The following is a 71,681-nucleotide window of genomic DNA, read 5'->3' as shown; positions in this document are numbered from 1 at the left end:
ACTTGGGTGAATATCAAGGAGTGTCATTGCTGCATCATATGGTAAGAGTATGTTTAGTTTTGTAAGAAATTTCTAAACTGTCTTCAGAGTGGCCATACCATTTTGCACTCCCACCAGCAATAAATGGTAATCCTGTTGCCCCACATCATTGTCAGTGTTTTGGATTTTGGCCATTCTCATAGGGATACAGTGGTATCTCGTGTTCATTCACCATTCCCTAAAGGTGTATGATGTTGAACATCTTTTTATACACCCATTTGCCATCTATATGTCTTCTTTAGAGAGGTATCTATTCAAATCTTTTGCCTGTTTTTAAATCAGGTTGTTCCTTTTCTTACTGTTGAGTTTTAAGAATTTTTTGTATATTTTGGAGAATAGTCGTCTTTTACAAATATTTTCTCCCAGTCTGTAGCTTGTCTTCTCATTCTCTTGATCATATTGTTAAAATAGTCAACATCTGGTTAAAATGAACAAGGTCAACTTTGAAGGGGAAAATAAATCACAAAGCATACCCCCTGAAGGGAGGATAATGGAAGGGTGGCCCGTTGGGGGAGAAGCGGAGAACAGTGTGTGGTACAGCCCTGGCTCAGTATAAATGTTCTAGTACATACACCCAGGTGTGGGTAAAAGTACTAAAACTGCTTTCTCACACCATGTAGGAAAACATTTCAGAGCATATACAGAAGTTTCAGAGGGATGGCTGGTAATGGCTAGCACCATTTGCCTTATTTTTCCTTTCTCCTTCCCATTCTCTTCATAACTCATGTAAAACATTTCGCAGGAGAAAAGGAGGAGCTCTTGTTACACAGAATTTAAATGTTGCTTCTTCCAGGAAGCTTTATCTAGCCTCCCAAGTATTGGGTGCCCTGTTTTTGTGAACTCTGTACCGTGCTAATCAGAGACTTCTCACACTTCATTCTGATGGCCTGGACACTTGTCAGAGACCTCAGTAGCGTACAGGTTTCATGAGGCAGGAGCCACCTGCCTTATTTTCAGCTACATTCCCAAATCTAGTACAGTGCCTGAAACATTATCAGCTCTCAACAAATATTTGTTACACAAATAGATGAAGTCTCAGAAGATGAGACAGAGACTCCTGGTATTAGTTTGCTAGGGCAGCCATAACAAGTACCACAAACTGGGAGGCTTACACAACAAAATTTTATTGTCCCACAGTTCTGGAAGCCAGAAGTCTAAGATCAAAGTGTCGGCAGGACCATGCTCCCGCTAAAGATGCTAGAGAAGAATTTGCCCTGGGACGTTCCCCTAGCTTCCGGTAGTTTCATGGCTCGTGGCAGCACAGCTCCAATCTTCACTTGGCATTCGCCATGTGTGTCTGTCTGTTTCCTGGGTCTAACACCCCTTTCATAAGGATATCAGTCAAATTGGACTGGAGCTACTCTAATGACCTCATTTTAAGTTGATTACTTTTGTAAAGACCCTATCTCCAAATAAGGTCACATTCTGAGGCACTGGGGGTTAAGACTCCAAAATATCTTTTGGGGAGAAAGGATGCAGTTCAACACAAAACACTCATCTAGAGACTAACACTTATCCTGTAGGCAGATAGGCCCTTTAAACAAGAGTGTGACATAAGCAGATTTGCATTTTGTAGAGAACATTCTGGGAGAGGTGTGAAAGGTGAAATAGAAGCATTCAAGACTAAGGAAGAAACTGAGGTAGTCCTGGGGAGAAAGGTAGTGAGCCCCAGACAAAGGCAGAAGCACTGGAAATGGAGAGAGAATAGTTTCACAGAGATTTTGACATTGATAGGCAAAGACACAATGACTAGCCCTGGCCAGGAAGTTCAGTGGGTTAAAGCGTCATCCTGCTACACCAAGGTTGTGAATTCAATCTCCAATCAGGGCACATGCGAGAAATGACCAAGGAATAAGTGGAACAACAAACAGCTCCCTCCCCTCCCCTCCCCTCCCCCTCCCCTCCCCTCCCCTCCCCTCCCCTCCCCTCCCCTTCCCTCCCTTCCCCTCTTCCTCTCCAAAATCAATAAATAATTGTTTTAAAGACATAATGACTAACTGATGGTAACTAATTGGAAAGGGGAATTCCTGTTACCAATTTAGAGAATTGCAGAAATGGGAGCAGGTAAAAGAAGAAAAAAATTAGTTCAATATTCAGCTTGCAGGGTTTGAGGTACCTTTCACTCCAGTATCTGTCTCTCTGGATCTCAACCCAGTCAACAAAATCCAGGATAAGTTACAATGCCCTCATCCAGGATCATCTAATGCCAAAGGGATAAATACACATGGATTGCTACTTAACAAAGAGAACCTAGTAATTCTTAGAGTTTTTTACCTGTTTATTTTGAAATAATTATGTAAAAAGTTGTTTTTAAAAAGTCATATCTTTCACCTAGCTCTCTCAAAGGCTACCATTTTACAGAACCATAGTATAATTATCACTCATACTATTAATATTATTAACATGATTAATAACTATTATAATTGGTTGTATAGTCATATTGACATATAATATTAATAATCCACAGGCAACCTAGTAATTTAGGTTTTTTAAGGCAATAATTATTTAAAGAAATTCAGAACAGTTTCTGGCACACAGTAGCCACTCAACAAATACTTGTGAAAGAATAAAGAACTCAATATGTAAAAAGTAATGTTAGAAGGGGAAGTACACTAACATCCAGTGTGTGGCCAGAAGCTGAGTGAGTAAATTTACCTGAGTTATCTCATTTCACCTTCATTCAACTTGTGAGGACAGCAATTTAATTGTCACTGATTTCACAGGAGGAAATTAAGGGTATAGAGTTTTTGCCTGTTGACATGCTGGATGGATTAGAAAGAAAAAAATCTCGAGAGAGATACAGCTTAGAGACAGACTACGGGAAGCACTCTCCTCACCCTCAGAAGCCAGAAGTGTTGAGTGAAGGGCCCATTCTCCTCAGAGACACATCTCACCCAGCAGGATGTACGACACCCCAGAGAACACCTGGTTTTAACACCGCAAACCTGGTCAACCTCTTCAGTTCCATTCAACTCTGAAGCAGTGGTTCTGAGAGTTCACTCTTTTTTTCTTTTTGAAGAAACCCTATCAATTATAGCGCCACTATGCCAATAAAAGTAGGAAAAATCTGTCTTAACGACTCCCATACACTACTTTCCCTTCCCTGGGGCCCCCACGCCCCATCTGCCTGCTGGAGACCATCACACCAAAGCTGTCCCTACGCCAGACCTCTCCCTTCTCCTTCTGCCTAGTCCAGGCTCACCTGCCCTTTGTCCTGTACTTCGAGGCCCCGCCTGGTGACGGACTAATCTGACAGCTACTAAGGGACAGTGGGGGAATGTAACTTCTCTGCAGATTCAACACAATATAGGGCTAACCTCTCGTCCTGGACTAGCTCTTTGCAAACTTTGAATGTGTGATGACAACACAGATAAACACCCACTTCTACCTATTCCTGCCCTTTCCCGAGAACTCTAGGCAGCCTGGGGACCCTAAGGAAACCCTCCGGGAGCCACCTGGGGTTATTCTGTGCCCCAACTATTTCCTTCCATACTTTCCATAGAAAGAAAACTCATTCACACCCTGTTGTAACCTTCAAGGCCCTCCAGGCTTCTAGGGAAAAGAGAAATTCAGGCTAGGCTAACACATTCATGAACATAAATATGCCTCAGAGAAGAAATTTGTATTTCATCAGTTGTGGCTTCCTGGTTAAGAGGTTTGAGATCAAAGAAACAATTCTAATGGTGGAAATGTATTTTTGGTAGGAGGGCCTTGGCCTGTTTCTTCAGTTACATAGTGATTTCTCTTTAACCTCTATTACTCAATGACCCTGCCTTAAATGATGGAGTAGAAACCCTACTGGTTAAATGCAGGGGAGCCACTAAATTAGACTCGGCACAAATGAGACTGATTTTCAAAGGTAAGATGGAACTTAATAGGGACATTATGCAAGTCTTAAATTTAAAAAATACCACAAACAATATGGAGATCACGTGGTTCAGCATCTCCCAGCAGGAGAGGTATGAGGGGTCCAGAGGGTGAGTTGAGCCTGCAGTGCTTTACGTAAAGCAGGGTTCAATAACATGTGTGGGTGGACAGTGTTTTGGAGAACTCCAAAACATACTCAGCAGAGTTCTGAGTCTGTGACCACTAACGTAGGCTTCTCAAAAAACATCCTCCCATCTCTTCTTTTTCAGGGGCTTCATCTTCACTTCATTCCTCTTGATTCTTTCCTAGCCCTGAGTTGTCCAACTCCTTCCCTCTCTATAAATAAGTCTCTGTGGCCACATGTTGAGAGTACTGTATTTTGATAATACACTCCTGTGTATAATACACACCCATGTTCCTGTGTGTGTTATACACAGGATTATTATACCCATTGTTATGTCCAGGTATGTAATCATTATACCCATGTATAATGCACATTCTTATTTTTCCCTTAAAAATATGGGCCAAAAAGTATGCATTATACACAGCAAAACACAGGTAATTTTACTCCCCAGAAAACAAAGATCAAAATACGCATCACTTCTTCAACACTGCTAGTTCTCAGAGGAAAAGCATTCTTAAGTTGTAATACAGACAGCCTTGCTTTATTTCCATTTTGCCAATGACCTCAATGAATAATACTATGAAGATGATGCAGTGATTAACTCTATGTGTTTGACGGATGTTCATCTTTTAAAAGGAAACCAGGCATGGCCTGCAGTGGACTTGAAAGGACTCTCTGGGACCATTACGAAGTCCTCATCCATAGAAGTCACAAAGACAGTTTAAAAAGTACCCCATTCTAAGAAGGGTGCTTAAAACAAATACTTGTTGGGCCCTTCCAACTCTAGAAATACACATATAATTTTAAGGAAAACTACCTTTCTTTTTCACTTTTACTTTTGTCAGAACTTACATTGAATCAGCTTCCACAGAGATACGGAAGCTTAGTCATTTATCCCATAGAGTGACGGTGTATTCCTGCCAGATGCCCTCTTGTTCTTCCCAGCCATGACTAGTTAGAGAGTATGTGAGCCTCAGTGCAAGATGAAAATGTGGACTCCGTGTTCAAGGATTAAGCATGACAACAGCAGAACATAAAGCCAAGCAAGGGGTCCTTGTAAGTGCAGAGCCCCGTGGGAATGCACAGGCCCCAGGCCCACAAAGCCAGCCTTGCTTCCAGCTTTATGAGTCTGCACTATGCTGGTGGAGAGAATCTGAAATCTCCAAACCTTCTACTACCACCAGCCACTTCAGATACAAAAGGTCTGCAACATTAGCCCAAACAGCAAAGGCAAAGGATCCCTACTAATGACATTGTTCAATCCACCCTTCTCCCCGACAATGAAAGAAACAAAAATGCAGGCAAGAGCAGCTGTGTCATGAGGAAAGTGTTCAGTACAACTGTTAGGCATCTGTTCAGCCTGTTTCCTAAAACTGGGACACATGTTGCTTTGGATGGTGGGCTTTAAGTGGGAAGGAACAGATGCTGTCAATTCAGGTATGTTAATAATTTCATCTCAAAATGCAATAAAGACACACAAGCTTCTGGAACAGTTCACTTGAAATTGCCAACAAGCACATGAAAATGAAGAGACAATGGTTCTTGGAGTTCTGTCCAGGGTGCGAGTACACCCAAGAAACAAGAAATGAGAACTAAGAAAATGGATCTGGCCCGCCTACCTACTTCTGCTTTAGAAGGAGACAGCAACAAAAAGCAATGTCAGACCAAATGGGGGCTTGGTGAGTGACATAAGCTAGGCCCGGGAGAATAGTTTAAAATGTCTTCAGTGCAAGTATATCTTTCAATTTGGTTCAAATCTTTATGAAGGACCTGGGAGGAAGTAATTGGACACAAATAGAACAAAACTCAGGGGAGACAGTAGCTGAAGAGAAGAAATTAAAGTGAAACCTGTTTGGAAGCCAGGCAAAAGGGACCTCTGGGTCAAAAGTTGAACACGATTCAGTGATACAGAACAGGATCCTGTATTGAAATGCTCACTTTGTTCTGACTGGGAAAAAAATAGAATTTAAAAGGAAAGGACTAAAGTCCAGTCTCTGATAATATTCAGCACAGAATAATGCTCTTATTGGAGTTCTGTATCTAGTTCTAAACACTCAGCAGTTCCAAGGGCTGTACAAAAAGACTGAAGCATTGGGGGTGGGGGGCAGGGCAGGGAATCCTACCATACAAGACAAAAGGAACTGGTTCATTTACTGCAAAGAAGAAACAATAAAGGTGTGTGCATGTAAAAGGATGTAAGGTTTTTATCACTATCTCTCTTTTCTATTAAAGATCTTTTACTCCAACCCTCACCAAAGCAGATAACAAACTCTGGTCACTCCAGGTATATTCATCAGAGTTCTCCAGAAAAACAAAGCATATATAGGGTCTGTCTGGAAAAAGTCCAGCCATTGTTAATAAATCAAGAATGGTTTGTGCAACATCAGTGTAACCTCGCAGCCAAGGAGAGTGGACTGGAATGCACATGTGTGAACAATGACAATTTCACTGTACTAGTCAATGGGGTGGTAGACACTGTTGGGTGAACATGTACTCTGTGGCTGTCTCATTCAAAATGACTGAGCGAGTAGAGCAATGAATCTGCATCAAATTTTGCATTAAGCTTAATATTCCTCCATGGAAACTATTTGGATGATTCAGAAGGCTGCAGCTATGGGCACCTGGTGATTGGCAGCTTCATCACAACAACATGCCTACTCATGCATTATGTCTTGAGCAGAGTTGTTTGGCAAAACATCAAATCACTCAGGTGACTCAGCCCTCCTACAGCCCAGATTTGGCACCCTGTGACTTCTGGCTTTTCCCAAAACTAAAATCACTTTTGAAAGGGAAGAGATTTCAGACCATCAATGAAATTCAAGAAAATACAATGTGGCAGTTGATGGTGATTGGGAGAACTGTATGGGGTCCCAAGGTGCCTACTTTGAAGAAGAATGAGGTGCCATTGTTCTATGTATAATGTTTCTTGTATCTTGTATTGGCTTCAAATAATGTCTCCATTTTTCATATTATATAGCTGGATACCATCTGGAAAGACATACACACAAACATACACATATATTCATATATATCTTCACATATATCTATATGTATAGATATATACTATATACACACACAGGTAGTTAAGCTTCCATATACAGGGTGTGGCAAAAGTGAGTTTACAGTTGTAAGTAGGCAAAACACAGTTTATTCTTGTATTATTAATTATCACATTATTTTCCATACAAATATATATATATATATATATATATATATATATATATATACACACACAGAGATTTATTATGAGGTATTGACTCATGCAAGTATGGAGGCTGAGAAGGTCTAGGATCTGCTGGCTGCAAACTAGCAACCCAGGAAAGCTGGGGTATAGTTTGAAAGCCTGATAGCCAGAGTGCTCACAATAAAGATTCTATTGTGAGTGTGAAGCCTGAGAACCAGGAGTGCTGAATAGATCAAGATCAATGTCCCAGCTCAACCAGGCAGAATAAATTCCACCTCCCAGGTTTTCGCCCTATCCAGGACCTCGATGGCTTGGGCATTGCCCACCCACATTGAGGAGAGCAGTCTGCTGTACTTAGCCTACCAACTCAAATGTTAATCTCTCCAGAAATACCCTCAGGGACATAACCAGAAATAATGTTTGACCAGCTAACTGGGCACACCTTGGCCCAGTCAAGGTAACACAAAATTAATCATCATACCAGGTATACTCATCATTCCCTAGACACAGGCCTGGAATGTCCAATTAACTCTCCATCTGTTAAAATCCCTGTTCTCCCCCTGGCCAGATGCTGCAGTTGGTTGGAGCATCATTCTGTGCACCAAAACCTTGAGGGTTCAATTCCTGGTCATGGCACATACCTAGGTTGCAGGTTTGATCCCAGGTTGGGGTGCATACAGGAGGCAACTGATCGATGCTTCTCTCTCACACATTTATGCATCTCTCTCTCCCTTCCTCCCGCTCTAAAATCAATAGACATATCCTTCAGTAAGGATTAAAAACAAAAAAAATTAAAATCCCTCTTCTCCTTCAAGCTTACCCACCTGCTATAATCTCTCTCCTCCTACCCTCTTGGCCTTCACAAGAGTGTGAGGTTTGATAAGACTTACCGCATGCTTTATTCATCCCTTCACCCCAAGCTCTTATGAGTATGTGCTCAAAAAATGTTTATTGAATTCATTTTAAAACTAATTCTTGAGAAGCTATCATGGACGGAGTAATATAGTTGATAATATGTAGAGTTCAAAGAAACCGGCCACAAAGGATTCCACTTTCAAAAAGGAGGAAAGAATGAATTTTAAGTCTATAGATCAGTAGCTTCACTTACGTCTCTTAAAATATAAAAGTATTTTTGAAAACATATAAAAGAATAAGATGCTATTTTGGAGCTAGCATAGGTTCACAGATCACAGATGTGTGTGATTCATACTGTCATTATTTGGGATTACTAAATTAATAAACAGAGTAGGGATTATAGGAGATAATACACATAAACCAGTTAGCCTAGCTCTTGACACTAATAGCTCAACGATAGCTATTGGTATTAATATGTTCATTTTAGCAAAGCAGGGCCAGGACCTCAACTTAAAGAGTCCAGAGTTCATTCTCACGATCACAACAATATCCTGCCTCTCCATCACTTCTACAAAGTCACAGAGAGATTGCTTATAAGATTGGCCCAGGGCACCATGCCAGGAAGGATGACTAATGACCACAAATGACAGAATCAAGATTCAGAATACGCTCAACAGGCATGACCCAAAATCTATTGATCTGTAAGATAAAACTTCATAGAAAAAAAATATACAAAGCCTTGCATCTGAATTTTTTAAAAATACAGAAATAAAAAATAGGCAGGCTTAACTTAAAAAGCAGCTCATGTAATAAATTAAGAGGGATTTTAAAGAAAGGAAACTGAGTAAGAATCAACCATGGGATGCTGCATTAACGAGGATCTGGCGTCCAAGCCCCAGGAAGCACCAGTGGCTGCTGCGCATGGTATGATTAGAAGGATGTCAGTGAGCTGAAGTATAACAATGCCGTGTTTAATGTGACTGGGAAGGGACAGAGGAAGAGTCTGTGAGCTCTTAAAATACCCCCAGAATTGTCAAAATGACAGTGAAGAGATACTTCAGAGAGATCAGTGATTGGAAGTGTTACAATTTTATTGGATGGAAGAAGAAATACTTTTAGTCTTTTTCCCATTGCTGCTCCCAGCCTGCTCTCTGGACTTGTTCTTTCTCATCCCTCCATGCAATCTCCAGCGACTCCCATAGTTTTCTGGGCCTTTTAATCAACAGTTTCATGTCAGTAATTAAAACATGCCTCCAGTGTAACATCAAAACCCCAAACTCATTTAAACTTAAGGCTTCTCTCTTCCCCAAGCATGGCAGCCAATAAAGGGAAAGTATGGGGGCGAAGGCGTGGTTAGCTTAGTCTCTCTTTCTCAATCCATCTCCTCCAGATTGTCAGCACCACGTTTCATTCTTTCAGGGTCAGATCCAAGTGGAGAGGATAGTAGAAGAAAATAGCAAAGAGGTAGGTATGGTGGTATGAAGTGGCAGTGTCCCCTTGGGGGCAGAAGGACAATTGGCGGCTTCCTCCAGGGCTCCCTGGACTGAGTCAGTGTCTATCCTCCATTCACAGTTTAGAAGCTTTCCCCTGGCCACCTGCTAGTCAATGGGATCCCTTTGCCTCTCCAGGAAATCCTCCTTCATAGGCTTCCTTTTAAGAAGACCCAACTAGCTCCCTTCTGCAAGAGCATTGGATCCCTGGAAAACTCGTGCCTATGCTGCAGCAGCAGAGAAAGCACAGCTCCCTTCCAAAGCAGGCTCTTCACTAGGTTACCAGGAGTGGCAGCTACAGGCACAGCCTCCAGCCTTGACACATTTCAGTATGAGTGCCACAAACTCCAGAGGACACGCTGGAAGCTCCCAGAATAGTCTCCTGAATCCCTTCTCATTTGCTTTGAAAGTGAATGCCCCAGCACTGCAACAATCCTGTAAAGAAATGTGGTTCTCAAGGCTGGCGGAGAGACAGGTGCTGGGCTAACACAGATAGGACAGGCTTTACAAGGAGGAGTCAGTATGTCCTCACAGGTAGCCAAGCACCCAGCTTCAGCTACTGCAGAATTCTGAGAAAGGAGTTTCATTCTGACATAGCATTACAAAAGTTACAGGGAAGCACATTTCCAGCCAGTAAAAAGTTACCTTTCTAACAAAGAAAAGGGCTCCAGGTCATAAAGTTGTAGTCTATTAGTCTCTAAAATTAGAGTTTCAAAAAAAAAAGCATTATGCTAAAAATAAATAAAATAAAATAAAATAAAATAAGTGTTTGAGCAGAGGTTGTAGAAGAAATTTCTGCACAGAGTGGGAGGTGGGCAGGTAACCTCTAACATCTTTCTTACTCTAGACTTCTATTATTTCTATAGCAGGGCTCATCCTACACTTAAGAAATGCATATATTTCAACAGAAAGTAATCCCAAGTGGTCGGGAAGGAGCAGGCATGAGCGTGTAGCACACAGGGTATTCAGGAGTGCTCAGGGGGATTCAAAAGAAGGAAAGCTCTTGATAAGGTAGGGTTTAGTTACAGAAGTTTTTCTGCTTGTAGTGCTTACCCCATACTTTTATAGAAATTTGGTTTTGGTGTTCTTCACTGCAAAGCTATCCTTCAGAAGTAAACACATAAAGACTTGTCCAAACAAACAAAAGCTAAGGAAGTTCATCACTTCGAGATTTGCCTTACAAGAAATGCTGAAAAGACCTCTTCAAACCCTAATAAAAGGATGTTAATTAGTAACCTGAAATCATATTAAAATATAAAGCCCACTGGTAAAAGGAGGCATATCATCAAATTCAGAATACTTTAATACTGTAATATGGTATGTCAATCACTTGACTTAAGTATAAAGATTAATGGGCTAGACTATTAAAAATAACTGTGGGTACAATAATTTGTTCATGGTTACACAAAATAGAAAGATGAAAATTATGACATCAAAAACAAACGGGGACTTCTGGTCACGATGGCAGTGCAGGTAAACACAGCACTGCTCCCACAACCACATCAAAATTACAACTAACCACAGAACAACCATCATTAAGCACCACCCAGAATGAAGCTGAATGGAAGTCCTACAATTATGGATTTAAAGAAGCAGCAACATCAAACTGGTAGGAGAGGCAGAGACAAGGAACAGGCTGGTCCCATACCCATGTGTTGCAGATAAAAAACGAGAGGAATATCTTGGCTCCAGAAAAGCCCATAGAGGAGCAAGGGGTTTGAACCTCACACAAGGGCCCCCAGCACAGGATTCCAGTGCCAGGAAGACAAGTCCCCGTAACTTCTGGCTGTGAAAAACAGCAGGGACTGAAACTGAGGAAGATGGAAACTTCTGGAGTCCCAAGCAGTTCCTCTTACAGGGCCTGCACACAGACTTATTCACACTCATTCCCTCTGAACTCCAGCATGGGGGGACAGCAACTAGAAAGGCACCACAGACATATACGGAGGAAATGAATTGTTTGGTATCAGGGTGAGAGCTTGAAGGGCAGCTTTCTCCCAGCAGAAGTGCTGGCAGAGGTCATTGATCCTTTGCTGAGCCCTCCTCCCACGGAGCCAGCAGGTGGGTGCCATATCCCAGACTCCATCAACCTGCCTCATACTGTCTTCCCATGCCTGGATTCCCTGTGGCTCTGCCTCACCCAACTTTCAGGCCCACCCAAGCTGTTTCCAGTGCCTCCTCCATACATATGGCTTATCTTGGCTCATGCTTCAGATTTTCCTGAATTCTCTTAAACAAGCAGAATCTGGCCTAGCCCCATACCCAGCCTCAGCATTAGCAATGGCTAACCTTGGTTTGCAGCTAGGCCTCCCCATGGCACCTCCAGACCCAACGGAAGTAACAGACACCTGCAGATTGCTTTGTAGCTTATGCCTGGTGTTCCTGGGCAGAACACAAGTGGTGGTTGACCTTGGTCTGCTCCTCCTGGGAGGCCCCAGAGGTGGGGCACTCAGTGTACAGCTTCAGTCCACATCGAAGCACCACTACCAAACCATCTCCAAAAGCAACACATTCAAGGGGCAGACTCAGCAGGCATCAGAGCCTGCTGAAGGAAGTCCTTCTCTGTGGAAGGGGCTCCTGCACATCTGATCCTCCACTGTGGTCAGAGGTCAATGGTCAGTGGTCACAGCCAGTCTTTGCAATTGACCGGCCTGAGTAAATCCCTCCCATTGATCTGCCAACAACAATCAAGGCTCAACTACAAGAGGAGGGTATACACAGGCCACATTTTGGGCACAACTTGAGTACCCAGCTTGGGTGATAGGGGAGGCTGTGTCCTACAGGACATTTACTGCATTAGGCCACTATATCAAGCCTGGGAAACACAGAAGCTCTGCCTAATACACAGAAATAAACACAGGGAGGCTGCCTAAATGAGGAGGCAAAGAAACATGGCCTAAGTGAAAGAACATAACAAAACTAAAAAAAAAAAAAAAAAAAGACCTAAACAAAATGGAGACAAGTAATCTACTAGATGCAGAGTTCAAAACATTGGTTATAAGGATGCTCAATGAACCTAGCAAGAACTTCAATAGCATAAAAAAGAAACAAGTCAGAAATGAAGGATACACTAATTGAAACGAATAATAATTTACATGGAATCAACAGTAGAGTGGATGAAGCAGAGAATCAAATCAACAATTTGGAATACAAGGAAGAAAAAAACACCCAATTGAAAGAGCAAAAAGAAAATAGAATTAAAAAAATAGGATAATGTAAGCAGCCTCTGGGACAACTGCAAGTGTACCAACATTCACATCATGGGGGTGCCAGAAGAGGAGAGAAAGAAATTGAAAACCTATTTGAAAAAATAATGACAGAAAATTTACTTAACTTGGTGAAGGAAATGGACATACAAATCCAAAAAGTGCAGAGTCCCAAACAAGATGAACCCAAAGAGGCTCACACCAAGGCACATCATAATTAAAATGCCAAAGGTCATAATACTATATGCTTCCCTTCTCATACTCCATTCCACCTTCTTCATTCCCTTTCTTATTCATGATGTAAATTTTACTTTCTCTCTTCACATTGCTCTGACTCCCAGTTCTTATTAGTACTTCCCCCTCTACCCTCTCAACATAATTTTTCTTTGAGTAAGTCGTCTCATATTTGCTCTCTGTTCTTATGATAGTCTTAATCTCTTTACACCCTTATTAATATTGGTCCATTTGCTGTTGATAGTGGGATTGCTGGGGGCGAGTTATTTTTTGCAGGTGTGGGTTTGTTTCCTGAGCTCTGTGGTTTTGTTCTGGCAACACCAGCACAAAAGCAAACAAGATGTGGTGGGTGGAGTGAACCTCAGTCAACCGGCTGGAGGAGAGAACCCACCAAAGAATGACCCAACAAAAATCAAAACCCAATTACATCCAGAGGCCCAACACAAACAGCATAAAGGGCATCTCAAGAGCATCAAGTTCAGGAGAGGGAAAATGGAAACAACTGTACTTGAACAACAATAAAAAAAATTAATGCATATACCTTGCAGGAAAACAGCTCTTGGGAGATCTTAGTAAGGAAACATCAACTTCATAGACAAGCACTCGTAGACATTTAATGCAAAACAAGATCAGAAGATGGAACAGAGTAGAAAATCCAGAAACAGCCACACACACATAAACAACTGATGTTCGACACAGGCAAAAAGGCAATACAGTGGAGAAAGGGCAGTCTTTTCAGTAAATGGTGCTGGAACAACCTGATAACCATATGGGGGAAAATGAACTTCAATCCATACCTGCAGTAGGCAGTCTAACTCCATCCCCAAGGTAGTCACACCATCATCCCCAAAACCCATGAATATGTTAAGAGAGTGAAAAGACAAGCCACAGACCAGGAAAACATTGTCTGAAAATCATGTATCTGATACAGGACTTTTCTCTAGACTATAGAAAGAACTTTGAAAACTCAGTAATAGGAAAACAAACACAAACAAAAACTTGGCAAAAGGTTTACTCACTTCGTCAAAGATATACAGATGACAAATAAGTACATGAAAAGATGTTCAAAATCGTTACTCATAGAAAAATGAAAGGTAAAACCACAAGGAAATACAACACAAGTGTTGGCAGAGATGTGAGCAACTGGAACTCTCATACAATGCTGATGGGAATGTAAAATGGCACAACCACTATGGAAAAGTTTGGCAGCCTCCCAAAAAGAGAAACATATACTTACCCTATGACCCAGCCATTCTACTCCTAGATATTTACCCAAAGAAATAAAACCACGTCCATACAAAGACTCGTAGATGAACACTCAATAAGCAGCTTTATTTGCAATAGCCCCAAACAACAAGCAACTCAAATGTCCATTAACAGGTGAACTAATAAGCAAACGGTGGGACACTGATGTAATGAAATACTACCCAGCAACAAAAAGGAATGCATTGTTGATAACAGATAAATCTCAAAATAGTCTACGTGAAAGAAGCCAGACCAAAAAAGGACATTATGTGTGATTCTTTTTTTTTTTTAATAAAATTCAGGGAAATGCAAACTAATGTATAGTGACAGAAAGCAGATCAGTGCCTAGGGGAAGGGGCTGTGGAGGGGCAGGAAGGAGAGATTACAAAGGAGCATGAAGAAACTTTTGAAAGTGATAAATGTTCACGTCTTGATTGGGATGGTTTCATAGTTGTATACTTATGTCAGGACTTACCAATTTTTCCACTTTAAATGTGTTGTTTATTGTATGCTGTTTATACCTCCATAAAGCCGTTTTTAAAATACAATAAATATTTTAAAAATACAATAAATATTTTTAAAATAATAGGCAGAGTCACACAGAGGTGCTAACGAGTTATATTAGCCAGACACCGCCAAATAAGGGTAAGGTAAGGAGGGTTCTTTGGCTGTCCTGAAAAGGTATGCTGAGTTAAGTGAGGGTGCCAGCCACGGAGAGGGGTAGAACTGCTGTCTTCTCAGGTCGAATGAGGGGTGTAGGCTGGGGTACGGAATGAAAACCTTTGGGGTAGGAAAGACAGCACCTCGGAGAAGAGTTGGAGGAGAGATGCTTGACAGTGAAGCCCTGACAGTTTCTTCGTCCTCCCTTACTTCCGCCCTGTTATGGACCCCTAGTGCCGAATTTCTAAGTCTAAATTTGTGTGAGCAGTTTGTTTTGTACTGCGTGGTGTCCCACATGTAGGCTGCGACATTCAATCAATAGTAAAACTAACCCCTTACAATCAGTACTCAGAAATTACCTCGCCACGACAAACGAGGAAATGACGCAACAGGGAAACCCCGAGTCAGAAACCCCTGTAAACCATAGCCTGCACCAGAATCCAAAGTTCCTCCCCGGCCCGCCACGCCACGCCCTCTGCGCAGCCGGGCCCTTTCCTTCCGGATAGGCTCCCGAGGACGGAGCGAGAAGCGCCGGTGGCCGGGGCCCCGCCCACGGTGCGCGTCACCGCGCCACAGCGCGCAGCCGCGGCGGAGTCGCTTTACGGCCAGAGAAGAGGGTTGGGTCCTAGCCTTGAGGTAGGAGGCCGAGCTGAGGGGCGGGGAAAGAGGCCTTTTGGGGCAGGTCGTAAGTGACGGCGCAGGTGGCGCGACAGCAGCTGGAGGGCGGAGGAGGCGGGTTTGTGTTTCCCGGGCCGAACCGGGTTGTGGGGGGTGCGGGGCCTGACCCGGGGCCGTAACTAAAGCCCCGCGGTGACAGCATGGGTGAAAAGGAGTGGGGTGGGGGAGTCCTTGGGCTGCCTTGGCCGGCGGGTGGGTCTGAGGGGCTGGTGGGCTGGAGTCTTGGGTCCAGGCCGGGGATCTGACGGTGGTTGGTGTTCCCCGAACCCGCAGCGGGGCCGGTCCTGTCCTCGCCATGAGGCCGCAGCAGGCGCCGGTGTTCGGGAAAGTATTCATTCAGCGAGACTACAGCAGTGGCACACGCTGCCAGTTCCAGACCAAGTTCCCCGCGGAGCTGGAGAACCGGGTACGCATCCTAGCACCCCGCACCTGCGCTGGGGCGAGAGGAGACCACCCATGGAAGGGAGGGGGGACGGACTGAATCCCGGGCCGCGGAGTGTCTCGCGGCTCTGGGTAGGGGCAGTCGAGGAAGGGGCGTTGGCCGCAGGTGTACAAAGAGGGCCCCTAAGCAAGACCTGGTGTTTGAAGGAGAAATAAGGCCAAGCCTCCGGGTGTGATGACCTTAGAGAACTTCCGCTGTCCAGTGCCTGGGGTCTGTACCCAGTCGTCTTCCCCTGCGGTCAGCCACCCCCACTCCGAGTTACTGACAGCAGTGAGGAGGAACTAATTCCTGAGGCTCCAGGCCGCCGAACTCATCGTGTTGTGAGCTATGTATTCCTCCTACCTCACCACGCAAGAGGAATCATCATTCTCGTGACTGGCGTTTGTAGCCACTGTGCTGGACGCGCTCTTGGGCGGAAGGGATTTATTAAATGTGCCAGACGGTGCAGACAGGCCTTCTTGGAACCTGAAAAACGTGGAGCGTTAGATGGGCCTGGACAGGGAAACGCTGAGAACAAGGCCTTTAACTTTGTCACTCCCAGTCAGGATCCCTGGGAGCCGCCCCTGCTGTGTTGGCTTGTGTATCAAAATTGTCAGGACATAGGTCCTTGGGCAACCCTGCATACACAAATGGAAGAATGGGATGTTTCCCCTTCTTCATACTTAGACAAAAAAAAAAGTCATTGATCTTATGTTGAAGGTACAACGAAATGAGCCGTTTGAATGGGGTGTTTTCTTGTGCCCACATCTGTTCACCCAGCCAAAGCGAAACTCTTTGGACTTGAGCCGTGTTACCTTACAACTGTTTACTGTTTAGAAGTCCATTTCTGCCCAGATGAGAGCAAGTTTTGTGGCTTTCTTCTTTGACAAGGAAGGTGAGGGACTGAGAAGTGATTAGGCATGCTGTGGGTGTGGGGTTAAGAAATGCTGGTCATGGAATAATGGGTGCGTAGGTGAGTCTGTACTAGAAAAATGTGTAGCCGTCGTTTAAACCACCTGTAGCAAGGTAGGTTCTACCTGACTGCCAAGGTTGGAAAATCAACAGGGATCAATTACAGGGTCCTTCAGGTTGATTTATAACCTTGGGCAGGTTAGTGGCCCAAGTAGGTTTCTTTAAATGCAAATTAAAGATCAAACATGTCTCATAAAGATAGTTTGTAGATTAGCTTGCTTGTGAAATGCCATATGAATGCTGCAGTTTGTTGTCACGATGTTATGAGTTAACTCCGCCTGACACTAGTTGGACATTTCCACAGTGATGTGAAGAGTTAGAAATTGAGCCAGTTGCCTACGGTCTAAAGCTATGGAATGTTGTTTCTAAAATAATTTAACATCACACTCAGCATGTTTTACATGTTAGGACTTAGGTGAAATAGGTCAAATGTTTTTAACCCTGTTTTGGAAATTCTGGCTTGCTGTATTTATGTTCTTTCAAATCAGAATGTAAACTGTTTTTCGCCACACTTATTTGGGTGTTACAAGATTTTTTTGTCAAACTTGGAGCTCATTTGAGATGTATATATACATACATATATCTGCATAATCAAGCATTAGTCTTCCACTGTGTGTGGTAAAGGCTTCATTTTATAGTTGGAGTACAGAGTCACAATATAGTCACAGTATTCCACTGTTTCTTACAGGAAATTGATGTTTCTAAATTCTGGAGTCCATTTACTTCTTTGACTTCGCGGAGCCCAGAATTGCTTGTGATTCTGAGTACTGTATAGAATGTTATATGGTGCCGTTCAATAGTGCCTTTGATTTTTTTTTTCTTTTTAAATGTTTGGGTTAGAACACTAGCTTATACTTTAAAGTACTTGGGAAAGCTTTGATTTTTTTTTCTGTGTTGAGATTAAATTTAAATTACAGGTTTAAATTTTCCTTGCTTGTTTGATGGAAAATTGAAAGGTTTCTCTCTTTGTTTCTCAACTAACCCTAGAAATTGTACTGATTGCTGTGCCACCGAGGCTGATTTTCCTTGTGTGAGGGCATCACTCTTGGCAACTTAATAGAGGAAGGAACTAATGCACAAGTGTTTTGTATTACTTTAAAGCATTAAACATACACACATTTGCGCCCTTTAATTTGAGGGTGAGGACAAATTCTCTCTGTTAACAAGTTTACTTTCTCCATTGCCTGTTCAAATGTAATACTTTGATGCCTAAGTGCTTTGTTGCCAGGACAGTTCTTTAAAGCGAGCTTTATTCTCACTTTACCCAAAATACAGACATTTCTCTTCTACCCTTGGTCTGGGTAGAAGAGAAATGAGCAAACTATAATGGAGGCATGTTTTCCCCCTATATACCTTTAAAACTGTCTCTACACCTGGTCGGTAAAAATTACCTTTGACTTCTGATTACTTTAAGCTTCCGTTCCATGCGTAGATACCACGTAGTTCAAGAAACAAAAATTCTGGGAAAATGAGCCTGAAGTCCTGATTTCATTGTGCCTTTCGATGTTTATTGATCCAAATTTGTATTTGGCTCCACCTTCACGTATCTCCAGACTTCGATACAGCTCCTCTGTCAGTGTCCAAGTCCTTGGGAGAGAGCACTGGCGGCTGTTCGTGGCGCCTGCAGAGAGTGCAGTGGCAGTGCCCACACTTGTTTGGCTGGGCCCTTGCCAGTTACCTTGTGCCTTTACTGCCGCCTACCATGCTTTTTACTTTTTTCCTCTTTTTAAAAATAACCTTCTGAAGAAATGCTTGACTGGTTTTTACCTTTATTTCGTTTTTCTTAACCCTTTTTTAAAAAGTCCTTCACCTGAATTTGTTTGTTTGTTTGTTTGTTTGTTTGTTTTCATGATCTGTGACTTACCTCTGCCTGCAAAAGCATTGCAGTCCTGGGATAACTTTGAAGAATTAATGTTGCTGGTATGATCAGTGAGTCTGGTCTAAAAGAAGTGTTTCTGGGTTGGATCTCATGGTTTTGAACCATACTGTATCCAAAAAAATGTAAATAATTCAAAGAACTTTATCAGATCATAGCATTGTAGGTAAAGCAGAAGTGAGTGTTTGAAATTATTCAGATTTTTGCAGATTTACTGATAGACAAACTGAAGGCATTAACAGGCTAATTAGGTGGAGAGAAAAGTTTACCTTTAGTATTTGTTCACTGAGCTGTTGCCTTAAGTCTCTTTTCAGGGAATGAGAATTCTAACATAGGTTCCGCAGATGGCCATTCTTGACAAACCACATCTTCCAGTGGTGGCTCAGGGAAGGAAAGCTGCCCTGGCTCCTGGCACCATTGTCACCCATCCAGCCCTTGTCAGAGACACTAATAGTCTGGGAGGTTAAAAGTAGCTCCTTTTGAAAAACACTTTAAAATTTACACTAAACTCTGTCGAGCCATTGACTGATTGTATGCCCAGAGTTTATCACACAAAGGACAGAACTATGATTACTACTGCTTCTAACCTAAACAGTTTTAATAGCATAAGGGTAATGATCATAAATTGTTTTATACTTTAAAAAATTATGTTCTTAGGAATATTTTTTCTCAAACTGTATATTGAGGTCCTTTGACCTTCTTTCTGGATCTGTTTCTATAAAAAGACTTCATAAAAGAGAATTCATATATGAATAATACGAGTTTTAATATAAGGGAGATAGAGATAGTAAGACGGATTAATTGTGCTTTGTTACCAAGAATGATAGTATTGGATGAAAAACCCTACCAACAGACCTTGAAAGTCCTAGGGTAAAGTACTGAGATTTAAAATCTACAAAGTACTGTTAGAAGAAAATAAAGTGATATTGGCAGAAGAAAGTAAAAGCAGATGATTAGAGTGAAAAATGAACAATAGTAGTGTTAATGTAAATGTAAGATAATGGTGTCACTGGATTAAAAGAGGTAATGGTAATGACTTATTGGGAAGAGTAGTGTGGTAGTTTGAGATTTTTGAGTTCATGGTGAACTTTCAGTACCAAATAGTTATTTTAAAACTGATGGGAGCCCTGACCAGTGTGGCTCAGTTGGTGGGGGCATTGTCCCATAACTGAATGGTCACGAGTTTGATTCCTGGTCAGGGCACATGCTCATGTTGTGGGTTCAGTCCCCAAGCACATACGAAATGGCAGCCAGTTGATGTTTCTCTCATTGATGTTTCTCACTCTCTCTCCCTACCACTCTATCTAAAGCAGTGGGGGGGGGAAATGTCTTTGGGTGAGGAATGAATGAATGAATGAATAATGGATGGGATATTAAGTAAACAGAATATACAGAAGATGATTTTCATGATTTCCTTTAATACTGTCCTAATTTATACCCTTGTTACCTCTCTCCTAGACTGCTGAAGTAGTCTCCTGATAAGTCATTTCTTTGTTTTCCTTTTCCAGCCTTTCTGCTGCCATTTTCATAGAACTTGTACCCATTGATCCTTCTGCTTAAAAAGTCATTACTTCCCTTTTTTGCCTTGTGAATGCCTGTGTTTAGTTACTCAGTTTAACACTACCTGCTCTTTCCAGATAAAGGGAAGGTCTCCTGTCTCCCCGCCGCCACCACACCATACTTTTATACTTACATACGCCTCCGTCATATTACTCTGTCAATTTATTGCATTTTTATGTTTACAAACTTGTTCTGCTCATGTAACTGAGACTGTCCTGTAAGGTCTGTCACAATATGTAATGGTAAGTGCTCAGTAAATATGAATATAGAATTGAAGATTGAAGAATTGTATAATTTAATTTACGTGAAATTCAGTATAGAGAATTTTTAAAAACCACATTGAGACTTAAAGATATCCAGTGTTCATGGTAGGGATAAAATTAAACACTAAGCAGCTTCAGTAACTTAGGTCCACATTTAATCATCTAAAAATTGTTTGCCAATTATTGGATAAGAATTTTGATAAAACAGCAAAATAAATTAGTGATAGCAAGCATTTGTGAGTAGCCGATCTTTTTTTCCAAAACTTACTTTTAAATTCTTTCCTGTACAGATTGATAGGCAGCAGTTTGAAGAAACAGTTCGAACTCTAAATAACCTTTATGCAGAAGCAGAGAAGCTTGGGGGCCAGTCATATCTTGAAGGCTGTTTGGCTTGTTTAACGGCATACACTATCTTCCTGTGCATGGAGACTCATTACGAGAAGGTAAGGCTACCTTTGTTTACGTAAAACCTCTTCAAATCATGAATAAGGTGCATTTATCACATGTTTATTAGATGACAGTTACCAAACTGACATTTATAATAATAATTTGAATTTTGTTATTGCTGCCATGTTCAGAACACATGAAAAAGAGTCCTGCATCTTTCAGAAATAGATCAAAATTGATATGTCAACTTGGAGTTAATGTATCAGTGTTCAGATTGGCTCACACTTCAGAAGAATGTAAAAAAAATCTATGTTCTCATTCTACCCAACTCTCTGAGAATCTTTTTACTTTATTTCCCTAAATTTCTATCTTAAGTTCTGTCCCTTCACCTGAGTTCTTTCCAACTGCCTGCTAGACCCAGAGTTACTGGCTTCTCAACTTAGATTCCAAAAGTCAAACCTCACCCCTCTCTTACTTTGTTTAATATCACCTGTCTTTTCAGTACCGTCGTTAGGTGAGGGGATAAAGAAGAAAGAAAAATTTATTAGTTGTCAGGGACTGAAATATATTCCACTTTCCCATTCGTCAACTTTTCATGATTTCCTCTCATACTGTCCTAATTTACGCCCTTATTTCCTCTCTCCAAGACTGCTGAAATAGTGTCCTGACAAGCCATTTCTTTGACTGTTTTCCCTTTCCAGCCTTTCTGCTGCTGTCTTCATAAAGACACAGCTTTATTTCCCTAACACTCCTGAGTCAGAGACTTTCCCTGTCTTTCCATCTATTGCCACTGCTTAAAGTTCAGGTTCCTTCTCAAGCTAACGTCCAGATTACCTTTTCAGGTCGAGCCCCCACCCTGTCCTCACTTTATCTTTCAGCCAAATTCAGTTACTCCCTGGTCACCACACATGGCCTCCAAGGTTTTTCTCCACCTACAATGCCATTCTTCCCATGTTCAAATCTCACCAGCCCCTTATGCCCCACTTTCATCTAGCTTTTCCTTATTCTTCTAATTACAGTCTTTTCTTTCCTTGGTATCCCTACATTTTATTTGTATTTATTTTCTGGCAGTTACCTCTACTTTCAGAATGTAATTTTCTTATTTGCCCATCAAGTGTGTATTTATTTTTCTTGAGGTCAAGGATAGCACCTTAACTACTTTGTATCCCTCTTCATGCCTAATACCAAGCCTTGGGTATATCAGGCACTCACTGAATGTGTGTTAAATGAATTAATTTAAGTTAATCACAGTAAGCCCCTAATATGTCATAAAATTCTATGTTTAGAAAATGAAATGCTGTACTGATATCTATATTATACCCCATGTAACAGAAATGTCCCTGTGATTGTCTTATACTCCACGTAGTAGAGAGCAGATACAGTTGCAGCTGAAATATTTTGAGCTAGTGTTACAAAGGTATATTTAATAATAAAATACAGAGAAGCAGTTAGCTTTCATTCCTGTTTAACATTCAAGATCCGAAGCTATAAAGGATCAGTGCCGGCTTTCAGTCTGTTCTGTCGTAGCAGCTTCCCTTTATTAATACATTTACTCGGTGAAGGGGGCGTGATTCGTTCATTTGATAAATATTTGTTGAAAGCCTACTATGTGCTAACCAGTATGCTGGAGATATAACTGAATAGGGCAAACGTGGTTGCTGACCTTGTGGAACTTACAATTTAGTGGTAGCAACTGGTACTAAGGAAACAAAACCAACAAAATTATAAATTGTGATCATTACTTTAAAGAAAACAAACTCTTCCTGTTATAGAAAATGATAGGAGAGACCTAATTTAAATTGTGTGGTCAGAAAAAGGCTCTGAGGAGTTGAATTTAAGCTGCTACGTGAAGGATAAAAAGCCTGGAGCCATTCAGGCAGAGAGACAGGGACTCTGTGCAAAGGCCGGGAGAGCTTCCTGAGCCCTGGGAACTGACAGAGGCCAGTGTTGAAGGAGAGGAGTGGGGGAAGCAGTGTCTAGAGATGAATCTGGAGAGGTAAGGAGGAGCTGCTTATGCAGGAGTCTACGTAGGCCATGCAAGGGAGTTTAGCTTTTATTTTCAGTGCAAGGGGAAGATGCTCAAAGGTTTTAAGCAAGAAGAATATAATCAGATTTTCATTGTAAAAGGATCTCTTTGCTCTGTGAAAAAAAATTATAAAAGTAGGGAAACCAATTAGGGGGCTCTATGGAAGTCCAGGGAAGCAATGATAGCTTGGACAAGGAACAGAGTAGTCGAGGGGGAAGGGTGTGAGCAAATTCAAGGGATATGTTGGTGAGAGAACCAAGACTTGATGAAGAGCTGAATGTAGAAGGGGAGGGGAGATTTAAGAATTCATGTAGATAAAAACTTTCCAGGGTGGTCATTTAAAGAAGTATAAGATACTGCCAGTTTAAGTTAGAGACCCATTCTCCAGATGATTTTATTCATACTTAGTGGAATATCATATACTTGAGTTGTCATTTCACTATAGCTTTTAAATTTGTTAATATTTAACTTATTTAACCATGTGCATTTGCTGATACAGATACAGGTAACTCCTTCTGATGTTAATTGTAAAAAGAAATTGGTAATTGGGTGACAGCCAAGTCACTTACTAATTATGGGATCATGGACAAGAGAGATTACTATTACTCTAAGTCAGGGTGCTTTCAACTATAGAATGGGTCTTAGCATTAGTAAATTGCCTCACATGTGGTAGATGCTTAAAAAGAGTGTTTTCTAAGATAGATTTAAGAATTAAGTTAGCATAAATGTGTGTTTTAATCAGCTTTTGTGAAGTGACATCAATGATTTTTTAATTTGAAGTACAAGTAATCTTTTTTTAGCAGCTGGTAGCTTATTTAGCAGCTCTTAATTAAAATTCTTTGGATTATTAATCTTGGAAGGCAGTTTTCAGTATCAGAAATAGTGGAAATTGATCCCAATATATGTTTTAACTTGGTTTCATAGGCAATAGATAAGGTACTACATCATAAGTCTAATCAAGGTCTCTTTGCAGAATAACTTTTACAAAGCCAGTAAAAACCAAATAAACTTAGTCAAGAAACCAAAATGTTAAGACATGGCCACATTTTTTAAATAGGTGATTTTATCTTAGAAACTGGACATGAACAACTAGATCATGAAAAGCCAGTAACTGGAATGCTCATAGTTAAGATATAATGTACTGATACTTTTAAAAGAAAACTTTTTAAATGTGTACTTGTATAACAACAACTACCCTCTCTCTAGTTTGTGCCTTAGGAATTTTTGTGCTGTAATTTCCTACTTATGAAAAAAAAAAGGATTGAGTCATTTAGTCTTTATTGTTTTAAACACTAAAGTTTCTGATTTACAAACAGTAAGCCAAACCTAATAGTGCTTATACTTTGTCATGTGGGTTAAATTTTTTGAAGTTGTAAATAGGCCTTTTAAAACTCACTAGAACAATCACACATTTTTTTTCCTATAATGTGCTTTTTATTGATTTAAAATGAAAATAAAGACTTCAGTGTTATTTCTCTATTGTTGCTGCCCATTATAATTAGGGAACAAATGGGGCTGTAGCGGTCCTCTCGGTAGCTGCCTGCCTTGTTCGTCAGCTGTAAAACACCCCTGCTGCCTGTGTGCCGTCATCTGTGAAAGGAGCACAGTTAGAAGAAACTTAGATATTTTCTGAAAATAGCTGTGATCCTGGTGTTCTCACTTAGCCTCACTGAGGATTTTTCCTCAAGGATCTAGGAGGGTTTTGCCATTTTAATATTCTCGATGAGGATAATAGTCTTTTCTGAGGTTTGATTGTGTTTAGCTTTATAAATATTATACAAGTTGAGGTTTATTGAGGGTTTGAAGATAACAGATTTAAAGTATGAATAACATATCAACATAAGGTTTTTCGGGAGTGAGAATGGTGCTTTGTCCTGTCTGCAATGCAGTTTGAGTTTGCTCATATTAATGCTTTTCTGTTGCTAAAGAGACTTAAGAGTTTAAAAGCACCTTGTTCAGGACCTTCACCAAAATAGCATAAGAGGATTTGGAGTTTATACAAAAAGAAAACTGTTTTCTTTCTAAACTGATACCCAAGTGCACGTGAATATTATTGAAATTTAGATAAAAACCTACACAACAAAGTTGTGCTTGAATCAAGTAAAGGAATGCTATTTCTTTGCTAGTAACCTGTCCAGGGAGAGGGGGAGGACCGCTGTTCTGAAGGAATCCTTTCTTTGAAATCAGCCATGCAGGCATTTTTCTGAGTGTCCTCTTAGTATAAATGGACCTCAGTAAGGGGAGATTGACTCGCCAGTTTTTAATTCTGGCAGGTGAGCTGAGAAGGAAGTGGAGAGAAGATTGAGGGTCCTGAGTTGGGTACCTTAAGGGGCTACTTCCTTCTATTCATTGTTTTAGCATGATTGACAAACTCTGATAGAGGATGTCTTAAGTTTTGTTTTGTTTTGGGGGGGGTTCCCCATAAAGACCAAACACTGCTCAAATTCTTTAAGAGTTAAAAATAGGAGAGTGAAATAGTATACTTAATCTACTACATAAGGTTGCTCTTTTAATACTACCATGCTCTTTTTTTAAACAAAACATTAGATTGTATTATTTCCAAAGATGTAACCTGAATAAACTACTTAAATTATTTTTTCCTGCAATAAGAAAATCTGTTATATAAACCACATACAGTTTTAAATTCTAAACCAGTTTAGATTAAAGCACCTAAATTGTAACACCTTAAAGTATTTGTTTGACCTGGTACATTATAGACCCACTCTTAAATCATTTCTTAATTTCCAACCTTATTTTCATACAGTTCTTTTTTCCCTTTAAGTTATGATCACATTTATCTGTGACTTTATCATATGCCCATAGTGTGAATTTAAGAAAATATATAGTAATTAAAGAACTGGATCAAAGGCTCTTTGAACATTAGAGCCAGGAAAGGGTTCTGATGATTTTGAATCTGAAATAAAACATGTAACTCTTTGATTTTGTATATAGCTAATAAGATTTATTTTTCTTTTAGCTTATCTGTCTCAGAATTGCCTTTATTAAAGCTGGAGATTTGGCAATTTCCAGAAGTTCCTTTGTATCTTATCTGGTTTTTGTCTACATTTGCTTTGACTTTTACAACCTTAATACTAAACTTATAAATTGAGGTTCCTGTCTAGGACAGAGTAGCACTACATGCAGTCATGGAGATGATATAACACACTTGTAGTCCTCAGGAACTTCATGGCAGCTAACGCCCACGTGCTTTACAGAGGAAATAAACTGTTCAGTTTTAAGCTAACTGGACTACCTTTTGTTATAGGCCAACTTTGTATCATTACTTAAAATTGATGAAAATGTACAAAGGAGGGAAGCAGCAGTTCTTAAGTGTTAAAGGGGACAGCCAAGAAGTTCCCTTGGTGTTAGAGGATGTCACATTAACAACACTTAATGGGTAGGGACAGAGAAAAGCACAACTAACCGTTGTGTGTATAGCCTCCACTTACTTCTCTACATCCAGGATTGAGGTGATAGGAGGTAAGAGAAGGGGGGTTGGGTCTCAGGCTCCTGTATGCACTTCTGCTTACACTGCACTGAAGGGATTGGTGACTTAGAGTCCATCATGCTGTGCTAGATGTTGTATGCAACTGGTGTGAGACAGGTAATCAGAACTGCATCCCTCCATGTGAATATCTGTGACTTACTTTGAAAACTAATTGCACTGCCTGAAGATGTTGAAATTCAGCTGATACTTAAAGAGAAATCTGAAGAAATTTGTAAAAAGCTGTGCTGTTTCTTTCTGTCAGGTTCTGAAGAAAATCTCCAAATACATTCAGGAGCAGAATGAGAAGATATATGCTCCCCAAGGCCTCCTCCTGACAGATCCCATTGAGAGAGGACTTCGAGTTGTATCTTTTTAGTCCAGATCATAAAATCTAAATGTCTGTAAATGAAAATTTTGATGGTACTATTTCACATTGGCTAAAGAGAATTTAACTCTTCTTGTATTTGCCCTACGAATTGTCTTTGTGAATTGCATACCTACCATAAGCCTCTTAGCTCCAGCATTTTTCTTAAAGCATGTCTCTCCTTCCTTTGCATTGTGCAGGTCTCTGGATTATTTAGTATTCTGGTTACTGTCTTTCTTGGTGGTTCTAAGGGCATCTTGTAGTAATAATGGGGGTGGTATGAGTAATGCATTTCAGCTGCAGAAACTCTGAACCTAAAGCCCCTTTGAAATGCATAAACTCATAATGTGTGGTGAGACTTGTCATCCAAATGAATTGCAGTTCCTTGGGTTCATCTGACTAGTTGAAATCAGTTGCAGCTGCCAGATGTATAATTTCATTACCTTTGACATACTGTGCATATTTTTAGAGGCAGTAAGCTTTGAAAATCACTAAGTAAATTTGGTAAATGAAATTGCAAAAAAAACTAATATAGCTTGATAACTAGAGTAATGGATAAAATAATTTTTAAAAAAAACCTAGGTCAGATAATCCCAGGCCTTCCTGCTGATGATAATTTCAGCAGTTTTATTATACTCCACCACAATGATTCTTAAACTTTTAGAGGGCATGGACCCTCTCCCAAGGAAAAGTTTGCATATAATTTCAGGGAATTTTGAACCCCTGAGTTTATTACCTCCATGGATTCTCAGTTAAGAAACCCCTAGTTCTACAGAATGCGTTCTTTGTCAAAAAAAAATTTTTTTTTCCCAAAAAATCAGTGTTTGGGGAGGAACTACACATGGAGCACTACAAGCAATTACATTTAAATTTTTTTCAGGAAGATACACTAAGCGTTGTATCTCATTTAAGTAGGAGAAATTTTGTCATAATTTAAAAATAAGCAGAGCAAATTGAAAGAAAAGTTGTGCAGACCATACACATCATCTTGCTATAGTCCCTTTTTATGAAGTGTTATATTCTATAGTGTGTTTTCTTAACAGCCATGCTGTTTAGATTGAAATTACCATTTATGAAGACAGAGGGATGAGCAGTGGAAGATAAACCATAGAATTAAAGGTAAATAAGGAATATGATTTATATCTGGTTTTGTAATTTTGTAGAATGCATGAATTTTCCTCCCTGCATGGTAAATAAATAGTTGTCTAGTGGCATATTTTCTGTATTGGCTTGATATTTAAGACTTGTATTTAACCCAAGTTCTATTTGGCGATACAGAATTTAAGCATGATTTTTTTACCCTCAGTATTGTTTTCAGACTGGTTTTTTTGTTTGTTTGTTTGTTTTGTTTTGTTTTGTTTTTTGAGATTTCCCTGCCTATATAACAAGTGGGTGTAAAAACTAAAGAAACATTTTAGAGTGCAGTGGGGAGACCATGAGTCTTTCATAGCCCCGTAAAAGAAACCTTACCTCTAGTGGGTAGAAATTTAATTCTTTTGTTTAGAATGTTTATGTTCTTATATGGCCGTAAAATGACCTTGAGTGAATGAACGAATTAGATAATACCCGTAGAAATTTATAGGCAAAATCATGTAGCAGTCATAGTATATTAGCATAGTCTTCTAAGTGACAGAAAATTGTACTACAGTGTTTTTGCCAGTTTCACTCATTTACTCTCAACAGATAGTGTTCTGTTGCTTTGCTTTCCAGTTAACTTTGTTTACAGATGCCTATCACTGATTCACAGGCAGCACAGAGATAGAATATACCAAAGCAAACATATTCTTTCCCAAGGCAACAATACTAACGCCCTCTTTGGAGGGTCTCGCCAATGTTCCAGATACTAAACACATGGTGTTTCAAATTCTCACAAGAATTCTGCCAAGTATTTCCCCATTATACAGATGCATACACCAAGGTACAAATAGATTAAATGATGTTTGCAAAGTCACACTATGACCATGAACCTGTTTTTCACACCATACTTCCTGTAAGAACTTGTAGCAGCAAGAATATAGAGAAAGGAAAGAGTTCATCAGATTATTCTAAGTATTTATCCCCTTCTTTTCTTTTTCAATACTTTTTAAAAGTCCATTTTGTCTACTCTTGCGCCATTTACTGAATCCTACAAACCAACCAGCGTTCCAAGGCTACCTTCTTTCAGCACTAGTGAATGTGTCACTTGAATTCTTTGAAAGTCAAAGGACTAAATGGTGGCAGCATCTGCCATATCTTTTATTTCTTTAAAAAGGCTTTGTTTTGGAACACTTAGTGTTACTTGCCCATACACTTTATCATGAACAGTTCCAAGCTGATACTTCTCGAATGAGCAGTCAGGAACCTGATGTGTGGTTTTTGTTATGTGCCATTGGAATAAGTTTGTTTTATCAATTGCAGCTGCGTTGACTTGGCACAACCCATTTGCCATGACTCATTTTGCAACTATTATTGCTAAATATAATGTTTTTCTGAAGTGGTGTGGGGTTTTAAGCAATTACACACCAGAGACTAATCTATCAATATTCAAACAACTGTGAAATTTTGCAATGGGAAAGATTTACATTAGGAACTTCTGGATAGTTTCATGAATGAAGATATTTTTGTTCAGCACAGTTTAGTTTTCAGAACTATGTATTCCTCAGGTCCAGGATCCAGTGTAGGCTGAAGTCTGGGAGGAGGGGGAATAAACTATAAGAATAATTAATTCTTAAGTCTACAAGGTGTGCGCAGATGAAGCATTATATGGGAATTAAATGAATGATTTAACAAAGAGAGGACACAAATCATAGGGATGGCCTTTATTTAAAAGAGATCTTTAAACAAAAGTAATTTGCTCTTTTTAAGTTGAATTTTTAAAGTATCTTTATTATTAAATGTACTAACAGTGTTTTCTCCGTTTGGATTATTTTTTAATGGGACAAATTGTTCTTTCACAATAAATTTATGATAATAAAAATAGCTAAATTTGTTGGCACTTACTATGTACCTGCACTATTGTAATGCTTAATGTTAACCATCACAACAACCCTATGAGATGGATATTGTTATCCCAATTTTTCAGGTGAGGACTCAGGCACAGGGAACTTAAATCAATTGTCCCAGGTTAAAAACTAGTAGGTCCAGGCAGCCTGGCCCCAGATTTGCCACTTAACCCTGTGCTGTACTGCCTCTTAAGACAGGATTGGTCAGAGATGAGAATATACTGGGGCTGGATTTGTAGACTATTGAGCTGTGTACTTAGGCACTTAGTACAGATTCAAGTATTAGCCCATATATTGGGCACTCGTAACAGTTGGTCTGAGAGAAATGTTTTAGGGGTTATCTTAGCATCCTTTTCTAAAATCTTTACTTTTCCCCTCTGGTTATAGATCCTAGCTCCAGCTGGGACCGTCATCTATCCACTGGCCAATCGCAGAGCATCCCCTACCTCTCCAGAGCGTCATTCCTTTGTATCTGCTGCCAGAGCCACGGTGCCATTTACTCCAAGGACTAACTTTCTGAAATTCCACACCTGGGGTGACCTCTAGTCACTCAGCATCCACTTTGTGTCTCCAAATTGTGTAGGACTCTATAACCTTTGTGTTAGTTTCTGAGAAAACACAATGAAGCATTTCACTTTTTTTATTCAAAGCCATTAATGAAATATGTAGTTGGCCAGCCCAACGCAGTTTATTTCTTATCTGCCACCAGTACCAATGGCTCTCTTCATTCCCTGGGCCAGCTTACCAGGTGGCTGTAGATGTCAAAGTCATATCTTAGCCAGTGTTCAGTCTTATTTCCCCAAATTAATAAAGTGCTTTTCTTCAGGATTTTAGTATAGAGTAGGCTGTGTCTGTGGTTTTGTTAATGCATCTCCCAGATTTCAAAGAACTATCAGTTTTGCCATGACTCAAATCTTAAAAGATCTGCTGTTAAGTTTCTGAAACTGATGTTCATTGGAAAAATGTTATTTGTTTTATTATAGAAATTATTTCTAATAAAGCAGTATTTAATACAATTTCCAGTTATTTTTGTTTGGAGAAGTTTGCTATTATTGCATTATCTTGAATGTTAGGACGATGTGGTATGTGTTGCTTGTTCCTTAATAAAAAAAGTAAGCACAATAAAGTGGATGCTAAACCATCAGATACACAAATGCCCCTGCTGTGTCCCTGACAGTGTAATGAGCAGTGTAATAAATATTTTAGTTATAGTTTTGTTATAAATATAACTTATGAGAAAAAATTTGATAGGAATAATACTGTATATTGCTAATTTTTAACTATACCTACTAGCAAACCTTATAATTCATAGACTTTCTGTGTGTGTGTGTGTGTGTGTGTGTGTGTGTACGCACGGTATTCATTGCACAGAAATTTCATGATTGGTTCAAGAACAATAAGTTAAGTGATTTCCAACTAAAATTCTCAACTCTTGTCAAATGCCTCGTTCTTTTGGCTGTATGTTTTTAGTATCGGGCTTCTTATGCTTTTCATTCCTCTTTGAGGTCTGAGAGCACCATATTTGGGAGAGTAACATATATTAGGAGAGAATGAAACAGTAAGAAGTTTTACTTTCAGAGATACTGTAGGTGCTAATATTGGACTTAATCTTTCAGATTTAATTTCTTTTATGGGTCTGTTAGTTATTCAATAAATCCCATAGGTCTGTGTAATATTTTAATTGTATAAAACATCTTTGTTATTTTATAGGCTATAATAATGTGTTTGCCTTTTAAACCCGTTGCAATAATTTTGCTGAAATATTAACACATTAGTAAAACTTTTCTTAAACAGATTGTCTGTGTGTCATGTTTGGTGTGAGTCAGGAACATGGTGAATGATGCGACAATAAATTTGGCAGAGAGACAGTACTAGAGTACTGGGATCACTGGCACAGTATAGCTTTGTACTTTGAAGCCGAAATCTTAACATCCATATAGTTTGTCACACTTTTCAGTTTTTTACATGCTGTATCTCATAAGAGCAGATGTTAGCCAAATAGGTAAAAACCAAGAAATAGTGTCTAATAGTCAAAAGTGCATTCAACTAAAAAAAAATAGGAAATTGGAAAAAATTATCAGAGTTACTTTCTTGGGTAATCTGATCACTCATTTCCTTTTTAAAAAGTGAAATGCATTTGTAGAGATTGACAGTTTGTAAAACATAGTTTTATCTATAATCCAATATTTTGTGAATTTTTTTTTGGTAAAACTTTCCGATTCTCTTTTCCTACCCAAATAAAACAGTAAATAATAAATACTCATGTGTAGCCAAGTTCCTTACATATTCCACTTGGCCCTGGCTCCTGGCATAAGCTGAAGTCATAGTTTCTCAAGAGTACTGTGCTTTGTTTCTTGTTTTAATTTATTTTGATTTCATGTAAAAAAGATCAGAGTATTAGTACTGTATTTGATTTATACACGTCCCCCCTCCCCTTTGCCATGCTTCTCTCCTCCCTCACGCCAACCGTGGAGGTTGTAAACTCCATAAGCACAGAGATTGTTTCTGCATATCCTTGCTTTCATCCTTAACTACCTCCGAGCATTATCATACACTGCTACATATACTTAGCACTCACATATTTGCTAGGTACATGAAATACAAGTTGACAGGTCAATAACAGTTACTTTACTACATCTTGAATAGTAAGATGTTAGACTTGATAAGATAGTGACTTTTAAAGTCTTATTTTAAGACTGGAAGATGATAATCTGGCTCATACTCCACTGGAGTGGATTTTTGCCTAAAGATAACTACTTTTTGAGGATTCGAATGACCTTTCTTCTCTGAGTAATTCCCAGGGAAAGGAAAAGATATAATGTAAATAACAAATATGCCTCCTACTTATACTTTGTCCTTTTATTATTCTGTGTATCATTGACATTGCCAATATGCGATGTTAAATCTGCTATGATTAAAGCTAGGAAACATTTGAAAGTATGTTTCTCCTTAAGTCTTTTTAACTTTGATTTAATACAGATAAAAGTTCACTTTTAGAAAGTTTCACTTCTCAAAGTTCTCTAGGACCTAATAAAGTATGAATGATACTTTGTATTCATTTAAGCCCTTACTGCTATGTTTCTCTACATACAAAGTTATGAGAAACTGAAAAATGTGCTTGTCACACATTTAGCAGCTAAAATGAATCAGTCTTGTGATCTAATCACCAGAAGCTATTTCACAGTATAGATGACAGCTGAAATAAGCCATAGTGATCCACATCCTCACTGGGCTTGGTTGGAAGATAAACATCACTAAATATGCCCGTTACATCGTGATCAACTTTTGTCTGCAAATGTGTAAAAACTGAAGAGTTTTATTCTTCCACAGTACTCAACCTTGGAAATGTGGAGAAGATAGCAAATATCTGATTAATGTCTCATTTGCCATGAATTGTGAATGCCAAAAAGGTAGGTTCTGGACTTCAAAAAATTTTTTTAATTTTTTCAAGCCTCCATTTTACATACAGAAATAACTTTATAAATCAGGAACAACCAAAGATTTATGCTAAGGGTCATTGTCAAGTTAAAACAAATCTATGTCAGCAGAATTTTTTTTATTTTTTAAAAAACTATCTGAGCACTGCGTTGACCTCGTCAGAACTGCATTAACCTTGTGCTGTCACATTCCACCGTGGTACCGAGATCTTTAATCTTCAGGTGACTGAACCACCTTGTCTTTGAAAAACAACTTTTTGTTCTACTTACCAAGAGTTCTTTAAAAAGAAAAGTGGGGGTAGGGGCTAAGGATCAGTCCATTGGCTGTCAAATCTGTTCTTAATGTTCCTGTTCATGTATATATTCTCCTATCTCATATTTTCACAAACTGGTTTATTACCAGGAAATGAACATAATGTTTTATCCAAAATGTTTCAGCAATTAGTCTTCTGGGAACAACCAAATGCTAAACAACATAGCTGTGGAAGGTCAGATTCTATGATACACAAGGACTCAAAAACACAGATGTAATGCAACCTTTTCTTACCAGTTAGAGGGTTAGTGTGACAACTTTTATACATCTTTGTGCGTCTCATACAAAGTACAAATGTTTTCTTCAAACTTTAGATGTTTGAAGGGTTATGTGCTTGAAAAAGCAACATTAGCGTACATGTTACTATCTAATTTTAAAATGAAGAGTGCTTCAGTTAAACAGGAAGGGAAAACTAACAGCATGTTTTGGGCATTTTAATGTTGCAGAAAGAGCTTAGTAGAGAATGATACCGAGGGACTACTGCAGGATAGAAAATATAAGAAACCATATTCCCAACAGCAGCCATCTCGACAACCAGCATGGCAGCATTCTCCAGAGGTGGTTTTGATTATAAAACTGGACATTTTAATTACTGAATTGGGACTGTGTTTTGTGACTTAAAGAGAACATAGAACTTTTTTTTTTTCAATCAAAGAATGACAAAAGTCATCATAGACTTTGTTCAGTTTTCATTCCAGGCGGGGCAGGGGAAGAATTATACTCAGTAAGTATATGAAAAGAGACAAAAATAATATTGGAGACAAATGTAAAGTTGCTTTATGATTACATTCCATGAGTTACCCTAGTTGATAGACCTACACACATATATACACAATTCCCATATTATTGGCACACACATATGTGGTAAGACACGTAAATATGCCTGGGAACAACAGACAGCAAGTTGTGGTGACCTGGACAGAGAGGGGAAGAGGAGTGGGGTCCAAAGAGGAGCACAGAGCTTAGAGTGAATAAATTTCTTACTATTTTCCATACCTTTTCAAATGCCACCCAAATTTTTGTAAAAACAACTACATGTATTTGTCAATATAAATGACCATATCTAAATACTATTGCACACTACTTAAATCATCAGTATCATGACGGGCTTTGATAATTTGGACACAATTCTCACCACCCCCTGGGATTTCACTCAGGTTTCAATTTACAATTTCCTCAAACCTTCAGGCCTAGTCTTCTACTTGGTCTCATTGATTAGCAAGAGTCACTAGCCTTTGAGCTCTGCTTGTTCTCATTGTACAAAAAAGAAAGAGGGAAAAAAGGGGGAAATGTGCACAAATGGCTTTCTCCTGCTTACAGGTATGTGAGTAGGCCTCTAAAATAAATGAATGAACTTCCAGCCTAGAAGGAGCATACAACCAAGGGTAAAGTTCAGGGTCAAGCTGAATTTCTCACTTAGAGTAAACATGTCTAAGATGAAACAAAGAAAGGATGACTGGAAAACATGATCTCACTTCCCCACAAGCAAAGGGAAAGTCCAAAGTAACTTCAGCCCTCATGGAGCTCCGTGGGTCACACCAAACCTCACCGATTCTAACAAGTTAGCCATTCAGAAGGACAGCGGCTCACAGCAAGATCAGCTATGATACACACAACGGCCCAGGGCCTCTGGCTCTTGGTTGAAAAAATACCCACAGGCAACACAATTGTGGGAGCAGATTCCAGGATTTTCTGCAGGAAATACTTTCATAACTAAACTGAACATAAACTGAGAAACCGAATAGTTGCTATCACTTTGGGATCCTCTCTAGGTGGAATTATTATGAAGAGCAAAATGCCTAGATAATGTTACATGACCCGGAACATAATCGGCCCATTCTTTCTTTAGCCTTCGGACAGATAGAGGGGAATATCAAATTCAGTTAGATGCGTAGTGTCACCAGTGAGACACCGTAAGAAGTGTTTGAATGAGGAAACCTAGACATAATGCCAGAGTTCTTAATGTGTCAAAAAGTTTTAAGTTTCACATTTTTATATTAATCCAGGCCTTTTATTGTTTTCAGGTATTGATGCCTCAAGAGTTGTATAATTTATAGATGCTTCATGTAGAAGTGAAAATAAAATGGTAACAATTATAAAACAATTCCGTCTCTGTAACCAGTTAGAAAGTTTGGAGCTTAAGAAAATTTTAAAATAAATCTTACCATTATCATCAGCTCAAGAAGACCATTACCTATATACAGATGAATCTCAATTATGTTCAAAGAGCTGTCCCTACATGGAAAAATTATTTCAATAATCTTCAGTCTGAAGTGGAACGACCCGTTTTATTAGTTATGTGACATTCTCAAAATGGTGCCATATCTATGATCCATTAACACAAGGGAAGGTAAGACATTAAATGAAAAACCATGAGTAGAATTTTCATACCGGGTGCACTCTTGGGCAAGACTGCCCTTTATTCCCTATGATTATAGTCAAACCTCTTCCTATGGCTATGTACTTAAACACAAGACAGAGCATTGCCCTAAGCTGTAAGCATTTAGCAATACCCAGTTTGGCCTGGTTTTCATTTGGACCTAGAGACAGTTCCCGAGAGTAAATTACATGGACCCTAAGGAACATGAAGACCTGCCCAGAAATTAGACACGAGCTGTGCATCAGATGCCCATGGAATAAAGGCACATGAACTTCTCGATGGAAAGGACACATTTCTGTTTGACTCTTATCCAGAAAAATCATTAACAAAATTGTTCTACTTAACTTGTTAAATGCTATAGTGGCCATAGATTTCAGAAGACAAATTCACTTTTTTAAAAAAGCAAAATTCATGGCCGCATATTCTGTGATGAGCAAACGACAGTACAGTTTTGTTTCTCCTCGATGTTTCACGCCCACCGCTCTTGGAGCTCACTCAGGATTCCTGCAAACTGTGTCACATGTCACCTCCCCGTGGAGGACCAATGCTTGTGTTTCCTCCAATCTCATATAGTATTTAAATCCTAACCCCCACGGTGATGGCATTTGGGTGATAGGAGGTGGGAGGCCTTTGGGAGGTGATTAGTTCTCGAGGGCAGAGCCCTCAGAAATGAGATTAGTGCCCTTATAAAAGTGGTCTCGAAAACTCTCCTGCCCTGCCCATCATGTGACGGTAAAGTGGGAAGATGGCCACCTGGGCCGTGTGCCCTCACCAGGCACTGGCTCTGTCAGCACCATGGTCTTGGACATCCCAGCCTCCAGAACAGTGAGGAATAAATTTCTGTCCTTTGTAAGTCACCTAGTCTATGGCATTTTGTTATAGCAGCCCAAATGGACTAAGTTGCCTGTCTCAACCTCAATATTCTGCTACCCGGCTTTACTTTCGCACTGCCTGACGAAGAATTGTTATTTGGTTATTGTCCATCTCCCAGCACAGGGTCTGTGTTTCCTGTTCACTGCTCTATCCTCAGCACCTACACAGGGCCTGGCAGGAGATACTCAGAAATCACTAGGTGCTCAAGAAGTGTTTGTTCGATGAAGAAAGAAATGTGTGCATGAATGATGGTCCCTGTGATAGATTTGGGGGCCACCTTCAAGGAATTCATGATCTAATAGGTGAAATAGGCATGTCAAAACTGCAACATAGCATGATAAATGTTTTCTCAGAAGCATATAGTGTGTACTGGTGACCTAACTAAGGGGCAGTATATGAGGGACAGTTTCACAGAGGAAGAGTCACTTTGCTGAGTCTTAAAGGACACATAGGGGTCCAGCAGGTGGTTCAAGGGAACGAGAGAAGCCTAGAAAGAGGGAGTAGCCTGTGCAAAGAAAGGAGACAAAACACCTCATCTCCTTAAGTAGGTCGGCACAACTGGAGCAGAGCGATAAGGGAGGAGACCCTGAACTACAAGAAAATCAGCAGCACTGTTTGCAGAGTCACTGACACCACACCAGCTCCCCAGGGCCTCCTTGCCTTTCTCAATGGACTGGACTGCAGCTTCCAACAGCCTTCTCTCCAGTGCAGCTGTCCCAGCCTGAGGCCGATGAGGTGCTGGCCTACAGGTGTTCTGTTTACTCTCTGCCGAGGGAGATCTCAGGGGGTAAAACAGTGATGCTGGAATGAGAGAATATCAGCTCACTCTTTGCTTGAGAACGCAGTAGCCTCTGGCAGGTCTCAATACCTCTGCTTCCTTATCGACCAACTTGAGGCAAAGAGAAGAGGCGGCATCTACAGGTCTTCGTTTGGGCCTAGAAGCCTTTGCTAGAGCTGAATTCGAAGCCAGGTGTCCCGATCAGCTTTCTTTTCGGAAGATAGGAGTACTCCTCCATAGCAAACTGACCCTTTTTCTGTCATTCCTAACCCTGATTCTGTAGCCATGAGAGAGAAAAAAGAAGAAAAAAAGCATCTTCCTGTATAAACCATGAGAAGCTGAAACACAGAAGTGGGGGTAGGGTTTATGCGTCCACACCAGAAACGGGGAACACATCACGACCAAACACAGGGGAGGAGCGTCATACCACGTCCTATAAGGGAGTGGGCGGGGACAATAGAGAACACAGCATCAACGCTTTGGACGTGCTTTTCTTTTAGTTAAATGATATGACAAATCCATACATTTCATCTTTATCTGTTAAAACTCTTGAAATTGTGGTATCAAAACTTAGATTTGAAAAGTTTAGCTCTTTATTGGGGACATACATGGGTGAATTTTATGTGCTTGAAATCAAGATGGTATTTGAGGGCGGGACGAGTAGCTAAAGTTTACGGGGGGAAAGGAATTAGGAATGTCACGAACAGCCCAGACTCTACCCCTGTCAGGGGGATCCAAAGCTGGCCCTGGCCTCCGGAGTTTTTCAGCATCTCCGCCATACAAGCGAGGAAGAGGTTTTAGCATGGGCCAGAAAAATACTTGCTAACTCACCAATCAATAGATTCCTTGTGAGGCTAAAAGAAACTATTCTACGAGTACTTTTCTGCCTTCTTTAAAAATCCAAGTTGTCCTCTTACTTTCCTATCTTTACTCCGAATCTTCATTTACTCAGAACAACTAGGGGTTAAACTTTGCTTAAACTGTACACTCCCCAAAACTTAATGCTTTGGTTCTTAGGACAGTGAGACCAAAAATGTGATGACATTCAAAGGAAGGGAACAGTGAGAAACAGCTGTTGGCCAAATGAGCAAGGGCAGTGATGATATGAAAACAATACTGATGATATTACCTAGTATTTCAAAAGCATCCTTCTGCAAAAAGAGCTCACAATATTGTATGGATATGTATATTTTATCTTTTCTCCTTGTTGATTGAAAAGAATTAGTTTCATTCTTCTTAATGCATATTTCTATAGCTATCCACAAATATTTTAGCTGTGTCTTGAACTGCCCTTAATTTCTTCACTGAGCAATAGCTGGAAATTGCACTGACTTTTCACCTTTTTCAGTTTCCTAGGTTTCTGTTTTCTGTGTCCTCTTCAGCTTTAGGCGGTAGCATTTTCCTCTTGCTATGTTACTACTTTTATCTTTAACTTGTCTGGATCCATGTTAGCATAACTTTTTAAAATCCTCACCTGAGGATATGTTTATGGCTTTTAGAGAAAGAGAGAGGGAGGATGAGAGAGAGAAAGATCAGTCTGCTGCCTCCCAAACACACCTGACTGGGGAATCAAACCTGCAACCTAGGCATGTGCCCTGACTGGGGATCAAACCCCACAACCCTTTCGTGGACAGGAAGATGTTTCAACCAACTGAGCCACCCGGCCAGGGCAGTTATTTAGTTATTTTTAAAACTTTTTAACCATGGGTGCACATCAATCAGGTGTTCCTGATTTTTCTGTTCATTCTAACATAGTGTAACTTATGACCTGTCTTTACTCCTACATTTCTGAACTTTATAATGCCATGTGACCAAAGTTTCACCACAAGTTTGTGCTGTTTTCTCCAGCAAACTCGATACACTCTTTCTAGACATCTCCTTAAACTCTCCTTCTTTGCATAGCAGAAATCTTTCTCTGCAAACTCATTTTACTCTGAAGTGGTTTTGTCTGATGAGTGTTAGTTGAAATCAAAGACCTTAGAAGTGAAAGCCCCTCCCCCAATTTCTGTTCCATCCCTTTGTCTTCAGGAAGACAGTATGTTGTTCTCAATTATCAGGTATTGCAACTGAAGCCCCGAGAGGTGACTTGTTTAAGGTCACACCTCTGTTAAGTAAGGAAGCAAAAGATGGACTTCACCTTTCCAAGAGGGTTGCAGTGGAAGACTGAGAAGGCAGTTGGCTCCAGAGAAGGGAAGTTTCTGAATAAGTAAACTATCTGGTAATCGTGTGGAGAAGTTATTGGTGCTTGGACGCAAATCTATACAACTTAAGGAATATTAATAAAGACCACTGAAAAGCGAGGTAGTAATGAGAATTATAGAAGAACGGTCTGCACTCAAACATAGTCCAGTGATCTAATATTCTGGTCTCCTAATGCTGCATAACAAACCACCCTAAAACTCAGGGGCTTAAAACAAGATTTTGCTCACAAATTTGCAGTCTGGGTAGACTTCTGCAGGGATAGCTCTACTTCATGTTAGCTGGGATTGCTCAAAGCCTGAGCTAGAATCATCTGAAGGCCCACTCAATTCTGACACCTGTGGGACAGAACAGCCAGGGCTGCTGGGGTTCCTCAGACACCGCTCCCTATCTCTATGTGACCTTTCCACATAGACCCTTCGGCGCGGCAGCTGCAGGGCAGCCCGACTTCCTACATACCAGCAGCCCATTGCTTCCAAGGGACGTGGCCCAGGGAAGAGCAAAGCGGAAGCTGCACCACCTTTATGATGTAGCTCGGGAAATCATACAGCATCATCGCTTTAGCCACATTTTCTTGGTCGAGGCAGTTACAAAGGTTTTTCTCAGATTTAAGGGGTGAGAACACAGGCTGCCCCACCCCCACCCCTTCTTGAGGGAGAAGTGTCAGCATCCTGTTGTGAGAAGGGGAGGTAGTAGGGTGAGATCTATACTAGAGCAGCTATCTTTGGGAATGAAATCTGCCACAACTAAAAACCACTGGATTGCCAAACTACTGAAACCCATAGCTGAACTAGAGCTTGAGAAGGCCATCTATCATTAGCAAAGGTCATTAGCAAAACTCATTCTGCAAGGTGCAGCTCAACTGTCCATTCCTTCTGGGATCCATCTTTGAAGTCCTTCAGCTTCCATAGCCCTTTGTTAATATGCCCACTCTCCCACTCCATATATTCTATTGTAATTATTTTTTAATATTTTATTTATTACTACTTTTTAGAGAGAGTGGAAGGGAGGGAGAAAGAGAGGGAGCGAAATATCAATATATGGTTGTCTCTCGCGTGCCCCCTACTGGGGACTTGGCATGTGCCCTGACTGGGAATCGAACCAGCAACCCTTTGGTTCGCAAGCTGGCACTTAATCCATTGAGCCACACCATCTAGGACTGTAATTATTTTTATAACATGATTGCAGTCAGGCAGGTACTATCAACCTGTCAATTAGCCAAACTTTTATTTCCTAATCAATCAATATGGCATAGGAAACATCACAAAGGGTCCTCAGATTGATGGAGAAGACACATTTCTATGGAAACCAGAAGTGACACTTTGGACAGAAAACATAAAGCAGAGAAAAAAGCATCCGTAATTCAGAGAAAAAAGACTGACATCACACAAAGAATATATATATATATATATCAGTATATACTTTTGCCCTACATTAAAGGTACAAGGTATAAGCAGTGAATGTCCAAACACCTGGACCGTCAAGCAGCTGTGATGGAAGCACTGCCCAGAACAGTGGTTCTCCAACTCCCCTGCATCAGACTCACCTTGAGAGTCTGTTGAACCACCCCCCCGTCCCCCAGAGTTTCTGACTCAGCAGGTCCGGGTGGGGCCTGAGAATCTGCATCTCTCACGGGTTCCCAGGCCTGGAAATAGCAGCCATTGCGGAAGCCCCGGCAAAAAGGAAGGAACCAGAGGACACAAAAGCGGTGGGTGGAGAAGACCCAAGAGATGAAGTGGCCTAGTCTTAACAGAGTCCATTTCTCTGTGGGCCCCCCTACCGGCCAGGATATCCTCGGGTGATTACGCCCCAGAGTCGGGAAGGGAAACGCCGTCACGTCTCCTCAGCCGCGGTGGCGAGGCGCCCCCTCCCGACCATCCTTGGGTGATGCCAGCCGGGACTTCAATCCAGCGACATCGGCCGAGGTGGGCGGGGCTCTCTGGGACAAGCTTCCCGCCACCTCCTTAGAGGAGGTTGGGGGTTTGAGCCGCGAGATGCAAGTCCCCACCCCCCTGGGGCGGGGCCAAAGGGCCACCTGGCCGTGATTGGTCAGCGCTCCTCCCCTTGCGCAGTGACGTAGTATTCGGGTAGAACGTTTCTAAGAGGAGCGCGGGAGCTTAAGTGTAGGGTCTGGTGGGTTGTAAAAGCCCAGAAGAGAGTTTTCTGCTGCCAGGTTCTACTTGGAAGAGCCCCACGACCTTCCCATCCGATCCCCCTGCTACCTCGTAAGGCCTCTCTGCCTCCCGGGTGCCAGGTGAGCATCCGAGTGGGACCTCTGGTAGTTTGTGTGTACGTGTGTGTTGTGGGAGGGGGTTACCCTGTGCTCCTGGCACCGAGAGAGCACAGGGGCGAGAGAAATATCCTCTCAGTTTTTCTAAGGCTCTGGGGACTACCCCACCACCCACCTTCTTAAAAGTCTTTAGGATCAGTGGTCTGATGTCTTTGGGCCTTGCGACCCTAGGAAATTAGGCATTGATTCGTTTTCCCAACAATTTTAAGTGGCTGCTATGAGTTAAGAACTGTGCTAAGCGCTGGGACAACATAGGTAATTATGTTCCCAGTACTTAGAAGTAGCAGGCAGAGAGGATGCGGGATTTATATTCGAACTGAAATGAACACAGCCACTGAGGAGAGAACCTCCTACCGGGAAGACAAATAATTATTGCATGGTATGATAGGTGCTCAATTCCAGATACAAGAGGCCATCTCTTTGGGAAAATGATACCTGATCTAAGGTGTGAAGGAAAAGGCAAAAAATTGAAACTCAACCTTTATGAATTCTCTAGCCACTGCCAATGAGCCTCTACAACCCCAGTTGTAGATATGTAGTTACCTGTTCTTGCAAATAAATGGAAAACACGCAGAAGCGTATTGGTTCTTTTCTTAATAGGTCCCAGGTTTCAGAGAAGATGACAGAGGAACTGGATCTCATGGGACAGGACTCTGATGGGGGTAGTGAGGAGGTGGTCCTAACTCCTGCAGAGCTTATTGAAAGGCTGGAGCAGGTAAGTTTCCCAAATAGAATCCCCTTGCTCCAATCGTAGCCTTTTTTTTTTTCTTTTCAGTCCAACTTTGCAAATATCAGGAATCAGAAAAGGAAGAGATGGAATTCAAGGCTTATTTCAAAAGAAGAGGGATCTTATCGTCTAACAGAAATGAAAAAGTAGGGGGGCCAGCCTCTGTTAGAGACCTCATCATGTCAAACCCAAAATCCTCAAGCGAGGCCAGTAAGGGACAGCTTTGGGTACATCTATCAGAACAGTTCACAGAGCAAGGATTTGCAACTTGGTGTTTGCACAGACTACAGAACTGTTGTGGTGACTTGTAAGTTTTATGCCTTAGTCCCTTGAAACATTTGCTGGTTCCCTGTGGAAGGCCTGGGTTAGCAAGAAAGTGCTGAAACATCTTTTTTAGAAGAAAACTAGTTTTAATTCTTCTTTTCCTCCCATAGATGAGGGGGGCCCAAAAAAACCTGGAATTATCTTCTGAAGGGAGGGCTCCTTGTAGTACAGGCGTCCCCACCTAGGTGAGTGTTCTAGGAACCCATCTGTATCAGTGCACCAGCTGGTAATGTTGTGAGAGGCTGCATTCAGCTTCAGTGAATTCTTCTTTTTAAAGACTCATTGTGTTTGCCTACTTTATGATGGGCGATTTATGAGCACACCCATTCTGCACTGGTGTTCAGCAATTGTTGACCAAAAATTGTGTGACCCGGATACCCCACCCTCCCTATTCACTTGATCTCCTCCTGAGTGACTTTTTTTTTTGTTTCCCTGGGTGAAAAAAAGTCCTCAAAGGGAAATGTTTTGTCAATATGGAAAAGGTGAAACAAAAAACAGCAGAAACACTAAAAGGAATCTTGATAGGTGTATTGCATCAAAGGGAGAGTACTTTGAAGGTTACTGATGTTTAAACATGTAAGAATAAATAGACAATTTTTTATAAATAAATTCTGGGTTTTTGGGGGGTCCACCCTCATACTTTCTTTTTTCAGCTGTTCTCTATATTTTCAGTACTTATCTAAAATCCTTTCTAATCTTCTTTTAGTCATAGTAGCTGTGGTTGGAGTATTTCCTGTGTGCCAGTAACTGTTATTTACAATTACTGTCTTGTGAGGCTGTGGCAGTTAGCAGTTTAGACTACCTGTATTTAAATCCCTCCATTGCACTGGTCTGTTCTGTGAGCTTTAGGCAAGTTGTATAGCTTGTCTCCAGCACTTCCTTCTCTATACAATGGAGTTAATAATAGTGGCCATCTCAGAGAGCTGTGAGGATTAATGAAGTAGTACACATGTAAAGTGCTCAGCATATTATCTGACACATGATAAGCACTCACTGAATGTTAGCTGTGAGTAGTAATAATTCTGAAAACAACCCAGTTGGGCAGGTATTATTGTTATCTCCATTGCTCCACTGTGCTCCATTGTACAGATGAGGAAACTGAAGCTTAGAGAAGCTGTAAATTAACTTGCCCAAGGTCACACAGTGGCAGCAGAGCCAGGATATGAGCCAGATCTCTTTTTTTACTTCAAAATGCATGTTCTTAATCCACTACAACTGCTGCATTATTTTTGTCTACTGCCTTTCTTTATCTGTCCCTTTCAAGAACTCACTTATGTGTGTTACTTCAGTGTTCTTCATTCTTTCCTACCATACATGCCATCCTGAGAGGCAAAACCAAAGGACCTGTAATTTAAAAATTACATCTTATATGTGAATCCTAACTTTATAGCCATGATTCTTTTTTTAATTTTTATTTATTGATTTTAGAGAAATAATAGGAAGGGAGAGAGGGGGAGAGACATCAATTTGTTGCTCCGTTTATCTGTGTATTCACTGGTTGGTTCTCGTATGTGTCCTGACGGGGATCAAACCCACAACCTTGGCGTATCAGGTTGACATTCTAACCACCTGAGCTACCCACCCAGGGCAATAGCAGTGATTCTTAATTTGTTTTTATATCACAGACCTTTTTGAAAATGTGGGGAAAACTCTGGCCCTTCTTACCAAAATAATACATGGATGTACTCATGCAGAATTTTGTATATAGTTTCAGAAGATTCACAGACATCCTGAAATCTGCCCATCTGGTTTGTGGATCCCAGTTTAAGAGCTACTGCTACCCTGGCTGGCGTAGCTCAGTGGATCGAGCACGGGCTGTGAACCAAAGTGTCGCAGGTTCGATTCCCAGCCAGGGTACATGCCTGGGTTGCAGGCCATAACCCCCAGCAACCGCACATTGATGTTTCTCTCTCTCTCTCTCTCTATGCCCCTCCCTTCCCTCTCTAAAAATAAATAAATAAGATTTTTTTTAAAAAAAAGAGCTACTGCTTTATTAGGAGAGAATTCATTAACCAAAAATCAAAAGGCACAAAGTGTAATGGAAAAAACTGATATTCTGTTTTTATGCCTCGATGAGAGTAAAAAGACATGCCACAAAACTGGGAGAAAATATTTGTAACATATATAAATGACAAAAGATTAGTATCCACAATACATAAATAAACTTTACAAACTGACCAGTAGAAAACAGAAATCCTAACAGACATCTCCCAGAAGCAGAAACCAGGATATCCAACAATTACATAAAAGTGTTCAACCTTTTTAGTAAACAAGAAAATGAAAATTTAAACCCCAATGAAATATCACTCATACCCATCAGATTGACTGAAATGAAAAAAGTGAACAATATAAAGTATTGGGAAGGATCTGGAGCAGTTTGCACATTTATATACTACAGGGAGTATGTAAATTGATTCATTCATTTTGGAAAATAATTTATTCTCTACTTAAGTCGAAGGCACACATATCTTGTTACCCAGTCATTCTACTCCTGTGTATACCCTAGAGCAGGGGTGTCAAACTCATTTTTACAGGGGGCCGCATCAGCCTCAAGTTGCCTTCCAAGGGCTGAATGTAATTTTAGGACTGTATGATAGAGGACAGTAGTTAGATGTAACTACTCCTTAGCAGTAGAAATAAGGTGCTGGGCCAGATAAAACAAGGTGGAGGGCTGGCCCCCTGTGCCCTAGAGAAACGTTCGTGTGTACTCTAGGAGACATGTACAAAATGTTCATAGAATTGACCCAGACATCCTTCACCATAAGAATGGATAAGAAATTATGGCATATACACACAATGAGAAAAAAACAACAGAATGAATAAAAGTCAGCCCGTGCAACAGCATGGGTAACTGTTAGGAGCATAATGTGGTACAACAAAAAATAAGTTGCTGAAGAAACTATATAAAATTCAAACACTCATAAAACTATTGTTGAAGGAAGAGCTTGCCAGCTTGGATGGTGTACCCACCCCCACGTGCTGCAGATGCCTCAGTGATGTTGACCCTTCACCCCTGGGGCACAGAGCCCCCAGGCTGGTTTCCTCCTGTGTGTCATCAGGGGGTCCTTGGAAGGCAGCCAGAGGACAGCTGGTGGCTGACAGCACAGCCTCAGCTTGGCAGTGGGTGAGCAGGAGTTACACCTCGTGCCTGATGCTCTCTTGCAATACCCCTGAGTGCAGCCAAGGGGTTGGTCCGCCCCCTGGATAGCTGTTGTAGTTGGCAGACTCAGGCTGGGGGGCTGGGGAGCAGGGCCTAAGGAGCAACCTGGCAGAGACCACTGATAAACTCAGCTGCAGGAGTATACCTGGGCTATTCTTGAATGTCTAAAAAGACTTAAAAGGTATTACCTACAATGCATAGTTTCTGAGTTTAATGATTGTGTTAGTTTGCTAAGACTGCATGTCAAACTACCACAGACTGGGGGCTTGAAGAACAGATTTATTTTCTCAACTCTGGAGGCTGGAAGTCTAAAATCAAGGTGTGGCACAGTTGGTTTCTTCTCAGGCCTGTCTGTCTCCTGGGCGTGTAGACGGCTGTCTGCTCCCTGTGGCTTCACACAGTCTTGCCTCTGTGCATCCGTGTTCAGATTTACCCCTGTTAAAAGGACACCTGCCATATTGTGTCCAGGTCCACCTAAAAGACCTCATTTTAACTTAATCAACCTCTTTAAAGACCCAGTCTCCAAGTAGTCATGTTCTCAGGTGCTGGGAGTTAGGACTTCGACATTTGAGTGCAGGATGGAGGGAGACACAGCTTAGTCTATAACATGTTGAACAGATTGGCATTAAAATGTTTGATCAGGAACAAGATATAGCCACTTTAAACAAATTATTTAAAAAAAAACAAAACATTGATTAAACATAAGTTCCTCAGCACACATTTTGAAATATTTTAAAGTTTTATACTAATGTTTTCTCCTGTTTTATGTTTCATTAAATTCCATAATGCACTGTAAATAAGAACTCTCCCCCCTACAGTCTACTCCATTTTACCCCAGCACACCATACGGATGCTGTCATTTTCTTTACACACTCTGTCATGCAAAGGTTGGAAAGTCCTATGTAGAGATAGAAACAAAGGTAGTGAAACTATACAGAATATTAAACACTAAATTCACGCTAATGATTACTGCTGAAGAGAGAGGAATAGAGACTTTTAAAACAATGATAATATTTGTTAAGGAAGTTATATGTACACAGATATTTGTATCACTATTCATGTTTATTTATATGTTATAATTATTTTTGTAGGTATTAATATTTAATAAAATCAGATTAAAAACTGTTTTATAAGTTCTCTATGACAGTTTGCTCTTTTCTCATTCATTATGTTTCTTGAAAATACAGATTTTCTTTCTGGTTAACTTCTGTAACACTAATAAAGAAGCTTGAGCACCTGAAAAAATTTATGACAGTAGCAATACCTAGTATTGGATAATGTGTTGTGATGGCGATATTTGGAGAAGCAGAGAGTCAAGGATGTCAGAAGGAATAAATTGAGCCTAATTGGCATGTAATTCTGAGCTATGCTAAAACTAAATTTCCTGTAATTGAAAGATAGCTATACCTTTCCTCAGTCACCTGTGGCTATTTCAGTTTTCTAAGCCTTGGTAATTTCTGAAATGTATGAAGCATCTGGGCTTGAGTTGTAAATTCGAGATTTAAAACTCTTGTTCCAAAACTGTTTAATAGATGAATATCCACTTCTTTATACTTTTGGGCAGTTAGTAAATAACTTAATTTGTATTTTCTCACCAACAAGATGAGGATAATTCTATTCATTTCTTCTCAGATATTATAATGATGAGTGAAAAAGTGTTCATAAAGAGCTCTGAGTTACAGGAATGGAGAGATTTATGTAGTGTTACTTCATCTCCCCAGGTAGAAAGGTGCTGGTGCCCCCTGGTGGGGAATAGTAGCAGATGAAGGAAATGTGTTGACACTACTTAGTGAAAGGTACTGTTTGAACACCAGGTGGTGTTAACTCTCAGCAACAGGTCTACTGACCTTTTTGAAATGAACAGTGATTTTTTTGTACTGTTGGTTAAATACAAGGCTGTACACACAATTTCCTACTAAAAGAAATGGGGAAGCTGTTATTAAGCAGCTTGCCTTCAACACATTTCCAGTATTTCCGACAAGTAGACAGTTGTCTTACCCGTCAGAAATACTGGAGACGGCTGGGATTTTCATGAGGTATGAGGCACACCTCATAAAAAACTGACTCACAGGGTTGTTTTTGTTACATCGTGAGTGGTTTGTGCGTAATTGTGGTTTTTTGCATTGTTTTTTAGGCGTGGATGAATGAGAAGTTTGCCCCTGACCTGCTGGAAAGCAAGCCTGAAATTGTAGAATGTGTCATGGAACAGCTAGATCACATGGTGAGAGCTGCTTATCTCGGGGTGCCAAGGAAGAGAGCATATAAAGGGTTTGTCAGTGTAGTGAGAGGTCTGTTGGCAAATCTATTTTGTTTGGCTCAGCTTAGTTTTTTTAAATACTGAATTAGTTACCTACATCTACTGAGCGTGAGAGTCCCTGGGAGTATCGGGATATCGTCTTCCAGTGGAAAGGCTAAACACCTGTCACCTCCAGCCCCACATGTTTACACGCCAACAGCTGACCTAAGCGAGGTCAGGGCCTCCCCTTTCAGTGTGTTCTCTGTCCCCATAGTCCCTTACTGCTCACCCTTCTATATATCTTACCTGCCTGGCCCGGTGTGTGGCCCTGGTGTTCGATGAGCTTAGCTCAAGTCATTATCAGCCTCAGAGTAGCTTTAGAACATTGATATTTTACAGTTTTCCAACTGGTGTTTTAACACTCCTTTTAAGACCCTTTAGACATTTCTTCTGTCTGCTGTGTTATCTCCTTCACCACCAGGTTAGAGCTCTCATAGGCCCTTCTGACCCGGCATTTCAGATTCTATTTAAATAGTCGTTTTCTAGAAGTGCAGTCACCTCATTTGATGGCACTTTGTGGCGTTTCACAGTGCACTTGGGTGGCTTTTTTACAAGTTGAAGGCAAGATCTTTCCACCCGCGAAAAGATTATGACTCGCTTTATTGCAGTGTCTGGAACAAAGCCCTCAATGTATGCGAGGTATGCCTGTAAATGAGTATTGTTTGAACTTTATGTGATGAGACTGTAGTCATATATTATTTGTGTAACTAAGGAATTAAAAGAAAAAGAGAACTCTTAGAGTATTTTCTTCTCCTTTGACCTAAATGTAGTGCTTGAGTCCTCAGCATTGCCAGTGGTGATGGTCCTTGTGGGCTGCGTGCAGATTAAACAAAGAAGGTTCTTTGCCTCTGTATGTCATGTTTTTTATAAACTTTATCATCCCTTTCAACAGGAAGAAAATCTCAGGAGAGCAAAGAAGGGGGACCTGAAGGTCAGTGTCCATCGGATGGAGATGGAGAGGATCCGCTACGTCCTCAGCAGCTACTTGCGGTGTCGGCTCATGAAGGTTTGACGGAAGTGAAGGATACATCTGTAGATATGCAAACTGTTTCCTTTTTAATCTACATGATGTTACCTGTAGGGTGTTCGTCAGTCACACATCTATATATACGCAACAGCTGGTGCTTAAACCAGCCAAGTTTTTATGGCTTTTACTAGAGATAGAAGTGATCAAGATACCCTTAGGTATTAAGGCAGTACAGTGTATAACATACACTGATCATCTCAGAAAGAAGTGAGGCTGGGGCCTGGGAGAATCCAGGCCCTGAAGATGCTGCTGAGGCCCGATGTCAGGGGAGCTAAAGAGTAAGGAGGGCAAGAGATTGTTCTGGAGAAGCATAGATGGAACGTGGCACACTCTTGGGGACAGACACATTTTTAATCTATTTATCTGCTGTGAATGGTGCCCCCTGGTGTTATAGCATGGCAGTGCTTACTTAACGTTCAACCGTAGCTCTAACTTATAAAAATGAAATTACAAAACATTCTTATTTTGCACGATACCTATTTTAACCTTGGAAAGTTCTTACTTCCTTTAAGTTTCTTCTCATTAGCTCTGCTTGTCCCCTTAGTTATTACAAAACAAATACGTTCTCCTACGTGAGGATGCTTTAGATATCTAAGGACAGCTCACGAGTCTTATGGAAATCCTCTCAGCTAAACATTTCAACCATTTATTTCCATGTACTCCCCTGGTCTCTTTCCTACAAAGTTCTGGTTTGTTGATAGCCGTCTTTAATTGCACCACCTCAGCTGAATACACTGCTCCAGTTGCAGTTTGGTCGTGTCTGTTAAAGCAGGATGATCACTTCCCGTATTCTGGTCACTAAAATGGTAGTGATGCCACCTAGTAGTACATTGGCATGTTTGACAGGCACGTCACACTAAGCTCATTCTGTACTCACTGTTCACCTGAGCCCCATCTGAAATGTTGAAGTCACCGTTACCCCATCCTGTCACCATCCGGTCTTTGTATGGCTGGATGTTTGACTCCTAAGTGTAGGGCTTGATGCTTATCCCTCTTCAGCTTTATTTTATTAAATTTGGCCATCTCCCTGGTTTCTGGATCCTGATCTTGTCACCTAATATATTAGTTATCTCTTAATACATTATGTCACCAGCAAATGTGATACATGTGTCATCAAGGGTCTTCTCCGATTCCTTCATGGGACCGGGCCATTGATAGAACATTCCACCAAAGGCCTCCCTGCAGACTGACATCTCTCGGTGGCGTCAGTAGTCTTCGTTTAACTGTCCGTGAGTCTCCCGCTCTACACTGCTACCCTGCCCCAGTCTACAGCATGTCCCCAAAGGTGTCGTGAAGACATTGTCATGTCCTGAAAATACTGAGACGCACCGTGTGCCTCTTCACTCCAACCTCAGCTGCCAGGCCACTCCATTTTTCTGGGTAAAACCTCTTCATGTTTACTACTTACTTTTCATTGAATTCACAAACCGTCTTTTAAATTACCTGTTCTAATACAATGCCACATGTCAACGTTAAGGACACTGTCTGTACTTGAAGATTCTCCACCTGCTATATTTTTGAAAATTGGGAAGTTTGCCTATCTCTGATCTTTCATACCTCCTTTGAACTAATTCTTCTGAGATTAGGAAACTACATACATTTTTAATAAGTGATAAAGTAGTAGTAGCAATTTACATATAATAGGAGAAAGTGCTTCGTTTATTTAAACCCCCTATAAATGTTAGTTTAATTTATCCTGGAACATAATTGATCCGAGCTAAAAGTCTTACACTCCTTTAAATAAAAGAACTGCTTCTTTATCTTGGCCTTCAGTTGTTCCTGACCGTGTCGTTTCCCTGGTTAGAAGGAGCACTTCCTTGACAGAGGTAACCAGCACATCATTGCTTTCAAACAGCAGACTGATCTCCTCCAGGTTCCTGGCCTCACATCTTTTGTCTATTTTTTCCTGGCAGTTCTTAGCATTTTTTATAAGCCTCACCTCATTGTGGGCTTTATCCTTGCTGTTTCTGTTCTTACAAGTATCGCTGTTCTGTCTGCTTCTGTATTCTGGATGCATCTTCCCAGCTTTTGGGTATGTTTCATCTCATAGAAGAATACCCTGTACAATTACACAAATATATTAAGTAATATCCCCTTCTCCTCCTCTTAAATATCATTTACAGTTGTACTCAGATTATCTTTTTTTCTTATCCTCACCTGAGGACATGCTTATTGATGTTAGAGAGAGGGAAAGGGAGGGAGGAAGGGAGGCAGAGAAACACTGATGTGAGAGAAATGCTGACCGGTTGTCTCTCCCACACATCCCACTAGGGGCCTAACCCGCAGTGTAGGCATGTGCCCTGACTTGGAATCAAACCTGCAACCTCTTAGTTTACAACACAACACTCCAACCCACTGAGCCATACTGGCCAGGGCTTCAGACCATCTTTTACAGAAGTGTGCCATTCTTTTTAGAGCCATTATCTTTCCTCTGAATTGTTTGAAACCTGTTTTCTTGAAGTCCAGAATATAGGTCTCATTATTAAAAACAGTCTTCACCACGAAGACTTGCCATTGTTAAAGTCAGTTTCTATACTAACCTCCCTCTATTTCAGAAAAGTAGTATGTTTGACACTTAACTCTTGACAGATGTTTTCATGATGGTTTGTATTTATCCTTACAGATAGAGAAGTTTTTCCCTCATGTCCTTGAAAAGGAGAAAACACGCCAGGAGGAGGAGCCCTCTATCCTTTCTCCAGCAGAGCTCACCTTTGCCAAAGAGTGAGTAAGCAGGGAGTGTGGGACCTGCCTTTCTCTCCCTGGCTGGTGAGCGTGAGTTTTGCTGGTTGTATCCACGAAGCTGATCTCAGAGCCACTGTTGTCTGTCTGATAGTTCTGGCGGCTTCCACCAGCCAGGTTGTCACGGTGATTTTAATTTGTGTATTTCAGGTACATGGCTAACACAGAGACCTATCTAAAGAATGTTGCCTTGAAGCACATGCCTCCTAATTTGCAGAAAGTAGACCTCTTGAAGTCAGGTAAGAACATTCTCTTTTCAGTCACCTGGAGTATCACTTCCAAGTATCTTCAGATGCTTTCGAGTAAAACCTTTACCTTTACTCTTTGTCTCTCAACCATGGAAAAATAAGTGTAGATAAAGGAAAGAAAAGAGAAGAAGGGTTGAGTTAAAAACAGAAGATCATTTAGAGCAGGTATAAGGGCAGCCAGGTGTTCTTCGGGTTAGGCTGACATTCTCGTGACTGGTGCTACAAATGTGGGCTCATTCTTGCCTTCAGTCGTGTATTCCTTCTGGTGGGCATCTGCATGGCGCTGGGCACCTCTGAGCACTGAGGGTACAAGGTCTCTGCTCTCAAAGAGCTGGCAGTCTTGTCCTCACAGATTCCAGACTATGCAGGGACTGTCTAGCTACGAAGGAGGAGTTAAAGGAAGCTAAGGAAACCTTCAGTGATTCCTCGTTACCCATAGTAAAGGCTCCTCATCTTTTTGTGATGAGGAATTTCTCATTATGGAATGGAAGGATCTCATTATGGAATGGGAGAGCAGGACTGGGTGGGGACGGGGGGAGAGGCACTAGGGAAGTAGAACATAGCCAGCGCCTCTACCCCTCCCGTCTTCGCAGAGTGCCCCTAAAATTCCGCTGAGCAGAGGGGAGGGGCTCACAGTAATGGCTCCTACCCTTGGATCAACTAATTGGGACCCCCTAGCGTTTAGGTTCAAGTCCATATCTCTCTGTCTTTCACAGCGTGCCATATCTGAGCAGCAGCTCTGTCAGGCATGACTGCCAAGCCAAATCCAATAATGCTCGAGGGACTGGAGACCACATTGTTCACAAACTAAGCTTAGTGTGCTGAAGCCAGAAGTTTAAGTGCAACTGAGCCATGGAAGTTTATCTCCTACCCTACCCGTGCTGGGGCCACACTGACCCCTGCGGCAGGTGGAGAGCTAGAACAGGGTGGGCGGGCACCTGGCTCACCAGATGTCTCAGCCAGCCCAGACTACAATAACTAGTACCACACACTGGGGAGCTCACATAGCAGACACTGATTTTCCCACAGATCAGAGACCACGATCAAGGTGCTGGCAGGGCTGTTTCCTCCAAGCCCTCTGTGCACACATACCCCAGTGCCTTCCTCTTCTTATAACGACACCAGTCAGATTAGATTAGTCCCCACCCTGCTGACCTCATTTTAACTTAATTACCTCTTTAAGGCCCTACACCAAACACATTCCCTTTCTGATATACTGGGGGATCTGGACTTCACCATGAATTTGGTGGGGGACACAGTGCAGCCTGTAACACCAGGAGCAAGCCACACCCATACCAGACTGGTCCTTTTGGTGAACCTGCCTGAGGGAAACAGAAGGCCCAGTTTGTATCTGGTTCAGCTACTTTTGTCTGTACCTTAGAAGAATGGGGATGGGGCGAGGATGATGCCTAATCATTAACTATTGCTGTCACAACCAGTTGGTTAAAGCAACCACAGGACTACTGATGGGCGTGCATCTGAACCCCTGGGACCAGCGGGGTTGTCCTAGAGCTTCTACTTGATGCTGGTGGATGCCTCCTGAAACACATGTCGCTGTCCTAGATTCCTTACAAGGACTAGAGCCAGTCTTCTGGAATTGGAAGCTGGAGTGGGGAGGAGGGAACAGCCTGCCCTTGTGAAACTAGAGTCTTGCTTGGTTAGCCCGGGTGTGGTGAGTCCCCTCAGGCCTCTGGAGCACTGGAGACCCTGCTGGCAAGGTGGGGGAAGGCATGGTGAAGTCCAAGCTGGGGGTCCTGGAATCAGCTTCCCAGTGAGATCAGCTGACCCTGAAGTTGGAGTCTCCTTGGCGAGCCCAGAACTCTGGAACAGCCAGGGGCACCCTCCTTAAACCTTTGGAGCCCATTATCCTGAACCCCCTTCTATGAATGAGGGGATCGAGGGCAACATGAAATCTGAAGTGGGCTGCTGGAGCAGTTCATCCACAGGTTCTGGACCCTGCAGCTGGTGGACTCTCCGGGTGCAGATGGAGCGCTAGGAAGCAAAGGCCTGTGGAGGAGCAGCCCAGCTTGGGCACTCACTTAGCTCAAAATGTTGGCTGGTGGTTGAAGAGGAGGAGGGATGACAGCAACTTCTTGACCTGTAATCAACCAGTGAGGGACCCCTTAGTCTAGCATCCAAGGCTTATCACCATACAGTTGAGTCTTTCTAACATACCAGGCCCTTGAATGACATTTCTTTCCATGTCCTCTCATTAGAACATTGATGAAATGCTATGAGAACTCAGTTCTTGTTTACATCAATTAGCCTGTGGTAAAACTGGTTTTGTTACACATAATTTCACTTAGAACCTGTCAACGACATTAAGTGAGGACGTACTGTACTCTTTCCTCTTACTCCTTTATATAGAATTCTTTTCCTAGCCATATGTACACACTCTGTCCTCCCAGCAGGTCACACACATTTCTGCCGTGGCCCTTGCCATTACCCACCAGGCTCACGCTTCCTCTTTAAACCCTACTCTGTCCTTCAAAGCACACACCGACTCCTTTCCCCCCACAGCGCTGAGGGAATGGGCGCCTCATGTGAGGCTTCGTCAAATGCTGGGCATACTGCCTTGTGCAGGACCATGCGTTCTGCTTGCTTGTATCCTCCGCAAGGTGCAGAGAACTTCCTGCACACCTGAAACACTCACCGTTTGTTCAGTGACGGCGCTCTGTGGAAGCACCGGTGGGAAGTGTGCAGCTGTTTCTAGAAGGAGCCAGATCTCTCCTCAAACCATCCTACCCCAAAATGCTTTTACATCACGGGTCCTTCAGTGGCCGATACAATTAATCCCAGCAACTTTTCCCATGCTGATTTTGTTAGCTGGGCATTTTCTGATCACGTTATTATTTTTTTGGCAGTCCCCAAACCGGATCTAGACTCGTACGTGTTTCTGAGAGTGAAAGAGCGACAAGAAAACATTCTGGTAGAGCCAGAAACAGATGAGCAGCGGTGAGTGGCGTGTGATTTTGACAGTGGGGAATACTTCTCCCAGTAGAGCACCCACTAAGCTCTCCACGTACATTGTTTTCCTCCTTTTTCCAGGGACTACGTGATTGACTTGGAAGAAGGCTCACAGCACTTGATCCGATATAAAACCATTGCGCCTCTCGTTGCTTCTGGAGCTGTACAGCTAATTTAAAACCGAAAAATAAACAAGCAATGAAGACATGGAACTGAGACATGGAACATGGAATATTTAGAAACTCCACATACCACTTTGTGCCTGCAGACAACAGACTTTTCTCAGCAGTGCCGTGGATCACCTGGGCACTGAGAAGGACTCAGGGCGGGACTCCCAACTCGCCTGCATCCTGACTCTCTGCTGTTTCAGCTGGAATCAGCAGATGGGGCCATCGCTCTGTTCAGCCCGCACAGTGTGTGCGACTTTCACTTTGTGCACCTTCTCCCATCATGGTGTTTTCTGAAATAAGGAAAGCGAGACAAAGGTAATTCATAAAAAGGCATCAATGCTGTAACTTGGGGGTCGGTAGTTAGTGCTGACCTGGTAGTAGCAGGAGAGTTCATTTAACCTTCTTGGTAGAAAGAGTGTAAATAGGTTCAAGAAAACAGCTGTGGCCTTCTCTGATCTGTCTCTAAATTGTATAAACTTTTTGGAACCTCTAACATTGGACTTAAAACCAATCTCTGTCATGCCTCACTGAGAATCAAAACTAAAGCAATAAATCATAATCAAGTTGCAGTTTTGTGGCAGAAGGAGCCTCAACACAGGTCTCAGCTTGTGGTCTCACAGCACGTTCTCCCCGCTGCCGGCCTGCATGCAGCCTTTTCTGAATCTCGGGCAGCCTCGCCAGGCCGCCTCCAGGCCATCTGCTCATCCTTGGCGGAGGCTCTGTTAGCAGCATGACATTAATACCCTATACTGTGACCTCAGAAGTGGCTTTTCTTTTTTAAACTCTTTACTTTCTCAAGGGAAATAAATGGATGAAAGTAAACCAGTGAGTGGAGACTATGGCCATGATACCTGAAGGAGGAATGTGAACAGTGAATGAATCATCTTTCCTTGCAAAATGATGAAAAGCAGCCTGCATTCCAGTCTTTTCTTGCTTCCTGAAAACGCAGGGGATGTTTGTGTCTGTGATATAGGCTGTCTGAGTAATCGATGTAATATTGCTATGATTTTCAAGAGAAGTCTCTACATGAAAACAAGGAAGATTTTATGAATAAAAGCATTCTATATTTCATGTAGTAGCTTGTTTTTTTCCCAGACTGTTTTTACCTTCTCTAGCCATTCATTTAACAAATATGTGTTGAGCATTTAGGGTGATGGGCAGTTCAGGGCACTGAGGCTCCAACCCAGAGTTCGACAGGAACTGTCCCTGCTCACGTGGTGATAAGTGCTGTGCAGAGAATTAGAACAGAGTGACTCCCTGGAGAGTTCGACTGGATTGGGTGGCCTGACAGGTTCTCACTGAATTCAGTGAATCTCGCTGTAATAGGCCAAGATCTGAATAACAAAGAAAGTGTCAGACACACAGAAGTCAAAAGGACGTCCACTCCAGACAGAGAAGGCGGCTTGTGCAAAGGCCCTGAAGTGGAAATGAACTCTGTCCGCAGACTGTGGCTAGACTGCAGTGTGCAACCTAGAGAATGGTGGCTAGAATGCAGGATAAGGCCTGAGAGGCAGGCTGGGCCCAGAACTCTTACAGGTGTGTTAGCAGAGATCCCATTTGGTCCCTAGAGCTGTCCTGAGAAGTAGGCAGGGCTGGTGGTGTGTAACTGGTGGGAAACACAGCGTATGTTCAGTGATAAGCCTGAGACTGGAACCTAAGTCTTCTTCCTCTTAGGCATGAGTATGCACACCCCCTCACCACTGCCTCCATTGTGCTAAGCAGCAAGGAGGAACGTGGGCTATTCTGCTGTCACAAGTGCATCCTAAGCCGTCATATGCATTCCAGTTGCCCGAAGATATTCAGATGCACATTCTGAATCAGGAGTTCTGAGGGGAAGCCCAGGGTTCTGAGGAGGCCCTAGGCTGTGCACTTGCTGCTGGCCCAGGGACCACACTCCCAGTGGCAGGACTCCACATTTTTATGTCTCCGGTTCCTGTCTTGTGCAAGCCAGGAGTCTGTATTAGAGCCGCAGAGTAAATTGCACCATTTCCTAGTCACCTCTTCAAAGGAAGACTGGGTTTTTTTTGTTTTTGTGTTTTTTTAATGTATTTTATTGATTATGCTATTACATTTGTCCCATTTCCCCCCTTCCTCCCCTCCTCCCTGTACCCCCTCTCCCACCCACGTTCCCCCCCTTTAGTTCACATCCATGTGTCATTCTTATGAGTTCTGTAGCTTCTACCTTTCCCGTACTATTCTTGCCCTCCCCCTATCTATTTTCAACCTACATTCTATGCTACTTATTCTCTATACCTTTCCCCCCTCCCCTCCTCCCACCCCCCCCCCTGCTGCTAGCCCTCCATGTGCCCTCCATTTCTGTGGTTCTGTTCCTGTTCTAATTGTTTACTTAGTTTCTTTTGGTTTTGCTTTAGGTGTGGTTGTTAATAATTGTGAGTTTGCTGTCTTTTTTACTATACATGTCTTTTTCTTTATCTTCTTTTCTTAGATAAGTCCCTTTAGCATTTCATAAAATAAGGGCTTGGTGATGATGAACTCCTTTAATTTGACCTTATCTGAAAAGCACTTTATCTTCCCTTCCATTCTAAATGAGAGCTTTGCTGGATAGAGCAACCTGGGATGTAGGTCCTTGTCTTTCATGACTTGGAATATTTCTTTCCAGCCCCTTCTTGCCTGTAAGGTCTCTTTGGAGAAATCAGCTGACAGTCTGATGGGAACTCCTTTGTAGGTTACTGTCCCCTTATCTCTTGCTGCTTCTAGGATTCTCTCCGTTTTTACCTTGACTAATGTAATTATGATGTGCCTTGGTGTATTTCTTCTTGGGTCCAACTTCTTTGGGGCTCTCTGAGCTTCTTGGATTTCTTGGAAGACTGTTCCCTTTGCCAGATTGGGGAAGTTCTCCTTTATTATTTGTTCAAATAACTTTTCCACTTGTTGCTCCTCCTCTTCTGGTACCCCTATAATTCGAATGTTGGAACGTTTAAAGGTGTCCTGGATGCTCCCAAGGCTCTCCTCGATTTTTTGAATTCTTATTTCATCATGCTTTCCTGCTTGGTTGATTCTATCTTCCTTCTGGTCCACTGTATTGTTTTGAGACTCAGATACCTTCCTTTCTCTATTGGCTCTCTTCCGCGTATCTTCCTGCATCTCTTTTATGGTAACCTGCATCCTTTCACCTAAATTGTGCCCAAAATCAACCAATTCCGTGAGCTTTCTGATCACCAGGGTTTTGAACTGTGCATCTGATAGATTGGCTATTTCTTGGTCGCTCAAAAGGATGAGTCCTGGGGGACTGATCTGCTCTGTTGTACACATGTCTTATGTCTTTCCCTGCCTCTCCTTTTTTTTTTTTTTTTTTTTCTGGTCTGGTCGCTCTTGTTACGGTGGGGGGCGGAGCCTTAGGTGTTCACCGGGGCTGGGCGCCCCAGTCGCTAGATTGTGACGTTATATGTGGGGGCGGGAGTGGGGACGGGCGGGAATCAATGGTGGTAGCTCAGTTCTCCTGGGCCCAGACCCTTCCCCGGGCTCCTGGGCTGCGAGCTCTGCCCTGGTCCACAATCGCTGCCTCACTGGGTCAGCCAGCCGCAGCTTGCGTACTCAGGGACCACCACTGCGTTCTTGCGCCCCGGATGGCTGTCACGCCGATTCCGCGCCAAACTTTCCCCAACCTCCGCGCGCCACCGACCCTCGCCAGCCCTGCGCCGCTCGGCTCATTGTCTCCTACCGGTCTGGATGAACGGGTCTACTTCAACTTCTTGGCTGTCCGACTTCCATTCAGATAAATCCTCTGTCAGTTCTGTGTGTTATGCTGACCGTAATTTATTGTTGTTCTAATCTTGGTTGTGCAAGGAGGTACGGTGCGTCCACCTATTCCTCCATCTTGCTGGAAGTCCCAGGAAGACTGGTTTTAACATAAAGGGGAAGTTGAGTTTCAAAACCAGGTAGAAAGGGAAGTGGTGTATCGTAATGTGACATTGACTGACTTTAACTTTTTCAGTTTGTGGTTTTTGCTTTATTGTTAAAAACTCATCACTGGAAGCATGGCAGAACATTTCCTTCAAATAATTACATCATACTTCGTTGTCATAAGCTTGTCCCCAGCAAAGTTGCTATTCCTGAAAAGTGCTTGCAGGTCCCTATCTGGGTTTTCCCAGCCACAGCAATCCTGTGTCAGCTGAGACCTTGCAGGAGGACCCAGCTGCATTTACTCTGTGCCTTGGTCCTGGCAGGCAACAAGGCTTTAGTGCCATCTTCACATGCATCGTACTCCCTTCTGTGATCTGTATGAAGTTAACAATAAAGCTTTCTGAATGAATTGTCAAGCAAGCACATTATTTTTCAGTTCTTCATGTAATGTTTTTTAAAATAATTTATCATGGGAGGCTAAACATCCCAAACATTTGGAATTCTTCAAGTTGTTTGTTTTTTTTTATGTTATTTATGTTTAGAGAGGGGAGAAGAGAAGGAGAAAGAGGGGGAAAGAAATATCAATGCTCCAGAGGAATATCGATTGGCTGCTTCTCGCACGCCCCTGGCTGGGGATCCACAACCCAGGCATGTGCCCTGACCAGGAATCAAACTGGTGACCTTTTGGTTCTCAGGCCAGTGCTCAGTCGACTGAGCCACAACAGCCAGGGCCCATCTTAGCCACTTTTAAGTGTACAGTTCAATGTTATTAAATACATTCACCTTGTGCAACCATCACCACCGTCCATCTTTGTAACTCTTTTCATCTTGTGAATCTGAAATTCTACCCTATTAAACAATAACCCCCATGATAACCCCCAATAACCCTCCCCACAGCCCCTGGAGACCACCATTCTACTTTCTGTTTCTGTGATTTTGATGACTCCAAATACCTCATACAAGTGGAATCACGTAGTATTTCTCTTTTTATGACTGGTTTATTTCCCTTAGCATAATGTCCTTAAGGTCCATCCATGTTGTAGCATCTGTCAGAATTTCCTTTTTAAGGCTGAATAATATTTTGTGGTGTGTATGGCATACCACATTCTGTGTATCCGGTCATCTGTCAGTGGAGTGGGTTGCTTCCACCTTTTTCCTGTTGTGAATAATGGCACTATAAATGTGGGTATACAAACATCTTTTCAAAACTGTTTTCAGCTCTTTCACATATGTACACCTGGAAGTGGAATCGCTGGATCCTATGGTAATCCTAGTTTTAATTTTTTGAGGAACTACCCTACTGTTTTCACAGAAACTATGCCATTTTACATTTCCACCAACAGTGGCACACAGCTTCCAGTTTCTCTACATCCTCGCCTTTACTTGTTCTGTATTGTTTTTGGGTGTAAGATGTTATGTCATTGTAGTTTTGATTTGTACTTCCCTAACAATTAGTGATTTTTTAAAAAGTTTATTTATTTTTAGATAGAGAGGAAGGGAGGGAGAAAGAGAGGGAGAGAAACATCGATATGTGAGAGACACATTGATTGGCTGCCTCTCACACACCCACAACTGGGGACCTGGCCCACAGCCCAGGCGTGTATGCTGCCTGGGAATCGAACCAGCAACCTTTCAGTTTGCAGGTCAGCACTTAATCCACTGAGCCACACCAGCCAGGGCTGATTAGTAATTTTGAGCATCTCTTCATGTGTGTATTGGCTTTTCCTATATCTTCTTTGGAAAAATATCTATTCAAGTCCTTTGCCCATTTTTAAAAAAATATTTTATTAATTTATTTTTAGAGAGGGAAAGAAACATCAATGTGTGCTTTTCTCTCATGTGCCCCTTACTGGGGACCTGGCCCACAACCCAGGCATGTGCCCTGACTGGGAATCAAACTGGTGACCCTTTGGTTTGCAGTGTCTAGCACTCAAGCCACTGAGCCACACCAGCCAGCTTTTTGCCCATTTTTTAATTGGGTTTTTTGTTCTTGAGTTTTAGGAGTTTTCTGTATATTCTGGACATTAATCCCTTATCAGGTAAATGATTTCCAAATATTTTCTCCCATTTTGTGGGTTGTATTTTACTCCATGAATAGTATTTTTCAATGCATAAAATTTTAAATATAACAGTTTGTCGATTTTTTCTTTTGTCACCTGTGTGTTTGGTGTCATAGTCAAGAAATCATTGCCAAATCTAATGTTGTGATGCTTTTGTGGTATGTTTTCTTCTAAGAATTTTATAGTTTTAGGTCTTAAATTTAGGTTTTTGATCCATTTGGAGTAAATTTTTGTAGATGGTGTTAGGTAAGGGTACAACTTCATTCTTCTGCATGTGACTACCCAGTTTTCCCAGCACCATTTGTTGAAAAGACTGTTCTTTTGCCCAGTAAATGGTCTTGGCCATCTTTGTCAAAAATTATTTGACCATATATGTGAGAGTTTATTTCTGAGTTCTCTGTTCTGTTCCGTTTGTCTGTATGGCTGTCTGTATCACTTCATCACTATTCTGATTACTGTCATTTTGTAGTAGGTTTTGAAGTCAGGCCGTGTGAGTCCTCAGTTTTGTTCTTTTTCAAGGTAGTTTTGGTTATTCAGGGTCCCTTGAAATTCCATATGATGAGGCTTTTTTTCTATTTCTGAAAAAAAAGTCATTGGGATTTTAATTGCATTGATTCTATAGATTGTTTTGGGTAGTATTGATATTTTAACAACTTTAAATTTTTCAGTCTATAAACATGGGGTGTGTTTTATTTAATTAGGTCTTTTTTTAATGTCTTTCAGTAGTATTTCATAGTTCTCATTGTACAAGTCTTTCACCTCCTTAGCTAAATTAATTCCTAAGTATTCTTTCCAATGCTATGATAAATGAAACTTTGTCATTTCCTTTTTCAGATTTCTCATGTGTAGAGATACTATGTAGTGTCCTTTCTTTTCACCTTGCAGTACCCCCTTGAACATTTCTTGCAGGGCAGGTCTAGTGGTCGTGAACTCCTCAACTTTTATTTGTCTGGAAAAGTCTTAATTTCTTCCTCACTTTTGATGGACAGTTTTGCTGATATAGAATTCTTGGTTGACAGTTTTTTTTCTTTTAGCAGTTTGCATATATCAATCTGCTGTCTTGTGACCTCCAAACTTTCTGATGAGAAATCTGATAATCTTATTGAGGATCTCTGGCATATAACGATTGCAGTCTTCCTGCTTTCAACACTCTGTCTTTTGAAAGTGCGATTATACTATGCCTCAGTATGGGTCTCTGAATTTATCTCGCTTGGAGTTTGTTGAACTTCTTGGATCTTTGTCTTTCATCAAATTAGGGACAATTTTAGCTATTATTTCTTCAGATATTCTCTTTGCCCCTTTCTGTCTCTCTTCTCCTTCTGGGACTCCCCTGATACATATTTTGGTCCTCTCGATGGTTGTGCCCCACAAGTCGCTAAGGCTCCATTCACTTTTCTTCAATCTTTTTTCTTTCAGTTATTCAGCCTTGATAACGTCCATTGCTCTATCTTCAGAGTCACTGAATCTAGCTTCTGCCTGCTGAAATAGGTCTCCGAATTCCTCTAGTGATTTTTTTAAAGATTTTATTTATTTATTTTTAGGGAGGGAAAGCGGGGGAGAGAGAGAGAGAGAGAGAGAAACATCAATGTGCGGTTGCTGGGGGTTATGGCCTGCAACCCAAGAATGTACCCTGGCTGGGAATTGAACCTGGGACACTTTGGTTCCCAGCCCGCGCTCAATCCTCTGAGCTATGCCAGCCAGGGCTCTAGTGATTTTTTTTTTATTTCAGTTATTAAAATTTTCAGCTACAGGATTTCTTGTTGGGTTTTTCTTCAGGTTTTATGTGTCTTTATTGATATTTCCATTTTGTCCACCATCGTTTCTTGACTTTCTCTACATCCTCCTTTACTTCTTTGGGCATTTTCAGATAGTTGTTTTAAAGTTTTTGTCTTGTATAGCTACTGTCAGGTCTTTCTTAAGGACAGTTTCTGTTGGTTTTTTCTTTTGAAAGGGTTGCACTTTCCTGTCTGTATGCCTTGTGATTCTGTGTTGAACCTAATTGAATCTTATTAGGTCATTTGAGCCTAATAACATAGTAACTCTGGACATCAAATTGTCCCCTGCTCTTCAGGGTTTGCTATTTTTTATATTGTTTTTGTTTATTTGGTTGTTGTAGGCTCAGAGCCACGGTCAACCTTATATATAAACTTAATGTCTTCTTAGGCCTTTCCTGAGCCTTCTCCAAAGCACACGAGTCACATTCTAATTTTATCTGTATGCAGTCATTTTTTAATGTCCTAATCTTCAAGTCTGACTCCTGAATGGCAAAAAGGCCAAAAATAAAGGTGAGAGAAATAGGCACCACCTCCTGAAATCCGTTGAAGTCACTTCAACCAGAGGGGAAGGGACTCACAATGGCGGGAGGCACAACAGCAATGGTGGCCCACCTCTATGTCTTCATCTCCGTGATTAGAAGCAGCAGTCAGAGCACAGACCCTCAATATTTGGAGGGCAGGTTTCTTTTTGCCCACCCTGGCTCCCTCAAGCTGTGTGTAAGCTGTTCCAGGGACACTTGCCATATGGCAGGTGGTGGAGAATGTGTAGCTGCTGCTGTGCTAAGAGCTGAAACTGAGCAAAATTAGCTGCAGTTTACCATTCAGATCTTCCCCTGGAAGTTGCAAACCCTCAACAGACTCCAGAGTTCCAAAATAGTCGTTTCAGACAGATTCTGCCAGTGCACTTGTGCAGGTGGAGAGACAGATTCCTGGTGCTTGCTACTCTACCATCTTCCCATAATCCTCTAAAAATTGAATTTTAAAAAAAAATTGTTGTTCATAAAAATTGATTTTTTAAAATGCATCTAATAAGCCCTGGCTGGTGTGGCTCAATGGACTGCATGCCAGCCTGCTAACCAAAGGGTCACTGGTTCAATTCCCACTCAGGGCACATGCCTGGGTTGCAGGCCAGGTCCCCAGTAGGGGGCTCATGAGAGGGAACCACAAATTGATGTTTCTCTCTCTCTTTTTCTTTTACCCACTCTCTAAAAATAAATAAGTAAGATCTTTATTAAAAAATAAAAATAAATGCATTTAATCAACTAACTCTGAAAGTATTCTCAACTTGTAAAAAAAAACTTTCTTAAAAAGCAAAATCATACTCTTTACTTATTTAACAGACTTCATTTCAAATAACTTAGCTGTTTCCAAAAAATCAAATAGTCCTTCCATGGCTGAAAAACAACTACTGCAGGTATTCAAAGGAATGTACTGTAAATTCCGAAGGCAGTAACAAGAAGGTCTCATGTTTACAGGTATTTACTATGAATCAGGCTCTTCTTCTACACTTTAAGTAAACTTGTAAATCTTCACAATGACCCTGTGTAAGGAAAAACTACAGACTTGGAGTGAGTGAAGAAGATTACTGGATTATCCCCTCAATGGAAGGCTCAATCCTTGTAGAGTATGTGCTCATGCCTTTGAACAGGCTATTGTACAACTGTAGACATGGAAGTTAATTTATAGGAAACTGGTAAAAGAATATTTCCTCACCGTTGTAGCTATGTAAATTATTGCTGCCCATGAGAATGCAAATGAACTTTGTCCCATAGAGAATAATAAAATCAAATCCTCATTTGAACCTCTTTTTAACATTTTTCTGGTTCTCTCATGAAATAGTAAATTAAATAAAATTTTTGGCACACATTCATTTTATATTTGCATGAGAGTCAACATTTCCTACTACATAAGTGTTTACAAATAAATTTTAATCTCTATACATTTATAAGATAGGTAATATTGGTACCCTCATTTTATAGAGGAGAAAACAGACTAAAGTACTCAAGGCCACATAGCTTACTAGGGAGAGGAGGAGGGATTCAAATTCCAGTGAGACCAGAGCTGCAAAGTTCCTCCTCTTGATTACCTTGAAGTATTCTGCAAGTAAATACCACAAAAGGAAAGACATTCCAAACATATTTTGTGCAATGATAGCTTCACGGAGTAAGGTTCAGTCTCTTAAAGACTCCTTAGAGGAAGTAACCACTATCATTCTCATTACTTTTGAGAAAGTGGCATTTTTCTTAACATAGCAGTATTTTCTGCTTTAAACAGATCATGTTCTACATACCACAGTGCTTACAGATGTTACCTAGCCTGTTAATACAAGGAAAAACAGATGCCATTCAAAACAGATTCAGCACACAATTACTTATGTCTCCCTTCTTGTCCAGTTCTATTAGGTTCTGTGAGAAAAAGAACAAAAGTGAAACTACTTCTGCCCCCAAGGAATTTATAAAAACCCTAAGTAGATTCCCTAAGTGTAAATCTAAAAATATGAGATTTTTTGGCTCAGAAAAAAAAAAAATTGTCTTTTAACAGAACTAAGAAGGTTGAAAGGAAATTATTTTCTTGGGTTCAAAATGCTATAGATGAGAGACGTTTTAAGCCTCTTAAATGGGGTCCTTCGTGGGATCCCAGTTGCTGCAGCTGAAACGTAAATTTATAAAACTTCAAATTGGTCTTCCTGTTATCTCTGAACCTATAATTTCTTCAAATCTAATTCTGACCTTTTAATTGCCTCTGAAAAATCTTCAGTGGCTACCCATTGCCTACAGAAAAGGCAAGGAGTAAAGGAGATTGATATTCATTAAGCATCGGTGTCCTAGACAGTGGGCAGATTGCTTTCCACAAATTACCTTTTTAATCCTCATAACCCTGTGAGGTAAGCCTCACCATTTATGCCAGCTTCCCAGTCAAACTGACCTTTCTCTTTCCCTAAGTGGTTTCTCATCTCCTTTTTATAGTTACAATTTTACTATTTTTTTTATTAAAATCCCACCAAAATTATTTGGGGAGTGAAGCAAGGTGTACATAATTTCATATGTGTAACACTGGGGCGAACTAGGTGATACGGACATGCCTGCAATCGAGCTTCCAAAATAGATCTTGAAAGCAACCATGAAAAACAGCATAGGCCTTATCTGACCACATTTGTTAGCAAACACAGATGTGTGCTGCTCGCTCAGCTGTGTCCGCAGGGGTGGGGCCTCCCTCAACCTCTGCCTTCCTCATTTTTAGAAGAGGTCACCAACTTTGCCATCTTGCATCTGAAGTTTCTAATCTCCAATCAACAACACCACATGTCCACACTCCAGTGAACTCAGTCCTGAATAGGCCTCTAACCACAGCATGTCAACAATTTCATAAATGAAAACAAGAGAGAAACTAAGGCATATCACCAGTCCATTTCTCTTGTCTCCCCAAGTTTTATTTCTGTGTCAGACTCAATCCCAGAGGGCAGTATCCCTAGACAAATACATTAGTTCTTTGCTTTTAGCAAAAACAACAGCCATGTGAATGACATCTCCATTTCTTCCAAAAATTACAGTTGAAAACTATCAACTGTGTTATCTATTGTTTTCTTTATGAGGATCCACATAATAAACTTTTCTCAGAATTTAGTGCAAGTGAAAGTTTGTCTTTTCAAACTTCTGTGATTCATTTTATCAGAGGAATCCTATTGGTTCCCCTGTTTAGCTCCTATGAGGGGTCTCAGAGCCAATTACAATGCTCACTGCCTCACCCCAGCTTACTGTCGCATTGCCCTGGGTCTTTCCTTAAATAGTCTCTGATCTCCCTTTTTGTACCTACAATTTTACTATTTTATTTTGACTTAATTTTAAAAGCTTCCAGCTCTGGCTGGCATAGCTCAGTGGATTGAGCGTGGGCTGCAAACCAAAGTGTCGCAGGTTCGATTCCCAGTACATTCCAGGGTACATGCTTGGGTTGCAGGCCATGACCCCCAGCAACCGCACATTGATGTTTCTCTCTCTCTCTATCTCCCTCCCTTCCCTCTCTAAAAATATATAAATAAAATCTTAAAAAAAAAAAAACCTCCAAATTTTGGGAAGAGTTAGGTAAAGGCATAATTTGGGCACATGTAATCTGGAATTCCTAGTGTTTCAATCATGTGTGGGAGTGAGCCATTTCCAGAATACAAATCCCTAAGGGAGGCATGTAAGCAAAAGTGTTAGTGAAGGCAAGGCTTGTAGTGTCTTATCACTCTAGCATTTAAGAAAGAGTAGCCCTGGCTGGCGTTGCTCAGTGGATTGAGTGCGGGCTGCAAACCAAAGTGTTGCAGGTTCAATTCCCAGTCAAGGCACATGCCTGGGTTTCAGGCCATGACCCCCAGGAACCACACATTGATGTTTCTCTCTCTCTTTCTCCCTCCCTTCCCTCTCTAAAAAATAAATACAATCTTAAATAAAAAATAAATAAAATATTTAAAATAAAAAAAATTTAAAAAAAGAAAGAAAGAGTAAATGGGCCAAGTAAATCACCATAAAAGGTGGTATTGTGAGTATAACTCCATTCAGTCTGGTAAATAACCAGAGGGTCAGACATTGTGGTACATGCTGTGCATTCAGAGGAAGAAAGCCCTGACTTGAGGCAGCGTATTCTCTAATGAGGGAAACCAATAAGAACACAAGGCACAGAATCATGCTTTTCTAATAGCAGGATCAGGCATAGGGTATTATGAAAGAATCTAGGAAAGACTGCAAAGATGAAGAAATCACAAAAGCTTCCCAGTAAGGATGGTGCCTGAGCCAAGACTTAAAACACTAGGGGAGCGAGCCAGTCCAAAGTGGGGACGAGGGGATGGCTGTTTGGGACAGAGATGCCATGTGCAAAGGCACAGAAGCTATAGGCACGTACAGCGTTCTGGGCACCCCAAGGAGTTGGGCATGGCACAGCACAGGATCGGAGTTGGGGCGGGAGAGGAGAGCCACTTCCTGTCTTTACAAACCTTCTGGGAAAGCTACAGGACTTACATGCAGGTATGTTCTCCCAGTCTGTGCTGTGTCTTACGGCTTTTCTTATTGTGACCTTTATCATGAGAAGTAGTCAGTTCAATACACAGTCAATTTTCTTCCTGGTTTGTGCTTCTTATGTGTTACTTTAGCAGCTTTTCTCATCCCAATAAATGTTTTCCAATATTTTCTTCCAAAACTTTAAAGTTTTGTTTTCCACGCTTAGGTATGTAAGCCACCTAAAATTAATTTGGGGATATGGTGTAATGTAGGAATTGAAACTTCTTCCCATGTGGATCGCCAATTGTCCCAGTATCATTTACTGAATAGTCCATTCTTTCCTTCATTAGTCTATTAATTTGTTCCGGTTCTAAAATCACACTGTTCTCATTGCAATATCTTCTACTTTTAACTTTGTTTAAATTACTAAAATATATGTCATTGTGAATAGTTTGGGGAAAAAAGCTGAGAAAAAAATAAAAATCACTTAAAATCTCAGCATTCTAAAATAACCACCCATAAAATATTGGTGTGTATGCTTCCTTTTTGATGCTACAGTTAAATGACTGTGCAAAATGATAAAATGTTTAGAAAACAGGCCTAATGAGAAAAGGAATTCTTTAGCTTAAATAGGGAGCACAGAAAAAATAAAATATGTCCTTAAGAATAAAGAATTTTCAGAGTAGTGCTAAATAATAGTTCATTTTTAAAAAAGGCCTAGCAAAAATACAACTGCTTCTGTCAAGAATACAGTTGCTTCATGTGTTCTGTGTATCAGGCAAGCCTCTGGAGCACCCAGGAGACAAAGAGCTATGGACAAATTGTCCGTATCCCCTCCCCAAATTCATGTGTTGAAACCCTAACCCCCAAGTTGAAAGTATTTGGAGGCGGGGTCTTGGGAGGTAATTAGGTTTAGATGAGGTCATGAGGGTAAGACCTCAATAATATGATCAGTGCCCTCTTCTTCAAGAAGGGGAAGTGACCAAAGCCATCTCTCCTGTGTGAGGACACAGCAAGAAGGCAGCCATGTCCAGCCAGGAAGAGAGCTCACACCAGAACCCCTCATGCTGGCATCCTGACCTCGGACTTCCAGCCTCCAGGACTGTGAGAAATGAGACAGTGTCTGTTGTTTAAGTTGCCCAGTCGGTGGTATTTTGTGAGAGTGTCTGAACTAAGAGAGCAATCAAGAGATGCTTGGAATTTGTTTTTTTTTTTTAATTTTTGGTTTTATTATTGGCTACCTTTTTTTTTTAAGATTTTACTTATTTATTTTTTAGAGAGGGAAGGGAGGGAGAAAGAGAGAGAGAAACATCAATGTGTGGTTCCTGAGGGTCATGGCCTGCAACCCAGGCATGTACCCTGACTGGGAATCGAACCTGCAACACTTTGGTTCACAGCCCACGCTCAATCCACTGAGCTGTGCCAGCCAGGATTGATGCTTGGAATTTCCATCCCTGGGAGACTCTGGGAAAGGTGTGGCTCTGCCCTCTATTAGAGAGAAGCTGGGCCTCCCTTACTGCTTGCCATTTATGGCCAGCCAAGATGCCTTAGACTCTAGTGACCTTTAAGGTGAAGCTGCCTAATTTTGGTGAATTAGCCATGACAGCTAGGAGTCTGGACACGATGGTCAGTGAGGAGACCATCAGTTCGTAGTTGGTCATGGAGACACTCTAGATCTGATAACTTGATTTGGTCCTGCTTTTTAAGGGATAAATTAGTTTTGTGAGATAAAGAATTTTTGAGGAAATGGATAGTAAATTATTTAATTGAAAGGAAGAAGGAAGGAATTAAGTATTTTTTAATGAATGAATGTTAAAAGACCAAAATTTCCTAATATTATGATTAGTAGGAGGAAAGCAATGGAAAAGAAACTGGGAATCTCATAAAAATCAAGCTGTTTTTCTAAAGCAGAAATTGGCACTCTCCAGAACATGGGGAGAGAACAAAAGTCAGAAAGGTGACAAGTTACAAAAAAGGCCAAACCTAGAACATTTAAAAATTTTATTTATTTATTTTCAGAGGGAGGGGAACAAAGGGCAAAAGAGAGGAAGAGAAACATCAATGTGCAAGAGATATATAGATGGGTTGCCTCTTGCACGCACCCCCAACTGCGGACCTGGCTCACAACCCAAGCATGTGCCCTGACTGGAAATCGAACCAGCTACCTTTCTGTTCACAGGCCGGCCCTCAGTTGACTGAACCACACCAGCCAGGGCCAAGCCTAGAACTTTTTATGAAGGGGAAAGAGACCTACATCGTATCATGAAGAAAAGACTTTTTTTGTCATCCAGATAACAAAACCCTGGAATGGTCCTCCAAAGAAGATTGTAGAAGCTATGGACTTAAAAATGCCAAAAAAAGTAATGGGCATTTTTCCGTCCTGAAAGGTTTAAGCCCTTGCTTGCCTTACACATGCAAAGAACTGGACCAGAAAATCCCTTCAACTTTCTTCCAGTTTTCAATCTGCCTGAACCCAGCAGTCTTGCAGGTTGATGCACAGTCCCACACATGTGTCTTTCAGAAAATGAACACCAGTTCCTCCCATTTGTGATGTGCTTTTCATTTTTCGAATGCATTGACAAGGAGCAGCGTTCTATAAAGTGATCCTGGGGTTTGGAGTCAGAAAACAAGGCTCAAGTCCTGAATCTGCATTTTTATTAACTCAGAAACCTTGGATAAATGATTTTCTGTAAAGTAGAGATTGTTGAGAACCACCCAGCCTGGTATCAGAAGCTGTAACCCCCGCCAAGGCTAAGGCTGAGGGAATGACCTTGGAACCATAAACCACCAAGGAGACAAAAGCTTATCTCCCTGGCAGGAGCATGGCTTCTGCTCCTTTTACTTCATCCATAACTGGCCCCCAATGCTTGGTCGGTTAGCCAATGACGGGTAAGATTCCCCAAGGGGGGAACAACCTAAGACAAGCATGATCACAGGGGAGGCCCCCTATGTCGGCTTTGACATAGCCTGAGTCCTCCTTGTCTCTGAGAAAATCTCCTAATCTCTTGGCTGCCTTACTTCTCTTGCTCCACCTAAGCCTGAAACAATGACAGGGTGGTGCAGCTCTGCTGGAAAGGGCGGGTTCCCCAGGTGATCAGGCCTAAGAAAGAATATGTAAAATCCTGTGACACCTGCTTTGTTTAGAATGCTCTCAGTTGAATG

At 41.3% G+C, this 71,681-nt stretch overlaps 2 protein-coding genes across 3 annotated transcripts; both read left to right on the top strand.

Moving 5' to 3' along the window:
• Positions 1-15,558: 15,558 nt before the first annotated feature.
• On the top strand, positions 15,559-31,714 carry GOLGA7 (golgin A7). 2 transcript variants are annotated; one of them, XM_045821727.1, is made up of 6 exons: positions 15,559-15,640; positions 15,856-15,988; positions 20,965-21,117; positions 26,837-26,938; positions 27,995-28,057; positions 30,307-31,714. In XM_045821727.1, the coding sequence occupies exons 2-5, from the start codon at positions 15,878-15,880 to the stop codon at positions 28,040-28,042; spliced, it is 414 nt and encodes a 137-aa protein (XP_045677683.1). In that variant the 5' UTR covers positions 15,559-15,640; positions 15,856-15,877; the 3' UTR covers positions 28,043-28,057; positions 30,307-31,714. The 2 variants fall into 2 exon arrangements, with proteins under 2 accessions (XP_045677683.1, XP_045677684.1); XM_045821728.1 differs by lacking the exon at positions 15,559-15,640 and having other exon boundaries at positions 15,728-15,988; positions 27,990-28,057.
• A 10,275-nt stretch (positions 31,715-41,989) lies between these two features.
• On the top strand, positions 41,990-56,918 carry GINS4 (GINS complex subunit 4). The gene is made up of 8 exons (XM_045821493.1): positions 41,990-42,153; positions 42,790-42,904; positions 48,535-48,621; positions 49,589-49,702; positions 52,347-52,444; positions 52,613-52,701; positions 55,575-55,665; positions 55,759-56,918. Exons 2-8 carry the CDS (start codon positions 42,809-42,811, stop codon positions 55,853-55,855), a joined length of 672 nt encoding a protein of 223 aa, XP_045677449.1. The 5' UTR covers positions 41,990-42,153; positions 42,790-42,808; the 3' UTR covers positions 55,856-56,918.
• The last annotated feature ends 14,763 nt before the right edge of the window (positions 56,919-71,681 follow it).

Source organism: Phyllostomus hastatus, unplaced genomic scaffold, assembly GCF_019186645.2.
Source record: "Phyllostomus hastatus isolate PE091 unplaced genomic scaffold, TTU_PhHast_1.1 phas_scaffold_46, whole genome shotgun sequence".
NCBI classification, from domain to species: Eukaryota; Metazoa; Chordata; class Mammalia; order Chiroptera; family Phyllostomidae; genus Phyllostomus; species Phyllostomus hastatus.
This window is presented reverse-complemented; position numbering and strand designations above follow the sequence as displayed.

Excerpts from the sequence above, each read along its gene's own strand:
- GINS4 (XM_045821493.1), top strand. The coding sequence starts at position 42,809 with ATGACAGAGGAACTGGATCTCATGGGACAGGACTCTGATGGGGGTAGT. Across the intron at positions 52,445-52,612 it reads GAGCTCACCTTTGCCAAAGA|GTACATGGCTAACACAGAGA; the intron begins GTGAGTAAGCAG and ends TGTGTATTTCAG. Across the intron at positions 52,702-55,574 it reads AGTAGACCTCTTGAAGTCAG|TCCCCAAACCGGATCTAGAC; the intron begins GTAAGAACATTC and ends TTTTTTTGGCAG.
- GOLGA7 (XM_045821727.1), top strand. The coding sequence starts at position 15,878 with ATGAGGCCGCAGCAGGCGCCGGTGTTCGGGAAAGTATTCATTCAGCGA. Across the intron at positions 21,118-26,836 it reads TGGAGACTCATTACGAGAAG|GTTCTGAAGAAAATCTCCAA; the intron begins GTAAGGCTACCT and ends TCTTTCTGTCAG. Across the intron at positions 26,939-27,994 it reads TTGAGAGAGGACTTCGAGTT|ATTGAAATTACCATTTATGA; the intron begins GTATCTTTTTAG and ends CATGCTGTTTAG.